The sequence below is a fragment of the Hydractinia symbiolongicarpus genome, chromosome 15 (genome assembly GCF_029227915.1).
Source record: "Hydractinia symbiolongicarpus strain clone_291-10 chromosome 15, HSymV2.1, whole genome shotgun sequence".
NCBI classification, from domain to species: domain Eukaryota; kingdom Metazoa; phylum Cnidaria; class Hydrozoa; order Anthoathecata; family Hydractiniidae; genus Hydractinia; species Hydractinia symbiolongicarpus.
In genome coordinates, this window is record NC_079889.1 from 7,683,407 (window position 1) to 7,755,495 (window position 72,089).

At 35.9% G+C, this 72,089-nt stretch overlaps 3 protein-coding genes across 3 annotated transcripts; 1 reads left to right on the forward strand and 2 right to left on the reverse strand.

Annotated features, from left to right (window-relative positions):
* Window positions 1–22,095: 22,095 nt before the first annotated feature.
* Window positions 22,096–24,118, reverse strand: LOC130628683 (ATP-dependent DNA helicase RecQ-like). The gene is made up of 4 exons (XM_057441667.1): window positions 24,013–24,118; window positions 23,627–23,903; window positions 22,178–23,188; window positions 22,096–22,126 (listed from the first exon to the last, which is right to left on the reverse strand). Exons 1-4 carry the CDS (start codon window positions 24,116–24,118, stop codon window positions 22,096–22,098), a joined length of 1,425 nt encoding a protein of 474 aa, XP_057297650.1.
* Window positions 24,119–31,198: 7,080 nt separating this feature from the next.
* On the forward strand, window positions 31,199–32,160 carry LOC130628684 (N-lysine methyltransferase KMT5A-B-like). Its single transcript, XM_057441668.1, has 5 exons — window positions 31,199–31,264; window positions 31,406–31,493; window positions 31,595–31,760; window positions 31,832–31,922; window positions 32,068–32,160. The coding sequence occupies exons 1-5, from the start codon at window positions 31,199–31,201 to the stop codon at window positions 32,158–32,160; spliced, it is 504 nt and encodes a 167-aa protein (XP_057297651.1).
* LOC130628892 (uncharacterized) lies at window positions 31,422–34,040 on the reverse strand. The gene has a single exon (XM_057441933.1). It carries the CDS (start codon window positions 33,945–33,947, stop codon window positions 32,340–32,342), a length of 1,608 nt encoding a protein of 535 aa, XP_057297916.1. The 5' UTR covers window positions 33,948–34,040; the 3' UTR covers window positions 31,422–32,339.
* Window positions 34,041–72,089: the final 38,049 nt, after the last annotated feature.

A 72,089-nucleotide genomic window follows, 5' to 3' on the forward strand; every position in this document is an offset into this window, starting at 1 on the left:
GAATGCGCTACTAGGGCACCATCTCTCAATATTAATGTTAGAAACAAACATTTCGAAAAAGCAAACTGTGAAGAACAAAATAGAGATGGCTCAAAAAGCAATATTCTTCTTCTTCTTCTTCTTCTTCTATCGAATCTGTGAACCATACTTGAGATTTCTTTAAACTACCACCATCTCCCTCAAAATATTACTTACCTCATATTGTCATATTGTGACAGATGCCATGCTAATATTCTTACAGACACATTTCTTACATAACTGATTGCAATTGAAAGAAGTTTATTTCAAGTCGACAGCTTGTCGCCCTTGCAATTCAAAATAAAAAACTTTATTACTGTGATTTCATATGAGAAAATCAAATGTATCGGATGTGCGTACGATAAATCACTCCAGCCAAACATTAGTTTCGATTTACGGACAATGCCTTCGCAAAACGACAACCAAAACCTTTGTCACGCATTTCAAAGTGGGTTTACTGGGCAGATGTGATCCTCAGAGTCGACAAATGCAAAACTTTTGGCATGAGAAAATCTTTGAGCAATTCAATATGAGCCTGTTTTATTGTAAACAATCAACGTATTCCCGCGGTAAAAGAAACTGAAACGTTTAGGTACGTGGGAAAAGATTTTTTGTTTAACATAAACACTGAATTTGTAAAAAATTCAAATAAAAATCAAATCAAAATGAAAAATGAAAAAATCTGAAGCCATTGAATAAAATATTTAAGTAGTAACAAATATGTCCAGTCAAAACTCAACCTCGTCCACAGGGATTTTTGCCTTTTTTTAAATCAAGGACAGCGGCGAAAAAGACCCTGGTACAAGCTGGTGAGTTTTGTAATGCGATTGGATTACATCCGACATAGATAATTTATTCGCGCGTCATATTATATGCAACGATTTACTATAATGATGGCGGATTTTGTTACAAAAACATTAAACATAAGAGGATTCCTGAATATGAGAAATGTTCAAAAAGATTGACCAAAAACACGGTGAGCCAAACAGTAAATATCTTTATGAAAGGTGGTATTTTGGTAGATTTTTATGTTTCTTTTTTAACCCTATTTGGTATGGGCGTTTTTGGCCCTTGTAAGTATTGGGGGCATAAAGTGCCGGAGGGCTGTAATTTTTCTTCAGTTTGGTTTTAAAGAAGCCTCAATATGTTATAACGTAATTAGTGACAAAATATTTAGGTTGACACGTCAACACAGGAAGTGATGACGTCATAATGAGACAATAGTCAAAGAAAATGTCTTTCTTGGAAATTCACGTGTGTTTTCTTTTTTAATACTATTTAAAGTACTAGTCATTAAAAAAAGTAATGTAAGAATGAAAGATATTATTTGGAACATTTGCAGATGTTATGAAGAAAAAGAATTTCTCTTAGGAGAAAATGGAAATCGATCAGAATTTAAATCTTCAATAAATTTTTTTGAAAAATCGATATTAGAGAACTTTAGTGTTAGTAGCTGTCATGGACGAAAACTTGGTATATCTATTAGCACTTATGTCAGTAACTACTCAATCGAGACAATTTGGATTCACATGTGACAAAATGTCCTATGACGTCAGCATATGACAATAGAAATAAAGAAATAAGAAATTACAAATATTCTAGTGTGTAAATTACCAATATACCAATATGTACCAATATATATATAGAAAAAATTGATATGACCACCTGTCAATAAAGGACAAAGTGACATAGACAGAACAATTTTTGGATTTTTTTTTCTAGAACTCTATTAAAAGTTGGGAAAAGTCACAAAAATTCAAGGATTTTCATTCGGTATTTAAAAGGTGATGAGACTTTAAAAATGCCGCCCCCCTACCAAATAGGCTTAAAACTTTTTAAGAAACATGACTTTGGCCATTGAGCTAGCTGGATGAGAAAAGACATATAGCTAGTTAGCTATCTCGCTAACATGTACATACACAGGCGTAATAAGACATTACTAAATAAAATAAATCTATTTTTTATTCTTTTTTCTAATAAAAAGAACAGCTAAATGAATCTTCCAATTTTGAACAAATGATGTGGCTACTTAACAGCAATTTTAAAGTTTTGTTGGTCTGCCATGTTTAGCTAGCTAGCAAACACATCACACTTACCTACCTTACCTATATATATATATATATATATATATATATATATATATATATATATATATATATATATATATATATATATATATATATATATATATATATATATATATATATATATATATATATATATATATATATATATATATATATATATATATATATATATATATATATATATATATATATATATATATATATATATATATATATATATATATATATATATTTTGCAATAGTGTGATATGACCTAACATATACAAAGCCTTGCAGATCGTTAAAAAACTTAAAATATGGGCAGTCGACCTTCAAGTAGACAACATCTGATACACAAACACACTGTACCTTTCTTTAAGAATCCTTAGCATCTATGTATTTTCAAACTACTATTCCGTATATGCCATAAAAGTCTCTTTTTCCTTTTACATTAACATGATTCAATGTTAAAAACTTATCTTTTATTTAATGTTTTGATTCAATTATCAATACATTTCCTTGATATCTTATTAAAAACATCGAGATAGCATTTACGATTGCTAAATACCTAGCATAAATACCGACTATATATAGATCTTTTGCTTCCCGTGCGAACACGATCGTTGATATAAAGCACGACCGATTCATGCCAGAGACAACAAAAGTGTGAATCTATCCTTTATGTACTAGAATCATCTTCGTTGAGAGAAGGATCAAAAGGAACTGAAAAGATTTCCCTGGGTAAATAATTCAAGACTAAGAAAAATAATAAGAATACTAAATATTATTGTCATCAAGGATAATACGGTGATTTGCTACTATTTTGTTCGCGAGGAAATCCTTAATGACTTTAAATTACAATATACGTCAGCATATGCGCGACTTTTGAAAAACTAATGCAATTTTTTTCTCTATTACGGTCAACAGTTAAAGTATCGTCCTACTGTTATTTTTTTATCATAAAATTCTATATGGAGGACATGCGTGCACTATGGCTGTTGACAGTCAAATTTTTGTCAAAAATATTTTAAAGCATTTAATCAAATGCTGAATAGATAGGTGTTAAAACGAGTTTTTCGGGCCATACATAAAACCAGCCGTAACGGAATTAATGCAGTCTAAACGTTATACCAATGCAGTCCTGAAATCTCGCTAAACATTCCACGGAAGATACTAGTTTAAGGATTTTTTGAAGAAAAAATCGTAGTGAGATTAGTTAACCTAAGTCTAACCCTAACCCTAATCGTAATGAGATTTCATTTATAAGTAAAATTTTGTTGCATGAAATGACATATCATGTAAAGCAGGTAACGTATATTAATAGCAATGATAATAAGGAGCTAACAAAAACACATGCGTCATTAAGAAAACATTTCGCATGAGTATTTCACATTAACCATTTTGTTCACAAAATGTAGCGGATGACCCTCTAGGGTCTTTTTTTTCGATAGAAACTCCTTTTTCTTCTGATTATTACGACATTTTCTTAAAGAAGGACGCCTAAAATATCTTATCGATATTTCTGTCTACCGGTCCTACCTTTTATATTTAATTTTTCTTTCAATTTGTTTATTTTAAACTATTAAAACATCCAGATAAAATTTCCTTGGTTGGTTACGGTTAATCTGATCTATCCGTCATCATGAATGCCAAAGTCGAAAGTTCATTCCCAGTTTCTCAGTAGCAAAGGATGAGACGTTTATTTAAACGCACTGAAAGAATCTCCTGGATTTAAAAATAGCGAACTGTTATTCATTTCCCATTTCCTGCAAGCTAAAAACGTATAATATTTTAAGTAAAATCTTGAATTGGAGATTAAGTTAAGCTGAACTGTATTTACGAACCAATAAAGACTATTTTTGTAGTTACACCTCATTTTGTCATTTTCCGTTGTTTTGTCTTCGCACCTGATAAATAGTCCTGAATATTTGAAACACAGTATCTCTTTAACCTGCCTGTAAGAAGACAAACTGAAAAAGGCCAAACAAGGACATATCACACCATATTACCAGGTAAATCATTTACATATACGCTGCTTTACATACTGTTTAAATAAGGGTGAAATATGTTCGCTTCCATCGCTTGCGTAATTGCTGATTCATAACTCGTTACTGCTAGTTCAGATTTTGCTTTACCTACTGTTTAGAATTTATCATGCGTTTCATAGTGCAATATTTTCGCTTCGATTACTACCATAGTGAATCGTAGCTTTTTAAATGCAATTTAAATTTGTTTTAATAACCAACGAAATTATGGGGCAAAGTTTGTAAAATATATATCGCACTTGATGTTGAGGTATCCACCGGTTTTCACAGGAGAAACTACGCTTACAGCTCAGAGTTTTCCAGTGGTTATAGACTTACATAGCAGAAATCGCTGCTTCAGTTGTAAAAATCATGATGCACTGGACGCTTTAAATTTTATTACACTTACTTCTTTTTAATAAACGGAAATACATATTTACAAAAGCTTTCATGATAATTTATTTCACATGTTTTAAGTGTAGGTAAATTCAAGTGATACATTTTTAAATCCAGTATTATATTTCAGTCCAATCTCTATCAGTGCTTCGACGCCTAAGCAACTTGCATTTTCATCTGCGCTCCATCCATTACATAGTGTATACCAGAATCTATATAAGTTTTACAAAACAATTTATCCATAAGTTTTGTTGCAAAGATTTTGCTCTCCAATTTTAAAACTCGCATTTCAGAGCAAAACCATCTTTAGCATAATGTGCGATTTTACCATTTTATTCCAATGTATGATTATGTGCTTGCAAAATAAGGTTTATAAATGTATAATACCATTATTAATTTATCGTTTCAAGGATGAAGTCAATTCCGAAATTCTTGTGTCTGTTCATACTGACCATCAAGTACAAAACAATTGAGAGTAAAAGTATAACGAACGAAAATGAAGGCAGCTTAATGCAAGTTGATCAACAAAAGTACGGTATTTCGGCATGCCTTATGGTAAAAGAAAAGAAAATATTAAAAGTTAAAGAATGTCCAGGCGGCAATGTGGAAATTGAAGTCAACATTTGTGTTGGTTTCTGTCCATCATACACATTGCCTACAAATCCTCTGCTGTACTGTTTTTCACGATGCATTGCAGATGGATACGATGATGTGAAACTGAGTTGCGGTGGGAAAGATATTTTGACTTACCAAGTCATCAAGTCGTGCAAGTGTTCTAAGAAAAGGTGTCGCGAATTGTAATAGCGCAAATTGTAATAGCGCAAATTGTAATAGCGAAACAATATTTTCTGAGTTAATCTTGACATGTAGCAATAAAATATACCGATGTATGTGTATGTTTGTGTGTTAGAGAGAGTTTTTAAAAATTTGGCAGCAACGAGAATAAGAAGTAACAATGAAAAAACGAAAACAAAAATCATTTGATTGGTACTTAACATTGTTGGTTTGGATTTCCGTAATCCAACGCTGTTAGCGCACTTTATAACCAACTACGTACTGAATTTGTGTGACGTTGAAACTGAACGTTCCAGCACAATTGTATATTATTTAAAAAAGCACGAAAATAGCATGGGGTCAAAGGTTTACTAATCGCGTACGTACACACATACGTACAATATTATGATTGAACCTATAACCCTTTATGCATTAATAATTTTATTTTGAGTGCGTCCACGTACGATGCGTTTTTCTGAAGTTGTATATCATGGTTAAAAATCATCCCATTTTTATTTGATTTTTTTATAAAGAAATGACTGTAATGAAGAAAAATGATCGAAAAATGATCAAAAAAAAGGTGACAAGCATCGTAAAAAATTTTAAAAATGATTTAAAAGTTGTTAAAAAAATGAGAATGATGATTGACTTCTACCTTGGAGAAACAGTATCGTAAAACGTGCACTGTAAATGGTACATTTGCGTGCTTCGTCATGGACAGACGCGCATCAAATTAACCATACGAGATAAAATATCGCACTTATTTACAAGTAGTGTAATGTTAGAATATAGTAATTCAAAAATTTCAATCAATATCGTGTGTTATTTAGTTTCTTAAAGAAAAGGAAATCTATTAGAAGGCAAATATGTAATTCACTGTATTTTATATTTCCTACTTAACTTACCACATTTCCTCAAATGTACGCCTGGGTTATTATTATTTTTATGCTGTTAAAAAATTTGCGCTTGTTCGAGAAAAAGCACTTGAAAGAGAGGGCTACTTAAAGTCTTTGAAATTCAACATTCCATTGAAAGAACCCAGATCACAAACTAACCAAATAAATATTTCTAGCTGACTTATTCGAAAAAAATAAATAAATAATCATTTTGTTTTTCTAAACACCAAAAACCGCCCTGGGTACTTATTTTAGGTGAGCGCCTTTAAAACGCGCTAAATAGAGGAAATACAGTACTTAAATGCTAACGTAACTTTTTGTTTAAATTGTGGAAAAGAATAATCGAATACAACCCGCAGTTGCTTCAAAAGATTTAGAGTTTCCGATTGTGTAACTCACATTTCATTTTTTTCATTTTTGATATTTTTAAAGCTTAAGACAGTTGCGTTGCATCTTATATTTAAGTTACATTTTGGGAAGTGTTATCAGAATCAAAATTTTATTTTTGGTTTCTTAAGTCACTTATACCGTGACCCCAGAATAGCACTTTAGCTTTCCGCACTACAAAGGACCCAGTCACATATTGCTGCCTGTGCTGAGTCGATGTGAAATAATATTGCTCCACAAGAAAAAGGTGTTGCAGAAAAAAATCTTAAAAAAATGGCCGACAATGACGTATTAACCATTTTCCGACTCTCAGATTAGGCCTTTAATAAGACCCGTAGGGGCAAAAAATCGATAAACGACATCTTTTTTCCGCAAAACAGGGGTTTGGGTCGTCATTTAGCGTTATTTTCAATATGCCTCGATAACTCCTTATAGTGCGGAAAGCAAAATACGTCAAATATATCGTGATAAGCCGACTGACGTGTATATCGCCGCCAGATCGGAGTTTTTTCGCGACGGGTATGTCGGATTTTTTAAATGTCGGAGAACAAGGCTCGTCGCTTGGAAAAACATAATGGTAGATTTAAGCGGGAGTGCAACTTATTGAAGAATACAGAAAGGGTGGGACAGGGTCCCCTAGGTTCGCAAGCAAAAATTTTTAGTGGGCCTTATTTTGAAAAGATGCCTTGAAACATGGCAAGATGAACAAATATAGCTGCCATTTTTAAACGTGGCATTTTTGTGATATGTAAATGGTTATTGTAGATGCACGATAATTGTTTTTCCTAGCCCTATCCAGGATTTGAATCTGGATCTCTCATTTGCATGAGGGTCATAGCCATTAGACCAACAGGGCATGTATATATATGAAAAACTTTACAGGTGCATAATATATATGCTTATGGATTTACAGCACACATAGCCTACTTAAACTTTTTTATGGATATCAATATTCTATTTTTTTATTATTATACTAACTAGACGGTGGACCTGGCGTTGAAATGACTGGTTTAGTCGCAAGTAACTGTGTTACCCGGCGTTAAATGTCTGGTGGAGCGATTAATAGTAACTGTAACTTGTGCCACACATTCATGTGCAGCACTTTAGTACAAGTACGTAAATCGTGGTGTAATATATTTTTCAAAAAATAACTTTTCTACAAAAATACAGTTTATTTTCATTGCGAATATTTTCAAAATGTTTCCGAGAAAACTTAAAAAATGAATTTTAATCCAGGGTGAGCGCTTCGCACAGGTAAAAAATGTTGCACATCTATATATATGTATGTTTAATACCCTTTAAAATTAGCGCAACTTCTGTTAAACAGAAACACAGGTAACAGCTTGTCGTTAACTTTGGGATGAGTGATTATATACAGGTATATATACCGTGTCGCACATACGTTTTGGCATAATATTCATTTCCAAAAAACTATCCCAACTTCGGTTCAAATAAACAGACAGTAAACAGCCTGTTGTACCCTTTGCAGCTAAAACAATCAATCAGCAATTTTATTTTGTGGAAAAGTTTTTGTAACATTTACAAATAAAAACACAGTTCACGATCTGTTTTTACCCTGTTAAAGCAAAAAGAATCCTGCAACATTTTATGGGAAAAGTTCCCATGAAAAATCAAAAATTAATTGTGACATCAAATAGGCATAATACATTTTCCAACAAAACTTTATTGCCACTTCGGTTTAAATAAAAACAGTGAATACAGCCTGTTGTTATACCCTGTCCAGCTAAAAATCACACAACAGTTTTATTTTGTAGAACAAGTTTTTATGACAGTACGATAAAAAGCTCTTCTATTATTATTTCATCTAAATTGGCAGTTTTAAGCTAGCTAGCTAGCTTTAGGTGTGAGTGAGAATAAGAATGGGTTCATTACATGTAAAAAATAATGATATACTAGCTAACCATACCCTTTCTTTGTTTCTTGAAAATGCCCTTCCTTCCATTCCGAACAGGGAGATCTAACTAGAATAAACACAACTGCCAACTCATCAAACAAAATGCCGAACGACTAAAATCAAAGTCACCGCCAGGCTTGGAAATGCGGCAAGCCGCGGGAACGCTTGCCGTGCAGTAAACTCAACAATGGGGGTCGCAGAATAACTCACCTGAGTCTAATAAGTGCTTAAATTCAACAACGCATCAATAGACAAAGAACAAAGTATCAATCATGTCTTGAAGAAAGAAAGTTTGAAAGTCCACTATTCATGAACAAGAAGAAAATTACAATGTAAGTACGAATATTTCAAGCCATTAGCAATAACTTTCTTCGTTTGTTTCCTACGAGCCATTTGTTTACCATAGATACTGGTTGTACTCACATACTAAATCGACACTTTTATTCATTTAGGTTTTATTTTCTTGGAAAGTGTAAACGTAAACGTAACAAAAAGTTAAAGAATGGCGGACAGTAGGTTTTTTTAAACTGTTTTGACGGTCTTTATTGACATTGTGTTATAACGGAAGTCTTAGTTATTCATATCAACACTGGCGCCAAGAACGACAAGAATTTTTATGCGCACTTCTGGTTGGTTTTACAAACATTATGACTATATTCACAAAGAAACTACATATAGATGTTGTTGTCTAGTAAAGAAACACCAACCGGTCTTCTGATATTTGCAGCGCCTGTGTAGGCCATTGAATCGGAATACCTGTCAACAACGTGATTGGTACTTCAAAGGAGCCTCAACATTGCGGGTCGTCAGCACAGCTTTGTAATTCTTTGGTAGCTCTAAGTAACACTCGGGCCAGCTCTACGTGGGTTTATTTAATTGATGTGAGTAATTGAATTCATTCTGTTTGAATATCTTCCTTGTGTTCTGAGATCTAGCAAGGATCTATCTAGGAAATTACTATGTTGTTTCGATAACGATTAATCAAAAAGGTCTCTAAATCTTTGCAGCTTTCATTAACTACTGATTCGTATGTTTTGTGCCACATGTTTGGTTTTGTTTTACATATTGTGGAGCGCCTTTTTGACGTGGGACTGCTTTATTGCTTTTTGTTGGTTTATTTTATCGTTTCTTGGTTTTGACTGAGGCTGTGTCTTCTAAAAACTGGAAAAAGAATGCCATCAACATAGGCAAACGATATCACTTCTAATCCATCTGCATGCTATTTTTGGACAAGTTGAAAATCATCAACTTGTTGTTTCGTTGTTGCAGACAGTGCTCGACAAATTGACGACACAAGGAACTTATTAAGCTGTACAAGATAAAGAAAGTTTAAGATATTTTATCTAGAGTCTTAAGGTAGGCAAATTTAATAAGCTTGTGCATTGCGAAAGAATGGTTTAGTTAAAAAGGTATATAAATAAACTGACAATGCTTTTTACCGGACGCATGTATAGTTCCAAAGTGTTTTGTACATTGCTGTGCAAAATGTAATTGAAGTTCAAAATTAGTGGATTCTATCATCAGTAATGCCGAAAAATTATCTAGCAAATCCTAGCCTAGTCACATAGTCTACGTGATTTCTCTATGGCTTATCGGTAAAGTTCGGTAAAAATTGAGAAAGATTTGTTTAGTAGCCAATAACTTGTTACCAAAAAAACTATTGTACGACCTTTTTTCCTTTTACAGTAGAACCATTTTTACCGACTATATCCCGACTCGACAACAATTTTTGTCTTTTTTTGTGGATTTAGTACAGGAATGCCTTAAAAATTATATTTAAAAGCAATTCTAATTCGGTTCATGCTAAGTGGATTTAACCCAACATAAGTCAAAACATTGTAAGTCAATGGCAATTAAAAGACAGGATATTCCCAATAAAAGGAGATTTTTTATCAATACACCCTAAATCTCGTTAATAATAAAAAGCATTGATCTTAACAATAATGCCACTAAAACAGCATCCTCTCATGCGACTAAGTTGAAACGTCATACAAACACCAATCCAATAGTGTTGAATGTGATTTTAATATCACAGTTACAATATTCGGGAAACGTGTACTGCAAAGATTTACGCAAAAGAGAAAAATATTTTTTTTAATGCGTGAATTTACCAAATTCGGCAAACCAGATCAGGAGAAAATCATAATCTTCGACTGTAACAGATGATTTTAAGCTTTGAAGATGCTTATAAACCTCGACTTGGACGCCCACAAATTTTTAGATATATATACAGTTAAAGATCTCATTTTTGGATGTCTATTGGTAAGTACATATGTTGATCTGAATGCTAGGTAGGATTTAGAAACCAATTAGTTTTTCCACTGGCTTTTTTGTTGGTTGGCTGAAAATAGTTTGTTCTTATCATCTTGTGTAAAACTCGTGAATATTGCATGTGCACAATATCCAAAATTTGTTGAATATTAGTATAAATAACCCTGCACAATATTTTTCTAAGTTCTGCAAAGATGATCCATCAAGTAGGACTTAAACCCACAACCTCTCGTTTGCCAGGTGATTGCTCTACGGGCTGTGCTATCGAACCGATTCTACCTCCCAATTATCTTCGTCTCGTGCACTACATGTTTTAGGGAGAAAAGGATCGGATCGACAGTACGGTTGTAAAACAATCGGCCGGCAAGCGAAAGGTTGTCGATTCAAGAGCCACTCGATCCATCATCCTTGCAGCCCTTGGTAAGATAATGTGCAGGGTTACTTCTACCAAAAAATCACACATATGCACCGTTTTTCCTATAACATAGGCTGATAATGGACTCTGTTAATTATATTTAAAAAAATTTCAGGCCATTTTACATCACTTCGCGCAGCCTGCGCCTTCTTCGCCGCGCCGTGGTGATTGAAACGGGGGTAGTTGCTGCTGCAAATTTGGATTTTAAGTATGTAAGCACAAGCGATTGACTTTAATCCGTTACAGTGATAAGTACGCCAATTCAGCTGTCAAAACCGAATCGAATAGAGATTTTTGTAAGTAGACTATGATACGGATGCTTGATATATTTTTATGAAAATTTGCGCGTTACCGTTTTATGTTTCCTGAATGTTAGTTTAGTACGCCTGCCAATTTACCGTAGCTTTATGAAATGGGAGAGACGATTCTATTTTTGTATTTTTTTTTTTTGGCATCAAAACAAACACATCAAGCCTAAAGTTTTTTGAGTTTAAAGTCTCAAATAGTCGGTGAAAACGATAGAGATACCCAAACTAGGTCTATATTAAGTTAGTAATTTTTGTACTTAAATGCCAAGTTCCTTGATCTAAACGCGCAGACGCCCTCCACTCCCCCTACCCTTGTAGTCCGCACATAAATTCACGGAAACATGTTTATATAATTTGCAGTCGCGGTTTAAATCTGACATGTTGGTAATAAAATTTTGGTCGCCGTAGAAATGGTAGGTGTTTTTGTACTACTTTTTCCTCTCCTGTTTTTTTTTCGTGCACCATTTTGTAGTTAACAGTTATGCAAATAATCATAACGTATTTTATTTAGAAAATGTTACTTTAACCTTCTTTGTGTCAAGAGACAATTGAAATCTTATCAGGATTAGTTAGCTAAAACCAATTTTTAAATGTGTCAAAAGGTATGTGTAGGCATCTGGATTTTCTGCTTATGGACTTTTTTTAACATTTTAAAACACGAACGTATTCGCATCATATCTAAGTCTTAAATTCATGCGCGAATAAAGGTTACAAATCTTTATCGCAACATCTTATTGTCCTTCTATTGTTTTTTTCCAGGCTTTCAGACAACCTGCCTAATCTGACACGTCCAAGTTAATCTTTTATGAAGACCATAGTAAATCATTTCAGAATGCTATTATAGATCTTACTTAGACCCTTCCCTACTATAAGGAGTTTAGCATTGCTCTGTAGATTTTACACCTGTCGTATTATACTCTGTCTAGTTCATAATATGTAGCAGCCTCCCTCATAACAGACAAGATGACCACCAACCTCGGATTTAGTACTGTGTATTTCTTGCATGTGGATGTTAATGAATTTATTTTACTTAGGTTTTTGTGCTCTTCAAACACTTCGGGGATGCTGCGAGTCTTAATTTTTCCTGGACAATTTGTCAATCATAAAGAACTATACAAGTTCTTCATGAAGCCGTCTCTGTGTTGGAGAGATAAAGAGGTATAATTTCTTTGAACACATTGCCAATGTCATTGGTGAATGAATTTTCATCATAATTATACAGGCAACTGCCCGAAAACAAATGATTGTATGTATCAGATATGTATCGGATATCTATCAGATATGCATCAAAAGTTGTTTTTAAGAATAAGCAAAAGGTTTTCAAATTTTAGTTCATCTACATCTCAATATGCGTAAAATTGCTCTTATTAACACTAAAGAATGAATAAATTATTCCTAAGTACATTAAAAAACACATAAAAAACAGGAAATGAAAGTATAACTATTATCGTAATCATATGAAAGTGTGATGCATGAAAAATAAAGACATCCGCGTGATCGCAAACCGAAACATACTCACCTTTTATATTATATACGTACGATTTAAACAAGTAAAAAAAATCTCTTTCAGAGCACTCGTCGAAACGTAGGCTGAAAGCTGATTGAGGTATAAGGAATGCTTATAAATAAAAGAAAGCTCCAGCTCCTCTAAATATTACACAATTCAATGCCATACAATAGCGTATCACTGAGAGGAACACTATCAGAAAAGTATGTAAGCAGAGATGCGAGTTGTAGCTACTAAAATTGATGTTATAAAATGTGAAAAATGTATAATAACGAGTCTTTTGTGCTCAAGAAGTAAAAATTAAGTAAAGACTGAAAAAAGGAGATATTAACAAAGTTTTATGTATACGTGACGTGCAAGATTTTATTACAGCTGTTTGTACTGTGAATGAATTGAGCATTAGAAATTCTTACTTTTGGCGGAACTTTTGGTTGGTGAGAGGGAAGGGCAGGTATTGAATTTGCTACTTAAGAAATGAAGTAAAAGAAAAGCTGACGTGTACATCAAATATTAATACTTCTGATGGATGGAGTGTATGTAGTATTGCTCTAAACGTGGAAATAATTTCATGAAAGTTTACAAAAAAGGAAAAAAAAGAGAGAATTATAAAAATGGCAACACACATCTTTAAACTACTACATCACTAAAATTTATGAAACGTTAATGCTGCTTTTCGCATGCTTTCATCTTCACTATACAATTACTTGTTTTCAGCTGTTACGTCACAAAGCGGTAAATTAACTTCAATGTACATTTTGTATCATATATATTGAATTTCATTTTAAATAAGAGTGCGCACTACATTGCTTCTCATTCCCGGCGGCTGCTATGTCATTGAACGAGGCTCTCTCATCAGGATGCAAAATATGAAATACTGAAAAACAACTTGAAAAACTAGTACATAGGGTCCATGCAAGTACCAATTAAAAAGAAAGAATAAAGATCAATGTAGTGACATCGCAAGCGATAAAGAGTTACTTAGGTTAAATGCAACAAAAAATTGAGGATGGTTTCATTTAAGAAAGGCTTTACGACATTATCAGATACATAACCTATATTTTCAGAATCACCCCAAAGAACATATTTTCCATCTTTTAGCGCTTGATAACATGATTTCTCCTTCTCCTTAAGCGAAAGATTACAACGAAGTGAAGAGACGATACTACAGTTTAGTTAGAACCAGCTATTGGCTGTTCCCTGTGATGATATTTTATTATCTAACATTTGGGAGCTGGAAGTGGTAAGGAAAATTCATTTCTGTATCTGGTCGTCTTGCTAATACATACTTGAGTGTCACAAAAATGTAGTAGCAAAACGTAGCATTTCAATTTCAGACATTTCAATTAAATATAAGTGATCCAGAAGTTGATTTATATTTCAAATTGATGTTCATTTCAATTAATTAATTGCATTATATCAGGAAATGTTAAACAACAGATTATCTAAAGGTGAGCCGTTGTGGCACATTTAAGTGGTAACGCCGTACAATAAGCTGTCAAGTTATAAACTCACTGAATTGCTAAGTGTCAGTCAAATCAGTAAAAATACCTGTGCGTCAAGACAAATTTAGTTATGTCAGCATCATTGAGAGCAATTTCTTTTTCCATAAAAAGATGTGGGTACTAGCAATTTTAAAGCAACATTCATGAGTGCTAACTACATCGTGCTAAAAACATATTACAAAAACATTATTGAACGTGATGAAAGTAATATTAGCTTGACAAACCTTTCAGTTTGTCATCTTAACCCTATTCGGTCCGGGGGGGGGGGGGGGCGGATTCCGCCCCCCCTGACGGTTTTTTTTTTAATAACTCCTGATTGCTTTCTTATATGGCTATGATACTTACTGAGTTTCAACATTGATATTGGCCATTACTCAAAACTACCCCTAAAATCTCTATGAAATCCTTATAATGGGGAAAATATAATAACTCCTGTTAGGATTATCTTTAGAACTTGAAACTTGCAACACAACTTTGTTTCATCAAGAATAATTTTGACACGTGACTAATCCCATTTCCCGATTTTGTCGGATTTTACCCGAAAATCAAAAAAAACTGATTTTCGGGCAATTTTTGGCAATTTTTTATCCGATCCATGTAAAAACCGAAAGATATGTTAAAAACATTTTATTTAGCTTTCAGAAACTTCAAACAGAATGTAAAATTCGCTCTAAAAGAAAGGTAATTATACTTTAAGCAGATAGTGGCATTTTTAACAATTTTCAAGCTTCTGATGACGTCACAGAAAATGTGCTGACGCAAGCAAAAATTTATTGCCGCCATTTTGTTCCTTTTATGACGTACTATAAGTGTGCGAAGTTTGATTCAATTTGAACAATCCTATAAAAAGTTATAGAGGGGGGGCGGAATCCGCCCCCCCCCCCCCCGGTCATAGTATGTTCGAAAAACCCCGGACCGAATAGGGTTAAAGTGTTTTCACTGTAACAGCTCTCAATAACATAGAATGCAATATTAGAAACCAATGAACGCCTGTGACTGTTGATAATGTTTATCATCGGCGAGAAATTCTTCTAAAAAAGTGGATGTAAACAAAATTCTGCTTTTTACAATTTATAGAATTAGAATCTACAAAACCACTTGGTATATAAGATGTGTTGCTTTAGATGACAAAATTATATAAACATAATTTACGATTGTGTTGAGAGCAACGGTAATCCATTTATAGATTGATGATAAAATGTTTTAGTTCAGGACCATCGATTGTAGAAAAACAAGAGCACGCTGAAGATTTGTTTAGAGCTACTATAATATGCTGAAGTTAGTTGTGTCTTTTAAAATTATGTACTGCAAACTAATGCAGTTCTTACCTACTTTAAAGTACCCCCTTTATAGTTTTGAAGATAGCGTATAATTTCTGACAGATGCACGTGCGTCATTTCGTGTGCTACAGACTGGTATTTTTAAAATGGTCTATGTGGAAACTTTTGTAAATGTAATTGGTAAGTACATTTGCTTGATGTTAAAACCTTCTGTTTTTGCGTCGCATTTAAAGTTTAAATATTTAGAAGTATAAAAATTTATGCAACTGGATGTGATAACTGTTTCTGCTAACCCTATTTCTACTAGCATTTTTCGAACTGTTCAACGCTAGGGGAATCTCCTTCTTTATGATTTTAAAAGAATAATTGCTAGGGCTTTAACATTTGGCAGGTAAGTACTCTAATTTGAAATGTGTCAAGCACACCAGGTGAGAGGTCATGAGTTGGCAAATGAGTTAGCAACACATCAGAGTGTTTCTAACTCATTTCTCTAGCAAAGTTTAGTTAAGTCCTTGCACCCAATATAATTTCTTTTTATTTAACGTATATTAACTGACTGTGATTGGTCATGATTAAGGAAAGCCTTAATTGCATGGGAAAAAAGTATGCAGTGTAGGTTTACATTTTCACTGATTTATTAAACATTTGAACCTGTAAAAAATTTATATGCCTGTTCAAAAATATCTAAGTAGAACAAAAAGGGTCGTGAGAAATAATTTCTCAATTTATCTAAAGAAATAAGAAATACAGAATTTCAAACCATTAATTATTCAAAATTATCTCAAATTGGGAATGCTCCTTTAATCTAACTTTGCGGATGAAAGGTAATTGATGAAATGATGTAACATAAATATTTATCGAAACAGAATGGGAAATTTATAATAGTAATTTTATTGTCACTTGCTAATGTCTTTCTAGCTCTAAATATTTTATTCTTGGAATTTCAAATTACATATTCAACAATAATCTCATCTTTGGCATTGACACCTTCATACTAACATCGTGGATGAAAAAGTTGATGGCCGGATGTATCATAAATACTTATAGAAATAGAATAGAACTTGCTTTATTGCTACTTACTAAAGCCATAACCCATCAAACTGCCGTAGGAACATAATCCTTAGGGAATTTACAGTAAAATTCACCAAAATCCAAAGAGAAATACCATATAAGGTTACCTTACAATAACTATACCATGACACTAATATTTCGTTATGGATATTAAATAATTAGGGAGAAATTATTCGTAGTCGATGTGAACATTATGCTCTATGTGAGTAAAATAATTATTCGAGAATGAGTTTACCTTTTTCACAAGTTTTCATTATATATATTTTTTTAATTTAATTCTGTAAAAAACATCTAATACCTGATAAGCAACATAGACCGCTAGAAGAAAAAGAAACTGTCACATTATTTATAAATATAAAAAGTCGTAATTTGTTCTTAAATTTTAATTCTCAACACTAATCTCACCTTCGGTATTGGCACGTTCATACTAACATCGAAGAAAAAAAAATAGAATGATGTGTCAATAACACTCATTGAAAAAGAATGGAATATTCTTTGACGCATAGTCCCAGAAATCATTTAGCACCAAAACTTTCAGAAATATGAGGATCCAATTTCCCTGAAAAAAGAAGCAAAAAGTCACGAAAAATTAAAAACCAAAACAACATATAATGTAATGTTACACTGTCGACTACGACATGACAGAGTCTTTTGATTTTGGACATCACTTAAAAAATATCATCATTGTGGCGCGTGGCCTTGTGGTTATGGAGTTCGCTTCGTAATTACAAGGGTGGTTCGGTCCACAGCGCGGGCATGTTTAGCAAGTGCCTTTACCACAGCTGCGGGTCAACCCATGCCATGTGAGGAAAATTGGGTAGGTATTACCGGTGTATACTTAATGTATACATTCCGAACACAGGACCAACATTAATAACAGTGTTTCCAACACTGAAGTGGCTATACCTGTTAAAATATTCGGAATAATAATAATAATAATAAGCATGCATGGGGAGAAATTACGCAATAACGAGTTCCATATACTTTGATTCTTCATTAGCAAAATTTCTGAATATAACAAAAAGAATCAGAAGAAAAATGCCTCTTGCAAAAGAAGCGTCACAATAATCTGTTAGAATCACACTTTTTGAAACAAATTATAATTACAATGCACATAATTTTTTTGAAAAAAAAATCATAACCAAAAGAATGCCCAGTTAAGTGTTACACAGGAAAGCCTGCAGGGGCCGTAGTCCGCTTGCTTCCACCCTAGTAGTAATAAAGTTAAAATATTTTTGGGTGAAGATTTCTCTCCTATTTATAATTTTCACGATAGCATATAATTATGACTGCTGCACGTGATCTTTAGTGTGCTAAAGATGGAATGGGCAAAGCAATGAGTTTTTCGAAAAAGCACTTAATGAAACCATAGAAGATTATTTTCAAAATATCCTTTGGGAAAATCTGTGAATATAATTACTTTATTGGTACCGTTTTGGTAAGTACAATTGCCTAAGTGTTAAAGCTTGTTAGTGTGTCAAATATTGGTAGACCAAGTAACTTGGTCCACCGGCCTTTGATTTGAACAAATCGAACTTGATTGGTATTTTTTTCGTAAATACAGTTGCCTGATTGAAAACCTTTTTTCTCACATTTAAGGACAAAGTATTAAGGCACTGTAAATTGCACAATTATCGACTACTTTAAGGCATTTTGTGATGATTGTGAATTCTTTTTTTATTATTACTTCAAAAATGGTATAAAATTTATGACTGTTTACTGCAGGCAATTTATTGGCTGACAACTGCGGAATTAATACCAAGTGTTTTAGACATACCTCGTTAAATCAAAGAAATTCATTTTAAAATGCGAAAGCTCCTGTGAGCTTGCTTAGGATTGTCTCTGTTAAGTGATGTTACCAAATGTGTTTGATTTTTTAGCTGTGTCATCAAAATGTAAAAAAGAAGCACTAAAACGTTTTTTCTAAACAATACAGAATTAATAAACACAAACAAACAACAATTTTCTCCTAAAAAATATTTTTATTAACTTGAGAACAGGAAGTTTTATTTCCCAGATGGCACTATCAACTTTGAGGAACTCTATATTCGTGGTAAGTGCAGAGATTAACCTTGGGGTTATATCCTAGCTTTCTATATCATTTATGCTTTGTGGATAGAATCGTTATAACCAAAACGACACGCTCGCCTCATCAGTCACACCTGTCCAAGGCTGGTATCTTAAATCCCTTGTTTGAAGAATCTATGCTTGTAAAGAGTAAGGTTATTAGAACAGTCGTTATGGCATTACGAGATCTGATGTGAACAAATTATATTTTAAAGTAAATAAATTCTTATTATTTTGTGAAATGATAAATTATTTTTATAACTGAATAAATTAGTCTCCTTATTGCGTATTATATCTTTATATCTACTTCTTTTATAGAGAACGAAATGTAACATGTTTGTACAGGCAAATATTTATTTGGTTAAGGATATTTCTTGTTTTTACACGTTCTTTCTGCTAGGAGGATAGAAATAAAGATGTTAACATTTATTTTTCGTTAGCACAAGTAGTTTCTTTATTAAGCGCATAATTTAAATCTAGCGTTTTTCTTTTACAAAGAAGTAATTAGGGCGCGTAGGGTGTGATTGGTTTGAAGAGAAAATTTTTACTTGTATAACTTATTGTTTTTCTTTTTCCTCTATCCTCCTAGATCTCTGGTACTTAATACACGTTTTAAAAAAGCAACAAAAAAAAAACTTGCTGAGACTGCTTATGTTTCTCAGCTATACAGGATCGAAAGTTAATGTGCTACTTTTAGTCTACATCTTCGCGCAAAATTTACTGCACTTGTCAAATATAGTGAATTCTTGTTATATGGCTATTTTTGCTATTTTTATTCCATTTTAATCCTACAAATCTCTATTAGAACTTAGTGTTGCTAGGGATATGTTGCTTATACGAAAAACGTGTTAAAAACCCGGCGCACTGCCGAGTACTAACGTTTTTTATTTATAATGGGATATACAATTCTTTTAGTTCTGAATGTCTTTTTTATGTAAAACAACATCAAGGGATATTTATTTCAAAGATTTTTTAACTGCAATCATGAACGTCACATAAAATATATAGACGATTTACCCAACCTCGTTCCCAGGGCATTTTGCCTTGTTGATAAAGCTGATAGCGGCGAAAAGGCCCTGGAACAGGCTGGTCACATGATCGCTTATAATTTATGATAATTATACCCAAAATATAATTTATGCATAGTTGTCTTTCGAGGCAGTAACAACAAACATGGCAGCTGGGCTGTTGGTCTCCAGCTTTAAAAAATTGACTCAACATTAGAAAAGATTAGGGATTGTGATATTATTTATATATATAGCTAGTTATTATTATTATATGTAACATAAGACACCAGGAATAGATAGAAATTTAAGTTTTTAGTTGCATGTAAAATACAGGCAAATGTAACTACCTTTACTGATTTGTTGTGTAGCAGACCAGACATAAAGATGCAAATGTCACTAGCTTTACTGATTTGTTGACGTTGTAGCAGATTAGACATAAAGGTAGCTAGCTACCTTTTCGCTAAGGTAATGCAATAAGTAATAAGCCTTTTTTTTCCTTCTGTATATGAAACAGCCTACTATGTTTAAACTACTTTATGTTGAGTGTACAAAGGAATATAGTAACTATATTGTTTTTTTGTTTTAGTTTAGCTAGTTACATATTGCTAAGTTAGTAGTGATAACAGTGCAAATGTTTCAAGTCAGTTTTGGAGTACTTTTGTCAATGTCATCTTCACATTGTAATGGCTGAAGTTGTTAATACACCAACAAAGATATATACTAAACATGCCACGTTACCTAAAAATGAAGTGCTTTGTCGGTTATGCTGTATTGTCACTGCTCAAAACCATGTGACAAAATGTTTTTCAAAAAGTGGAGAAAAAATTTACCTAACATTTAAAATTGAGCAAACATGTGGAATAAGAGTGTCACAAGATGATGGAATGTCTGATGCTATATGTCGTAAATGTATATCGTTTATTCAAAAAATGCATGAATACCGATGTCAGTGCCAAAAAAATCAAAGTTTACATAGACAAAATGTTTCAGTTAAACGTTGTGCAGTTTCTTCACCAAGTAAAACCACATCTGTGGCAAAAAAGAAGCTTTTTGAAAATAAACCTGCTCTCTGTGATGTCACAAACATACAAAGAAATAAAGAAAATTGTGAAAATTCCATGGTAGACTTTGACCGTTTGGAACACTGTGCTCCATTTAAACCTGTGATGTGGCATTGCAAAGCGTCACTATTGCAGTACAGTTATTCCCTGCTTTATGCACCTGAATCAGTCAAAGAAATTGGTACTCTTAAATATTTCAGGGAAAATTATAACCGAAAGGATGCGAAACAGTCTAAAGTATTAGATTCATATGAAGGTAGTGAACAATTATTTTTAAGTACGGGTCGTGCCTACATAATCGTCGCATTAATGAAATTTCTGGGTATGAGCTCTCTAGAAGACAGACCATCAAATTATCCGTTTCCAGTACACATTACACAAGACAAAGAAAAGCAAAGAAGGTATTTTGATGATGTGTTAGGTACATTTGTTCAAAATTTTTTGTTCTAAAAAAATCCAAATGTCACAGGAGGGGATGATTATGTCAAGAACTATGGGTTATGTTCGATTTTTCTTACTATTTTAATTTTGCAAATGAAGGATACAGCCAAAGAGGGTGATGGTAAACGTAACCTTATTAATCAAAAGCTTTTGTTAACTGCATTCAGATCACTAGGAGGTTTTAGTAAGTATTCTATTGAAATGTTCGTTATCATTGCACAAATTGAATGTATGTTGACACCACGTTTATCAGAACAGTTTAAATATGGCTTTTTTGTTAATTGGAGAGGTGGTCCTGGAAATAATATGGAAGAAGATCTTGCTCAGGAAATTTGCAACAAGTTAAGCAAGAGCATTGTTCAAAGAATGGGCCCTAATAAAACTGTTCAATCTATTAGCAAGGTATGTAAAGCTGTAAGTGGTATCAGAGAAATTTCAGAAAATTATGACAACACATCAGGGATCCATCCTCTGTCAGTACAACATCAAACCCGTGATTCAAGTCAAGACGAAAAGGAAATGATTGCTGATCTGCTGACAATTAAGCCTTTTGACCATGCACCATTGCGCCACCATTCTAGTTTTCCGAATATAAGACAATCTCCACTTCGATATATCAACGTCATGGAACATCAAAAATGGATTAAAAAACATCTAAGTGAACTACCAGAAAATTAGAAGTATATAAGTTATTTGTGATGGTTTTGGATGGGTTTTTTTCTACTTTATATATTTTACTAAACTTTTACATATATATGTTTTCAAAAATACTTTGACAAAATATTTTGAACTTCTTTAGCAATGTTCTCATGTAACATGGATAAATCAGGGGTACCTGTGTTTGATTGTGAGCTTGTGTAACAAATGTCAGCGGCAAGCTCTTTGGGAGTCCCAAACAAAAATATTGAATTTTCTTCACTAATGTTGGATAGGGCCATACATAGTTCCTTATTTAATTCATTTCTTAATTTTGCTGTTAAACGAGTTCTTACAGTGGTTGGTTTTTCTACCAATTCCACTTTTTCACAGATTAAACAACATTTTTCTTGAAGTTCGTGCTTGAAACCAAAATGTTTTTGAATATGCTCCCTTAGGCAAGTTGATGTCTGGCAGTACAATTTCATATTTTTATCCACATTTGTTTTATTTGCCGAAACATCGGAATTATTGTAAAACAAAATAGCTGTTGCAGGTTGCTCACTTCTGCCAGCTCGTCCTATTTCTTGAACATAAGCTTCAAGATTGCTGGGTGGGGTAATGTGGTAAACATCTTCTACATGTGAAATATTAACACCCATTCCGAGCGCAGTGGTAGCAAAGATAACTCTGATCCATGAGTTCTTCTTAGAAATTTCCTTTATGATAATTTGTTTCATAGCTTTTGTCTGCGGTGCATGGTATTGACAAAACAAACGACTAGATGGTGTTTTTTCAAATCCCACGTATTGAAATGTGCTTAAAATTCTTTCAAATAGATTAAAGGCAAGACCACAATATTTTAATTTCATATAAATGATTGTCATTGGAAATTGTTCTCTTACTGAATTTAATGAATTTGCTATAGGTAACAATATATTCTCATAGCTTTCGAATCCAGAAGCATTACTTTTGCGGATCTTTTTGTCAAGAAATATGTTTTTGCGGTTGGGATTTACTCTGATAACTTTTGCTGTTGACATATTCAATGACTTCACTAAACTTGTTATATGATGAGGTGAGGCTTTTGGAAAATAAGTGCGCACTGTGGAAAGTTCTTTAAAATCTTTTCTAAATTCTTCTCCCCTGAAATGTATATTTAGATATTTTATTGGTTAATTTTTTTTTATATAAAAGTACATAGTCCTTTTTAGAGCAGCATCTTATTAATTTATTTTGTTATATATTTTTTATTAATTATTTTCTTTGTCAACCTGACAAAGAAATAATCGAAACGTAAAATCAAAATGAAATGAATAGTTTTTTTTGACTCCATATGTATAGCTAGCTATTCGAGGTAATTTAATGACATGACCAGCTATTGTACAAAAACCCAATCAGGACTTGCACCCGAACTGCAGAGTTGCAGGTAGCTTATCTACTTTAGGTTTTCCACAATACAGTACACATAGCTAGTCATAACATTGTAAATTACTTTAACTTAGTCAAAAATGTTTCTAAGATGTAGCTAACTTGTTCTTAAATATATGTATGAGAAGAAAAAAACTGTATATATATACTTACCAAAATTCTACACAATGGGCCTCGTCAATAACAATTCCAACAACATTATCTTGATACACAGTTGACTTTAATAAATTTCTGCCTTGCTCGGAAAGTATTGCCTCTGGATGAGCGAAGAGTAGATTTATATCCCCTTCTTGCACCTTTTTTGATATATTGATTTCTTCATGAGTTTTCATTTCGGCAAACAAACTTTCATAAGAGCTTGTGGAACTATTATTGCAATGAAGTGACATTGCTGAAATACCAACACTGTTTAAAAACTGCACTTGGTCTTCTATAATTGAAGATAAAGGACACACCACAATAACAATATTCCTTGTACTTTTTTGTGGTATAACGTCAGGAAGAAGTTGAAAAATTAACGACAGCTACAACATCCCTGCCCTTTAAAAGAGCTTCAAAACATTGAACTTGTTTAGGCTTAAAGCAGTGAGAAGGAAAACCTTCGTGCAAATTAAATACAAAATCCAAACGTTTCAACACATCCATCTTTTGGCTATCTCCTATCTCGCTTGTATTAATGTGTCTCTGTTAAAGCTTGAGACGAGCGTCAAATTTGCATCTCATTATCTCTGGAATTTCAAAAATGCCCAGTATATCTGGGCATTTTTGTATCACATGACCAGCCTGTTCCAGGGTCATTGTAATTTTTTAGCTTTGGAGCAAGATATAAGTGTGCGCATTTCGGTAGGTGGAAAATATAAACAAAAAATTACAGTAATCAACGAAATTCATCACGATTAAAATAGGATACTTTATTTGGATGAGAAGAATATACTAAAAAAAATATATACTAAAAAAATATCTGCTAATTTTTTGAACTGGCTTCTGAAAATATCTATGAACTTCAAATTTTAGTTCATATAATACTGCTTTGACCTACCGTAATGCACACACATCCACAAAAATTTATAAACTGTCGTGAATTTTTGTAATTATTTGCATGTCATCTGTATGATAAACAAAGCTTGCATAATTCACATCGACTTCAATAAAGTCATCTAACTCCAACCAATGTGCTGACGAAAGCAAAAACTTATTTCTGCCATTTTGTTGCTTTTGTGACGTAGTATAAGTGTGCTAAGTTTGATTTAATTTGGACAAGCCTATAAAGAGTTACTGAGGGGGTGGGCGGATTCAGTCCCTGGTCATAGTATGTTCGAATAAATTCGATTCTGAACAGATTCTGAATAGATTCTGAACTTACTCAATTTGGTCCCAGGGTGTTTCTAGTTAACAACACAGTAAAAAATGACTGACGTCACCACGTGTTTTTTAAGTTATTTAGCCTCAAAGCTATGATTACATTGTAATAGCTTCATTAAATCAAATTTTGGCGATTTGTGTCAAATATATATACATGTTATTTACATCATGACATTCAATTTGACCATTAACATTTGAGATGTTTTTGATGACTTCAAAAATAATATTCACTTTGCCAAGCACAGGCAGACACAACTTTTGTATCATTATAGAGATTTGGTTGTCCTTAAAATCTTGCTTGTTTGCTGTTTTTTGAATAACCTACACAATTTCTTGCAGACTACAAAAAGTTCGAGGCAATATTTTTTAACATTCCAGTATTTCACTGATTTACGACCCAACGAGTTAAAATGTCTTGACTCACATTATTTTTCTCTAAAGTAGAAGTATAGCTAAATAAAAAAGTTGTAAACAAATCTTTCAGCAAATGAATGACGAAAACAACAGAGCACGCCGCAAAAACGCAATTCAAGCAGCCGCCATATTAATTGTTGGCTTTCCGTTTTCCGACTCGTAGTTTTGTTGCAGGGTTGGTCGATTGGCAGATTATTTTTATTACATTTTCGTCACACAAAAAAATATGATTTTACTGTCTACTTTGGTCTTCTCGTGAGCCTTGCTTAACTGTATTACGCTGGGTTTATTTTTTGTACCTCTGGCACATGCATATTACATTGGTTCCACTTCAGAAATGCTGTTTGTTGTCGTTCTTAGATACATATAAATGAATATGGTAGCCGCTTGAAGTGCGCTATCGCGGCTTAATTTGTTGTTTTGATTATTTGTAGTTAAGGTTGGACTTTTTGGCTCTTGTAAATAATCGGAAGTGTACATGGAGCCATCAGAATATGTAATATCTGACTTACAGTTCTTCCACGATCATTTTAAGGCCTGGGTTACACTCCAGGCTTTTATAAACGCGAGATATGCTCCCTTAAAGAGCTTATACTTTTAAGGGTTTTTTTGGAAAATCGCACGCTTATATTAGTAGTGAAAGTAAAACGGGTAATAAGATGGGTTATCATTTTCTAAAAATTCTGCGGGATATTGTCTGTTAGACAAGGAAATAAATGCAAAAGTATTAAACTTTTTTGTCACCCTTGGACCAAAAAGTTTACATTCTCTGCTGGACACGTGTATAAACACCACAGACTTTGTATAAACTGATAAACTAATTACTGCCCTTTCCAAAATGTTACAATATTTGTGCGTGTTTAGTGGCAAATAAGTATGCGAAAGATCAATAAAGACATGATGTGTTGGCTAGGGTAATAAATCAAAACAAACATAGGGAAAATCAGTAAAAGGATAATTATCAGACCAGAATGAACAGGCATTTCTTAGCCAATCAGATTACAGAATGACTTTGGACAGTCCTAATAATGGCGGTATTTTGGCGGAAAAAATGACAACAGTAATCAAACGTTGAAATCTTTCATCTTAAAACTTTGTGTATTTTGAAAGTAAGGTGAAAAAGCCTTTAGGTGAGATATCTATACATTACTTTAATCATTAATTTGTAAGTCTAGCTTCCTTGAAGCATAATTAGCTAGTATAAGTTTGGAAAGTTCTTCTGGCAGCTATATATACAGCTAGAATAGGGAGATATTTACATGTGCTGTCCTAGATAAAATTATATATTTAGCAGTCAGGCATCCTCTCGGGCGCGTTGTCACATGACTGGAAAAAAATTACAATTTTCTGTTTTTAATTTGAGGAATGGAAAGTATATATAGCTTTAGCTAGCTACTGTGAAAACTAAACTTTGAACATATTTTATTGTGTCTGGAGGGAATATGGTAACTGAATTAGTTAATAAAGTCTAGTTAGTAAGAAAGTACAGCTTACTTCAATCAACGACTTTCATCGTGTTGCAGTGGTGTTTATACCCCTTGCTCTGGTTTTTTTTTGAGATTTTGTGCACCGTCCGAAGTTACAAGATGTCCGATTACTGATGTAGATGCACTTTCTGGATGCACACTACTTTAATTATTTTTTAAATAAAGAGTACATTCGTTAAGTTACGATCCGGATGTCTCTTTGGAAAAACACCAAAGATGCGAGCAGGTTCATCTGATCACGTTTTATGGGGATATTATAAATCATTTTGTCAAAACTAATTGCAAAAACATTGTAGCAATTTCTAGTTAAATTTTTCATTTAAAAACTTTATTCAGCTCGGTTTTTCTTGCGCACTCTTTGTAAAAACAAAACAATCAAATATTTATATTTTATTCTACAAAACTGTCGTGCAGTTAGCCAATAACAGTGCTCAATAAACATACAAGTTTAGAGCTTATTAGTAAAGGAAGTAAAAATTAACTTGACATTGGTATCGGAGTACCGAACCAATGTCAAGTTAATTTTTACTTCCTTTACTATTTTATTCTACATACAACTTGACAGATATTTCGCCATGTTTGTTGTGTTTTTCAGAGAAAAACAGAATTTCCACCTTGCCATTGTTCTTATTTTTTTTTTATTTTTAAAAAAAATTCAGCCTCATTGTTCTTATAGAAAAAAGTGTAAATAGTTACGAGCCACGTCTATGAATTTCATGTATTTTATATTTTATTTTAGTTTCAAACAGCATGTCTTTGTTAGATCCACTCACCTGTAGATTTGCAAAAGTGTATGTGTATGAGTTGTTGATGAAGGATAGTGATAGACTGGGGAAGAACTTTAAAACAGAACAAGTTTTGAGATTTGCACTTGGGAAAACATCTGCTGAAAAAAAAAACATGTTTTAGAGTCGTTTTCATCGGAAGCCTGGAATAAGCTAACTTCTGGAGATAAACAAAACATTGCCTTTTGGATTGTAAAGCATGCTTAACAAATGAAAATTATAGGGTACCACTATCCTATTTTCCAGTAAAAGTAAGCTATCTGAAAAAAAGAGCGATAGAGGCTGTACCCTATAAATCAACAAAAAGCTTTGTTAGACATCACCAAATCTACCATCAAATCATCAGACCAAAAGTTTGAGAAGCAACACAGTGTAACATTTGAAAAGGCTGTTAGTTTATGTTGCAGCACAAAGAGAGCTGAGAAACAAATAGATATTTGTAGGAGTGTGAAGAAAGATATAGAAAATCAGTGGAAAGAAACATCTGTATCAAGGTATTTTTTCATTGTGACTAAAGTTATTAAGATATATATAGCAAAAAATATTGTATTTAAAGTTTTCAGTCAGCATAAGTAAAATAAAAATTATTCAAAGTTGCATTTATATTTTGTATAACATTACCACTCAATATTGATTATTATTTGTTAATAATTTTTTAATATTTTTCTCAGACTGTTTGGTTCAACATTGTCAAAAAGGCAATACAATGAACAAAAAATGACTAAATCGTTTGAAAGTCGTGAATGTGCCCTCCAACGCACATTGAATGAAAAAGAAGTTATAGATGCTGGATTAAAGAGACCTCATGACCATGTTTGCAACCTTATAACTTTAGTTGGGATTCAGCTGGCTGTCTCACTAAAGTTACCAATTTGCCAGATGGTGATTAGGTTAATTTCACTCAGTTAGCTAAGGTTTTTAACTTACTTAACTCAAAAGGTGAAACTCCTAAAAATGCTGGACATATTGTCAAGAAATTTTTAAATAAAAATGGTTGTGACTTGAACCGATTTGCTACATTCTCGTCAAAGCCAAGAATCAGAAAACTGAAAAGGAGGTATACATTATACGATGCTTTAAACCCATTATTTTCTAGTAAAGAAATGTAGGAGGAATTGAATTTTTTTTTACATGAAAAATTAAATATGCACTTGTGCAAATTTATCTGGATTTATGAGTAAGTTACTAAAAATAGAAATTTATACGGATTGCGTTTACACTAAATTTTGCAAATTTAAACGGATTCAGCATGAAAACGATAAAAAATAACAACTGAAAAGTTTCAGAATTTTTTTCCCCAGATTCGTTTGAATCCGTAATAATTGCTTAAATCCGTATAAATTTCTAATTTAAACCTATATATACAATAACGCATATACCGTAATGCTTCGAATAAACGCCCGGGGCGTTAAATTATTGACATTTTGACGGGGGCTTCTATTCGAGGGGGGCGTTTAAAAGAGGTGGCGTTTATTAAATTTTTTACACTTCGTCTCTTTTTCAGTTTTTAAGGATACCTATAATATATATCTTTACAACAGAAAATAAAAGATATTCACATGTTTTAGAGAATGAACTTCAAAAGTGAAAAGCTAAATTTCCAAACTTAAACCTAAGATTTAGTAAAAAAGTAAGTAAGTAAGTATACTTTTACTATCGCCTCGCATAAACTCCCTTATGAGAGAGGGGCGTCTACTCGAGGGGGGCTTTTATTTAAAAAATAACTGAAAAGGAGGGACGTCTATTCGAAGGGTGGCGTTTAATAGAAGGGGGCGTTTATTCGAAGCATTACGTTATCTGAATAACGGAGTGTAAACGAATAAAATATGGCTGTTTTCAAACTATTTGAATCCGTAAAAGTGCTTAAGTGTAAACGCAGCATTTATTGACTGGAGGTTTTAAAAAAGATGTTTTCATATTTTAAGACTTACTGGTACTGATGTTACAATGCCAACAGAAGAGCAGGATACTGAGGTGACAAGTAGATTAAAAGATCTTATTCACAAGGTACATTTTTGAAGTAGATTTTTATGTTGTTGAATTTGTTTCTAGGTTCTATATTTGTTACTGGATATGCAAGTTTATAAGAACTTTGTCACAATTTTAGTAGAAATTTTCGAAAGAAATTTTGGTTATTTATCAGAATGGCTGCTTGATGAAATTTAAAAACTAGATATTTTTTGAATTCGTTAAATTAGTACACATTTTTTTATACGAAACACGATTTTAAGAAATACGAAGCAAAGATTATAGTTAACGTAACACGCGAAATATAGGAGTTTCTTACAAAAAATTGTATATTGATTTTTTAAACAAGGTATTTATTTAATCGGAGAATGCTTAGTTCCACAAATTTTAACCTTGCATGATGTTAAAATTTAGACCAACAAGATTACAGTTCAAGGTAAGAAAAGCATCGCATTAATATATTAGATCACGCACCAGGAGATCTCATATATGCACGACAAAGTGGTGGAAGTATTGCCTATTTGATGTGTGCTCACTTTTGTGAGCCACTGATTATCCGAAAGCCATTTGATAATGAATTTAGTGTCGAAACATTTAAAGATGAAGAAGTGGCTTATTTTATAAGTAAAATTAAGAGCAGTATTTTGCGCAAACATCTGGAAATGTTTACCCCAACGAGTGTTAAATTTTTCGTACTGGCCCTAAGAAGAAAATATTGGTCTAATGTTAAGCTTAATTTTACAAAATGGAAGAGATTCAGAAAAGAAGGGTCTAGCATGATTCAAATGTGTAAAGATTAGTAAGTTTGCTGCTACTACTGTTTTTATATACGTTTTCACTCAAAAGCAGCACAGGATGTGCAAAAACCTAATCTTGAACCCCTAATAAAGTATATACATATTGGCTTTGTTTAAAAATTCCTTTTTCTTTCTTTCTAGCAATGATTTTTCTGTTACCTCGGTGAGTGTTTTGTATTTATGTTTTACTTTAGAAAAAATGGAAAACCATGTCATACTTTTTTAATTTTTCTGTTCCCGTACAAATTGTTATTGATATGAAGTTTCAAAGATATTTTAAAGGTCTATCTATATAGAGCTATCTAGAGAACGAAAAATTATAGTGATAAATACGAGTCAGAAAAATACATAGTTTATGACGGTATGTATCTCTTTACGTGTTTTTCTGACAACTCGATATTTAATAGCCTGAGCAAAGAAATAAAGATAATGACCTCCATCACACTAGTCAAACCAGCGATTACGAAGAAGAGGTAAAACAAATTAATGCTGTTTTGAAAACAGAGCTTGTATGCATTATTACCGACTATCATTATGTATATTTTAGTCAAGTAGCGCCAACCAAGACTTATCGCAAAAAGACAATGCCAAATCTGTGGTCTGCGTCAAGCAAACGAAGGTAATTTAGATGCAATGAATTTTGAAAAAAAAATATCACTTAAATAAAATCTTACCTAAAAAATCCAAATTATGTTGTGGTTGTAGAACTATGAATTAAGAAAGGCTACCGTCTATGTACCACCAACAGTATGCGACACTCCATCATTTATGCATGACTGAAGTGATTTTTTTGTTTGTTTTTATTTGGTTTGGTCTGCGAGCATACTAGATTGAATAGTCAGAATGACTTAAAATTTGAATTTAGCCAAACGAGGTGAAGCAACAGAATCCAAAAGCATCAGAGGTAATAATATGGTTCTAATCATCATTAAGTCATCGAGCTACCTTTTTTTTACTAAACACATTCCATTTTGGAATGTTATAGGTTCTCCAATCTTGTAACGACCATTTTACACGTCCAAAAGAAGTAAGTAACACGGAGCCGGCATTACACTGAATAATCATGCTGTTTACTCTTTAAATGTTATGATTGTATCAAATAAAAGTATTACTATTTAGGAACAGGCTTTGGGGGATGAGCAATGTTGCTTGACAAATGTAGATCCCTCAAGCAATTTCATTTGCAAAAAGATCGACAGTTATATAGGTAGATCGCTAGTTCATGCAGTCTGTAACAAACTCTTCCAAATATCTTCCAATGTGAGCACGCTGGTAATAAAACACTGATCAATTTTGTTGATATTCTAGGCCATGGTGTATTTGCATTAAAAAAATTCATACCTGGCGACTTTCTTCTCCAGTATCCTGGATGTTTAGTGACCGCGGAAAAGGGTGATAAACTGGAAAAATACTATGAAAAGAAAGGAAAAGGATGCTATCTTTACTTTTTTAATTACCATGGAAAAAAATTATGGTAAGAATTTCGTTGGATTATCAAAAGTACGCTGATGCACCTTTCTACACATTTTTTAAATATATTTTTAGTGTGGATGCTACAAAAAACAATCGGTTGGGCAAATTTGTCAATGACAGCCAGAAGTCCTACGCCAACAGCGTAATGAAAGTAAAGAGTTTGGTGGGAAACCTTTTCTTTGCTTATACGCATTGAAAACTATTGAGAAAGGTTCAGAGATCAGGTAACTATCTCTAACAAAGAAATGTAAACAATTAAATCCTATCATCAATTATTACATTTTTTACAATTTCTATTTCTACCCAAGTTCCCTGAAAAAATACACAGAGAGTTAAATACAACACTTATAAATAACATTCTGATGACAAAAGATATCCCTATATCAAGAAAAAGTTCTTAGTATATATATTATATGTATGTGATATTATATATGTGTGTATATACATTGTTCCATGTCTAATCTTTCATAATGGCTGATTTTGCATTTGATAAGCCACAACATGCAACTATAATGTCCTTCAAATGAGGCAAAAGTGTAATTGGTACTTCATGTGCTAAAATTCTAAAGGTTTTTACCCTTCAAATAACCTGTTCCACTAGTATTCTTAATTTCGCAATATTGCTGATTTTTCTAACTTCGGAAGGAGTCATTTGTGATGTCCCACGTTTTCCAGGTGGTACAGTAAAATATATACTACGGGCAGCACATTCATTGGCAATATTAAATCCTTTGTCAGCCATAACACGAGAGTAGTGTGGCACAATATCTAAAAATTCACTGTCAAGAGTAAGGGCTTTGTCAGAAATTCGTCCAGTATAAGGCTCGGATACGAAATTTATAAATGAACTTGGAGTAACCGAAATGAGAAACTTCATCGTATTATGATGTTTATAATCAGACCATGTAGCACTTTGTAGCTCCAGATCCTTTGGGGTCTCTATAAAAACCTCAGAACAATCAATAATTGCAACAAGATCAATAAATTTTTTGAAACGTTTGGGCATATTTTCTCGGATTCTTTCTTGGTCTGGCATATAAACCATACAGCTAAAAAATTCAGACATAGCTCTAATCCAATAGGCAAAAATTGAAAAAGTTGTTGCCACTGAAATTTTGAATCGATCTGCTAAGTCTTCAAACAATACTCCTAGCCTCAACTTCGTCAAAACCAACAAAAACTCATCCTTCGAATATAATTTACGTGTTCGACCAAATTTCTTTAACTGATTTTTTTCACTTTTTGTATGATGAAATCTTTGACATACATGAGGCTTTATTGCATCATGAAAATATTCAAATGCTTCTCGGTTGTTTATGTTTGTATAAAAGTTACACTTTTTATCAGATGTTATTATTTCTTTATAAATGGATACACTTTTACGAACAAATATATGGTTATGGTATTTTTCAGTTCTTTTTCGCAACTTTGTTTGGTTAAGCAAATGTGATAATTTTGCAGATTTTGTCTTTAACTTTATGTTGTTATTCTTAAGTTCTCTGTTTTCCCTCTCTACATTTAAACATCTTTTAAGAGACATCATTATAAGAGCTATAAAACTTGCTATTATTATTGTTACGTGAACAAAGGTGCTAATGCTGTTATCCACATTATTTTTATCATCAAGGTTGGTAATATTCACATCTTCAGTTATTTGTAGGCAATTATCAGCATCACCATACGCTTTTGCATTTTTTCGTGGCTTTTTCTGTGAAGGGGATTTAAATAAAAGTGAGGTTTTTTTTCGAGAATCATAACCCATATTTTCAGTAGGATGGGGATTGCACTCAGTGGGCTTACCATCAAGAAAGTGTTCACTACAAACTCTTGCATCTTTACTGGGCTCAAACAACTTATCTTTTGAACCAGGGGCAAGTCGGTTAAGTAGCTGTATCCACATTTTTCTCTTTTCTGGATTCTTTTTTGTTGTTGGAAATGGGTAAAGTCTAAATGGTGGTTCACAGGAACATTCACTTTTTTTTACATTGTGATCCTCACAAACAGCTTCCTTCCATTTTTTCAATTTATAAGCGCCATTGGCACTGTTAAACACAGCACAATGATAAGCCATAAGTATTTTAAAGACAATTATAGCACGAAAATTGAAAGCGTCTGGCACTGAAAAACTTGAGACTTCCCTTGCAAAACTTTTCGTACGGACTGTTTTACCCGAAATTTTCGTGCGCATGGTAGCACCGATTCAACCCGCTTAAAACCCAGACTTTTGAAAAAGGTGTATTAACTCGTTCTTTTTGTTTAAAATATTATCGTCTCTATAAATAGCTATTTCCAGTTTCTCTGAGAAACACAAATTACACTTCATCAATGCGCTTGTACGGTGCACATTTCTTTATCACATTCTAATTCAGCTGTGGCAAATAATTGCTGCGTTTTATTTGTATCTATTTAGTTGAACTTTTCTTTTCTCTTAGCAATTGTAGAGAGTATTTATGTATAGGTTTTTCTTTTTGTTAGTGAAAACATTGATGTGATTATGGCTCTGGTCACAACCGAAAGCTTGTTTCAAAAAACTTGTTTTTATTTCTTTTTTTATGGGATAGATCCTGTAATATTTTACATGCTCTAATCGTGATTAGAGGAGACGTCCTTACCAAACTTGCTATGGTTATCGGCCATATGTCTGATGTATGCATGTATGTATGTCAACCTTCCAGATGATAAAACGTAGTAGTTTTACATGAATAAGATTTTAAATGTTAAAAGTGCGATATGACATTCCACATTTTTATAAAAACATCAAACCTTAAGACGCATAGCCGATTAGTGTGCAAGTTTGGTATGGACATCAATCACTGAACATTGTTTCCTTTTGCTAAAAAGAATTGCCTTTTAAAGAGACAGTAGTAACAACCTGTTCCAGTTTGGAATAAAATTGTATTCTCATTTTCCATATGTTCTCTTCCTCAGATTAGTTGTTATCGACCATCGACATTTTTACAAATTATTGAGCGAGTATAAGTTTTGAACACCTAAATACTGAAAAATTCAAATTCTAATTCCTGAACTATTGAGATATTGAACTAGTCCATACCTTGTTCAGAAGTTATTATATTCGAATAATCAATTTTATACATCTTTTTCATCATGGAATTCCCGTTATTTTCTAAAGTAATTGCAAAGACTAGGGTTTGCCCGTCCTTTTTATACCATATTATTGCAGACTTTTTTATAAAACCAGAACATTTGGCTAAATTCGGCATGGAATTACCCAGTGAACACGAGACGTCTTAAACACGTCTTAAAAACGTCTTTCGAAGACCAGATGAGACGTCTCTAAGACGTCTTTGACACGTCTAAAAGCGTAACGCCTAAAGACGTCTTTGAGAAACGTAAAAAAGACGTCTTTTTGCGACGTGTTAAAGACGTTTTAGAGACGTTCCGGTAGGTACCGTAACGTCTTAAAGACTTCTTTATTTAGTCTCTTTCAAACGTTATACTGCCAAGGCAGGGCTGCTTTAGATAATTTTAACCTATGCGTATCAGGATTTTAGTAATTTTAATTCTGATTGAGGTGTGACAAACTAAAAGAAGAAAAGGGTTAAGAAAACGATGATGAAGTATTTAATAGAAACTTGATATTTATATCATTTATATAAATAAACAGTTTAATAAGAATAAAATAATATCACATACAAGCTTTTATATAAGCAACAACAACGAAAACAAATTCATTAAATACTTTCGGAAACTTTTCTTGTTGTAAAAGATGAATGTTCAATGAGCAACAGATAAGCAACAATCAAGTATTTGAAGCTGTTTTGCTTATAAAAAAGCGTGCATTATACAAAATATACAGTGTAATACTACAAAATTAAAATTGTTGACCATAAACAATAGCAGTTAGTATCTTTGAAGGTTGTCTTGAACAACAGCGTCAATTTATTTTCGCCAATCACTAACACTTCGGTCTGAGCTCTGCTTGAAAAATATATCTGTCATATCGTGCACGTTGGATGATGTGTTTATTCTTTGAAGTTATATCCAAACAACCCTTTAATAAAATGCATTTCAGTCATTACGCCGATATATAAAGTAGCTACTGTTTTTATTTCAATAACAAACTTTATAGGTCTAAAACTTTAGAACATGTGTGACGTGCAATTGAAGGGGAGGAATGGTGAAGCTAAAACTAAGCATTTAAAGTATTATTTTCCCAAGTATTGATGAAAGCTCCCCTTGATTTCAAAATGGCTTAAAATAAGTCGTAAGCATTCCATTCTTCCGCGTGAAGACTAAAAATCGCAAATGTTTCTGCCCGAGAAAGTACCAAAAATATCTAAGATACTTACTTTCAATCAGCAAAATATTTTCTTTATTGTCCATTCATACCTCGGATAGATACAGCCTTTTTTGCTTTACTATTTACTTGTTGTGTTATGGAGCACATTATTCTTTTTTGTTCAAAAGTAAACATCAAATGCAACATTTGTTGAAATAGAACGATGTTCTTCACAATTTTATTCTATGCGGTCCTTCAAACGCTGTTTTCATTGTAAAATGTATCCTTTTTTAGACAAATTTAATTCGAATTTTTGGCTACCTCTGTATAAAATATTCTTAAATATCATGAACGTTTATTTGTACGCCAATAATTGCGAATGGGAAAACAATTAACGTAGTTATTTGTTTGCAGTGAAATTATCTTAAAACGAAAAGAAATGATGACATTCATTTCGAACGAGATTATACTTGTCTTACAGAGACCAAATAAAAACGTCTTTGAGACGTTTATTTCCAACGAGATTTACTGGTCTTATAGAGACCAAATGAAGACGTCTTTGAGACGTTTCTTTCGAACGAGATTTTACTGGTCTTACAGAGACCAAATAAAGACGTCTTTGAGACGTTTCTTTAGAACGAGATATAACTGGTCTAACGGAGACCAGATAAAAACGTCTTTAAGACGTTTCTTTTAAACGAGATTTGACTCGTCTTATAAAGACGTCTTTAAGACGTCTTTTTCTGGTCGAGAGACGTCCGAACGAGCTAGAGACGAGAAAAGACGTCTTTAAGACGTCTTTGTGTTTACTGGGTATACAGTATATTACAAATTTTTGTAACCTGAAATCTAGAACTTTAAAATTTTTACGAAATCTTTATTGATTCTGTGAAAAATTCTACATCAAAAGATATTTTCCAAGTTGTTTTTTAGAGAAAAAGAAAATCAATAATTTTCAGCCTTGCCGTTGTGTTTATTTTGTTTTTATTGTTCATCAATTTTCAGGTTTATTATAATAATTAAATATAATAATTTAAGTTAGCTATGAATTACATATACAATCCTAATCAAGACTTGAATTCAGCAAGTGGTTGCAACTATATACTAGTTATTTTCAAGATTTTTAAAAAATCTTGACTAAAAGAGTAAATTTCAAAAATGTAATACATTCGTTGTTAATGAAACATTGAACTACTTGGTCATTGAGATTAATATAGTTCAGAAATTATTATGTTCGAATCACCAATTTTACATAACAGGATTTGTATGCTGGAATTTCCACTTTCAAAGATGTTACAAAAACTTGGAAGCTTCGTTTATCGCATTGAAACCGTCCAAAATTAAATGAACAGCTTGAATCTAAAAAAATTCTGCTTTTTAGAAATGGAGTGACATGACAGAAATGTATACGTTAAAATGTTTATCAGCTGATATACATGCGTGATAACAAAATGTGATTTCGATGTATGTAGTATAATTGCTTTCCTGAGCGTAGTTGTATTTTATTGTATATATGTAAATTACTTTTTAATAACTCACACTTATGTAAAAATGCGTTTACGTTAAAATTTATTACATCTATATGTGCGCTGAGGATTGTTTTAACCGGGAAGCTTATGTTACTTTAAAACCTTTTAAAATTTTACTTTTTACCACATTTATTCTATGGCGAGTTACTATAATAAAAGATATGTTAAATTTTGTAGTTTTTATTATTTCGTATTTTATGTACTTTAAAAAAGTTAGTTACCACAATAAGTAACATTTGAACTTCAAAATTTCATGATACTGATGTTGTTTTGTTTTCCACATTAATTTCAGAACTTTCCAGGTTATTGGAAGCCCTAGGTTACTAATGACGTAATCTTCAAGCCACAGAGCTTCTTCTTTGATTTATTGGTAATTTACTGTGTTGAAAATAGCTTAAAAATCATAAACGAAAATTTCTCTGTTTGCTTTTAACATATATTTTCAACTAATCTCTTACCTCGTAATCACATGGCGCAGGGAACAACTTTTCATCCGTAATTTCCTTTTTTATGTATATTTTTATTCTTGTCAATGCGATCTAGAATGAAACATCCGGTAGAACAACGGTACGGAAAAAGCGATTCCAGGAAAAAGAACTTAATTTTATTCACTCAAGACTGCATTACTATGTAAGCGTTTTTTGAGTCAACGTCTCATAATACACTTGAACCCAGGCTGGAGCTTAGTAAAACTCATATTGCTAATAGCTAGAACAAAACGTATTTATATAAACCTGAATAAAATCATTTTAGAACAGCATAACTATAGCTAGCTCGCTTTCCACAAGTTACGTTTGCCAATCCTAAAAGTCGGTGCGTGTAAGATTTATACATGGCTTAAATACTTACTTTAACCAATATAGTCAATTAAATTATAGTTTAGGTTATACAAAGAAAAGACAATGAGTAATGCAAGAAGAAAAATCAGAACTCCAAAATCGCCAACGCTACTGTAAAAATATCGCTGAGATAGTGACCCTTTGCAATAACAAGAATAGCTCATACCCGTTGAGTGAATAAAATATACATCGCATCCTTTGGATTATTTCATTCACCCAAACCGCGAAATTTTTGGCAATATCTTGACAAAAACCGCGGCGAAACGCCATTTTGTTTTTAATGCTTGACGGGATGTGAACCCTGACAAGGTGTGGTTGAAATAATATCCTGTTTTTGCACTTTCTTCTGCTATTTTGCGCTACGTAGACGTTCTTCCAAAATTGACCAATGTTTCTTCAACCTGTTCTGGAAGTTTAAGGTATAGTGGAAGAGACAGCGAAGTGTGCCAAGGGGCTAGTTTTGGGGGGACAAAAGAAAAGATAATATGTTGTTATTATGCGATGTTTCATCAAGTGCAAGCCCATTTATTGTTTAGAATTTTATTTTATAAGTGCAAAGACTTCATTGCAAGTTTGATTGCAAAGTCTAGCAGTTAATTTGGTCAGTTTTAGATGGTAATGCAAACTTGGACCTTTAAATGACGTCCGCTATAAAGATGTGTCTGCCTTAAAGTATCCGCTATATACAGGTTTTGTTTATGAGAGTTTAATTGTCGCATTATCTGCTCCCAAATAATTGTTGGCATTAAAATTGGTCCACTATAAGGAGGTGTTACTGTAACTTTAATTTTATTGCAGCAGAGACGTTTTAAGAAATGATAAGCTTTCAATGATAATAAATGATGTTTTTCAAAACTGAATATCAATTTGTTACTCACATGTTCTGGACAAGGATGTCTAAATTTTTGACGAGGTCGTATTTCCTTTTTCCCTTTTACTGAATGTCATTTTTGAAGATTTTTAGGACAAATGTTTAGAAAATTTAAGGCATTTACAATTTGCGGTGCAAAAAGATATATAACTTTATACCAAAAAAAACGATAAATAAATATCACTCGTCGACACTGCATATCTTATAAAGAAGCCTTTTTATTATTAAAATTTAAAATCAAAAGGATATTTAGCTATATTATTTATTTTACTTCTATGGTTGAGCAAACTCATTAGAAAAGATAAGTATTACATTGAGAAAAGTAAAATGCAAATGAAAACCTGACGCATTTTATTTAATGATTAAAATACTCGGTTTGAATCCTTAAAACGTTGATAAATCTGCATCTCTACTCTACTTGACTTCATAAGTGAAGATTGAGAGTGTATTTGCAGTAAGTTTAGAATTACTTAATTTTAACTTTGCTGTCAACATACTCACCTAACAAAAATGGATATAATAGCGATAATGCAAAATGGATATTATATCCATATGTACGGAGATATTAGAATGGATATAATATCCATTTCTAGAGAAAATGGATATAATATTGAATTTGAAACGACGAGAACTGGCAGCGTCCCAATAATAGCACATTGAGGTTTTAGTTATGGATACGAGGCTGTTTGAAGAGAGTTTCGGAACTGCAAAACAAACCTGGCCAACGAAGACGTTCTCTTTTTTGCGTTTGCTTCTAGATTAGAATAAGTTCAATTCAAGTGTGTTTTGTGATAATGTAGTGTTGATTTATGTATTTTTTGTTGGTTAGAAGTTTCTGCATAAGAAGCAACTAGATGTCCTGACTCTTAGTAGGTGTTGGTGTGGCAATTATTGTAAAGACAACTCCATCCCATATCTGCCCATTTTTTTTCTTTTGTACTTTTTTTAAACAGCAATATTAGCTACCTATAGCGTATATACTACCTACGCTCTCCGTCGCATTGAGAATGGCGAGTTAAGCGGCGGGTCAACACGAGAAGTGACGTGGGAAATTTAAGATAACCCTGCCCTAATCTTAATCCTGAACTCCGGCATAACTTTCAAGGTTCAGCCCCACTGCGGTATAATTCTTATTCTTTTTTTAAGTGACTCATAAAATAAAAACATCGCGCCACAAGTAAAAGAGCGCATTACATGAGCAAGCAAAAATTCGAAATCAAGCTGGGCTATGCTTATCCAAACAATACAAGCAGACTTAGAATAATGCTTACGTTATGCTTATTGCAGAAACAAATTATAAACTTAAACGCTCCCTCGTATAAGATGAAAATGGTCTTGTTTTTAGTGTTTACAAAACAACCACAAAACGTAAAACGAGGTGCAGGCAATATAGTAATTCAGTCTTAAGACTTTTAATATATTAATTGGGATAAGAGCACTTTAGGAACTTTAAGTTTAATACATTTGAAAACAAGAAATTTTAGGAAAGATTAACTTTTGACATAACATACCACAACAAATAGTAAACAACAAATAGCATTGTTACAAAGAATATATTTATATATACAATCTTCATATTAAAATATTTACAATTGAATTTGGTGTGTCACTAAAACATAATTTTCCTACAGCACCTAATTCTAATACAGCTCCTGTAAATTTCTTTGGCTTGAGTTTATTGCACTATTAAAAAGTCCAAAGCAATTTTCAAATTGAAAAAAATTGAAACAGTCTGTCAAATAAAATTTTAAAATAAAATAAGATTCAACCTTAAAATTACAAAAATTTTGGAAAGCTTACCTGGAACCAAACTGCGTAAATCAAGGCTATCAATAAGGGGAGAGCAAAGGCTCACTCAATTCTGAGAAATGAGAAACTAGTTTTGCCATTAATTCCTCCCCAAAAAAAAATTCTGGCTGAGCAATATGAATTTATCTCACATGGAAATCAATGTTCTCTTTCTTATTATTTTCAGTAAAAAAGAACCAAAATAAATAAAAAAGACTGTGATAAAATATGCGTTTATAATCTTATTCTATTTATTCAGATTGCTCGACCAGTTTAAATTATTGTAACCTTGGGGAACGATGTATTTTTCTGGTGTTATTTTCTTATTGATAAGCCTGGTAAATATATTTACGGCAGCACTAAAATATTTTGTATGTCCCGGACTATTGTGAAAACAATTACTTAATTTTGTAAACATACAGACATACACACCCTTTTTATTTTCCCACTTTGCAAAACAAACATATGTTTTGCGCAAAAAGAGTAAAAACCACAGAAATAATAACTGAAAAAAAATGAACTTGAAATGGAGCCTAGCTAAGTACAGTTAGCGCTCACAATAAAAACAGAGAATAAAATATGACAGACTCACTTTTGTAATTAGAAATAATACCAACCAAACATATTAAAACAAAAAACATAAGGGGCCATAACAGGTTTGTTACGAGGTTTGTTACGCCTAGGAGATTTCGTCTATTAACATCCCCACACACCCAGCCACTCCCTTAATGGATACTTTTATTCCTAACCCCAGAATCCACCCAAAAATTAACTATATACACATTGAACTTCTGATCGACAGAACAAACCCTTGTAACAAGCTTGCAGAGAGCGGAATTTGATACTGGAAAATGAACCTGTCATGGATGACATTTGCCATTGTTCAAATAACCAAGAAACTTTATCCCATACCTTCTGCCTTTGTGGTTTAACTGCACAGCAAAAACACAAAGAAAAAAAGCCATGACCATGACTCATGCTTAAACAGATTTTCACCATGAAATAAATATCTTTAGCAAATTTATCTCAACCCTGACCACTACACCTTTTGCTGAAAAAACCCGCTAAGCGTCACAAACCTATTTTGTTGCCTGCCCCTAGCTAGCTATATAGGCAGATTTCTTTGTTTACATTTTCAGTGGTCCTCTAACATATGTGTGCTCTATGAAGCTTTTGTAAGAGAAATCTGCTAGAAATTTCTTATTTTAGCAAGATCTAGCTAGCATATTATTGCATGCCACACGAGGAGATGTCAGTTGCTGAAACTAAACAAAGAAAACTGTCTGTGTTTAGCTAGAAATTAGACTATAAGTAACACAAAAATCGACATATAGTTATATAAGATTGTGCTATAAAGCATCGTCTGGTATTCTTCTCTGAAGAGTTATCAAACACCTATCAGTGATATCCGTTATTAGCTTATAGCTGGCTAGCTAGCTAACAACATACCACCATCACAACTTTTGCAACCCAGACAGCCATTCCTTTTTTCACTTTCTTCTTCTCTCTGACCTTTTAAATTTAAGCAGACTGGCTATAGCTAAACTAGATCTTGGTGGATAATTTCACAATACTTCTTTTTATGGTCCTTAAGTCGCCAGCTGCGAAGGAAGGGCAGTATAGGATTCGTTCAAATCAGGAAGTTGTGGCTTCCACAGCTCAGTACACCATCTTTCTTTTTTGCAATAAACGGATTGATTAGTTGACGAAAACATAACAAAGCTGATATCAGCTATTATATCCATTTTCGCTAGAAATGGATATTATATTCATTTCATGAAGCCGTGCATATGGATATAATATCCATTTTGCATTATCGCTATTATATCCATTTTTCTTAGGTGACTATGTTGTTGCTGTACTCCTAGGATTGGTTCATGTCATTATCCAACCTAAAACATCGAAATACAAAACTGTCTCAATTTGCACAAAGAAATACAATGGCACGCTCGATTTACGAAATCGAACGAAAAAATTGTGTTTAGCATGATTACAGTTAACTTTTTTTATGAATTCAGTTACGTGTTTGTCGTAAATTTGTCGAATGATGTCTAAAACATTAGTCGTTTTCGATAAAAGTTAGCATTTATTGTTTTACATCTGTTTGTTTTCATACTTTCGTCTACTCATTAGTCTCTATCCATATTGTCAGTGCGTGTGTTTTCTATCGTGTGCATGATGTCGTTTGTCTCATTCGTTTTAATTTACGTTTATATTATTTTAGTTTGGTTGTTGTTTATACATTTTGCATTGGTGATTTTTCTAAAAATTTTCTTCTTTCATTGATGTATTTTTTTATTCTTCTATCCAGTATCTGTTGAATATCTAGTGCTTCATCCATATCATCAGATTATTTGTTCCTATCTTTAGAGTTTTGTTGTTTTAATTGAGTTATTAGGTTTTATTTCGCGATATTATTTTTCTACTATATTATATATGTCATAATTTTTATTTGCGGAGAAGACTCGTGGAACCTGTTTGTCTGTGTGTAAACCAAAGTATACCAAATTTTTCATTTAAAAGGTTTTGTAATCAAAAACTCAATAGTAACCGCACCTAAAATCATAGTAATAACCCCCATTTAAGTAATTTCATTACTTCGTTCTAACAAGAGAACAAGAATGCACGGAAATAAGATGCGGAAAATTTTTAATAAAGATACTCTCTTACAAGGGAGTACAAGTTTGTCAATATTCATAACAGCTCTGTTTTAAATTTAGCTAAGGATAAACACTGGTTGAATTAATTTCATAAATATTTCTTGTTATAAACAGGTAAAAAAGTAAAATAAGTAAGTTTTCATGTTCTCGAACGTCACAATTTTGTGATGCCCATGCAAAGTTGATATGCTTGCATTTAACCTTTGAACGACCCTCCGTTGGAAGGGGGGAGGTGAGGGAGGGGGTAATCGATTTTATTTCTTAGTAATTCTTATATCACTTTTATTATTCGACATAGCATTTTTGCTATTAAACGTTCTCATTTATCAGTGCACATTGTTTTTAGAAGATAAAATTTTTGCTTTGTAGGATCTTGAAATTACTATTTTATCGATTCAACTAATATTTAAAGTTACTTATGTAGGCAAGTTAACAGAATTTTGGATGGATTATGGTAAGCTTATTTTAAGCTGGTAAGCTTGTTTTTTGTTTATTTGTTGTTGTTTTTTTTGTTTATTTGTTTGTTTGTTAATGCTAATGTTACTAACCTCAAAATAGGTGATCAGTGGATACTCTTATTATTATTATTTTGTTGGAACAAAATAAGTTGTTCCGTGTGATGTGTTAGAAGCGAGGTAAACCTTAGGAGAAGAAATTTCAGCAAAACGAAAATTTGGTTGAAATGGCGGAGTTTAGTACAATCCTTATGAAACACTGAGTAAATAAAAAGAGTTATACCACCTAAACTAGCAATCACTATAGAATTGTTTAGCACTGAAACAAAGATGGGTTGCAAAAATGTACACATATGGAAAAACAAAAGATGGAATAAAGGGTTCGATTTTTTGTGACAGATTGTGACGATCCTAGCTATCTTCACGCTCAATAATTTTCCGGAAAAGATGACAGGATATTGTTTAATAATACAATGTTTTGTCTTGTGTTGGTCCTCTCAAAAATGATTTTTTTAAATATTCATTACCAGTTTTCTTTATGCTCTAAAAGTTCGGTATGATTCATGTACTATTTAAAGAATTTAAAATGTATTTATAGTGAAATAAGAACAGTTAAACACGTAACAATAGGGTCTTGTTGATAAGTTTGTGGACAAAGGGGTATTTTTCTTTGAGATTTTCAGTTACGTAATTGCCATTCTCTTTTGATCATTTACACAATCTTTGAACCTATTTCATGAAATCAAGATAATAAAATCAATCTAAGAAATGATAAGTGCAGAAATTGTATACACGGGCAAAAAGTAAAAAGGAACTTCAGGAACCGTTTACCAATATTTGTACGTCTAGTGATAGATATGTTTCTTCGGCCTAAAACGTTAAAAATACAAGAATTGTTATAAAAAGATTGTCTTTCTGCCTTTAGAACAGTTATTTTTGGCTTATAAGTTATCAAGACATTTCACAGAGGAAAATGAGGAAGGAAAGAGATTTTGTCTTTTGCTCCACGATGGAGACACTTTCATAGTTGACGACATAATTGCATCTTCACTGCAGTATGACCATTCTGTGTTAGAATGTGTTTCATCTTGGTTATTCAGCAAGAACAATGATAAGCATCTCATTCATATTGTACAAAAGGTTAACACTTGTTTGAAAGAATTATCTCGTGATTATCAAATAAATTGCGAAGACTTGAAAAATCATCCCTTTAAAAATGGTAAATGTTTTAGTATCTTTCTCGCCATAGAAGTATTTCTAGTATAAGTTTTTAATTATTCTTCCCTTTCCCTTTTTAGTTCGACCGGAGACTTCTTCGGTTCCGTTTAAAGAAAAACATCGTAAAAATGTCTACTACAAAATTGAAGACAATGCTCTTGTACATACATAATACATTGCACATTTTCTTTTAACTTATAATGAAGTTTTTAAAATAAAAAGCGCTCACCAAAAAGAGAGAAATATGCTACACTCTGTACTGACACATTGGGATTGGAGAACAGAAAATGAACGACGCACTTGGAACCACTTGAAATCAATCCTGTTGTTTCTACAATGCGAATAACTAGTTCACGAAATAGAAGGTATGAATTTCTTTATTATCTTTTATGAATAATTCAACTTGTTTGGTTGTGTGTTGTTTTTTTTACATTCTTACCAATTGCAACAAGTTACGCTTGGTATAAGCTGCACAAAATTTGAATTCTTAATTTTGAGCTTACAAAAGAGGAGCAGCCTGGTGTGTGTTTCAATGTGCTCAAATGTTACTTGGTGATGGTGCACAGTGCCCTGTGTAAGCGTTCTTAAAATAAGTGTCACAGAGGTTTCTGATACTTAATTTGTTTAAAAATTTATTTGAGAAACATGCACTCAGAAATAAATGCAACAAATTTTATATTTTTTTTATGTTAATAACCTTTTGATTTTGATATATTTATTGAAAAATAAAAATAAAACTTAAAACACATACTGAATTGTTATCTAAAACCTTTCCTTCAAGCTAAAACCAACTATGCTGCGTTATTTTAATTTTCGCATAATATATTCAACTGCAAAAAATTAAAAAATATGTCGAGTATCACTATCCACTATCGTAAAACAAGCTTTAGTACAATAGAATCAAAACTGTTATGTCTCCCTCTTTCCTTTTTTCCACCAATCTGAAGTAATAATTTCTCTGCAGTACGTAAGTTTCGATATTTTTAAGAGTTAAATATAATAAATATTGTTTTGTTTTAAGTGCAGTGAGTAATTTTATTAAACTTGCAAAAGTTATTAATACATATTTTCGAGCTAGATGTGACAAAAAATCTTGGGATCATAATAAATCAAATTCGGTTTTCATATACGCAAAATTGTAATTATAATTTATTTAGGGGGCGTTCTTTGGATAATATCACAACTTTATTGCGCGTAAATATAACAGCCTCGGGCGTTAGTTTAAATTATCAGCCCTGTGTTTTTGTTGCGTTCCAAAAATGCGGGTCGATAATAGATTTACAGCCGGCTTTCAGGGTTGTAATGTTGTTATCGGCCCGCAAGCTACAATAAAATGCCTTCTGTTTTATTCAAGACAAAAAACAAAACAAAAGAATCTGGGGAGAAACAACATTAGCAGCAAAGTGGCACAGGATCAGGACAAGAAAAAATAATTTGATTTTGGTGTGTTGAAGATGTTGAAGATGTTGAAATATGTTATAATAGTAATAGTATTAATTTTTCGGTCAATATTTTTATTTACTTCGCCCTTGGAGTGAAATTTTCAGCCCTCCACTCTCATTTACACCCTCTGCTTCGCATTGAGCGTAATGATACTGTAGGGCTACAAATTTCAGTCCGCGGGCGGTAGATAAAAATATTGCCCTCATGGAATGCTATTGTTAAGTTCTCACAATATAGGTAAACAAACTATAGTTAAATTAAAACCTGTCTCCGATAATTTGATTTATCAGTGTACCTGAATAGTAGATATAGTAAAACGTATGTTCTAGCGCAGTCGACGGACGACAAGGGAAATTCCCCGAAATCCCAATTCCGGCAATTCCGATAAAATCTCGAGCATGTGAAATAGCGACTGGCGGGAATAATGCTGACATTAACAAAATCCTACGCATGCGCAATCGAGTACGGGAATTTCCCATACTCAAACTACGACCGCGCTAGAAATTTTGCTGATTGAATTCAGAAAAATCTGTAATAAATGAATGATTACACTGTGAAACAGTTACACGCTATTGCGAAAACCCGTGGACTTATCCGCTATTCCAAGCTACGCAAAGCCGACCTTGTTGCTTTATTGGAGGCACCTCCACGACCTGTTCCTGCTCCAGAACCAAGGCCACAAACATTCAAACCAGATGCCTTGGATATATTCGAGCGTCAAGAGATGGCAAAAACCCGTCCTGTTAAGAGTAAGATTGAGCCTCAGCTCCCCGCAATTGACGACATGAATGCTTTTGAACGACAAAAGATGGCGAGGAGTCGTCAAAAGTGGTAAAGATTAAGCTGCGAGAGTGGTCAGACTGGCTTTTGAAGCATGTGCCGGAGGGTATTAGAAAGCCGGTGCAAAGTATATATGCATCAGCAAAAAATCGCATCTTTCCTCTTTATGATGGAGTCCGGAAGACCCTGACGGGTGAAGTTGAAGAAGAGGCGCAAGAAAGCACCGAACCAACTGAACAAGAGGTGCAAGAAGACTTCACGCTCCAGGAACATAAGCATGCTCACCATAGAACCTTCCGAAGTTTCTGCATCCCTGGCATAGACGGCACGGACGTCGATGGATACTTGGGGACGGTGCGATCACACGTGAAAACCCTGATCGAGAACCACGTTAAAGACATGGGGTCTGCTAAGGTGCAGTGTTCCCTCTGAATTTCCTGGAAGAAGCCAGTGGAGGGTACCAGCGAGTTCATCGAGGTGGATAAGGTCTTCCACAGCAACATGACACCGTTCTTCCAGGGTGGCGACGTGGACGAGGTGCTGGATACGATGTTTGACTAAGTCAGGACGCATGTAGAGAATTCCGCGCTGCCCAAAAGCTGCTTTAGCATCGGCCGCATCCTACACCTCGACGTGGACTTCCACAAGCTCAAGCTGACAAGAGGCTCCTCGTATATCGAAGCACCCAAGTGAATAGCCACCAAAAAGGCCATCATTAACCCCACGAACAAGAATTAGGAGTGCTTCAAGTGAAGCATTATCGCTGCTCTGCATCATCAGGATATAGCTAGGGATCCACAGAAAATCAGCAAGCTGAGACCTTACATGGAACAGTACAACTGGCAGGACATCGAGTTCCCCACAAGCATCAAGGACATCTCCAAGTCTGAGAAGAACAACCCCGATATCCAGGTGAACGTCTTGTACGTGACTGGGAAGACGATCAATATGCTTCGTCGATCGACGCACAACGGACGCGAGAAACAGGTTAATCTGCTACTCCTCACGGACGACAAAAAGACTCACTATACAGCAGTCAAAAATCTCTCACGGCTCCTGGGTATAGGACATCGAAGAATACGGCAAAAATGCACTTCTGTCTGAACTGCTTGCAAGCTTTTCCAACGATCGAATCGCGAGACAAGCACTGTACCTACTGTAGGGAAAACAAAGCGGTCAAGATTACGATGCCAACCGAAAAGGAAAAGTGGCTCTACTACAAAGATGGTCAGCAGCAGTTCAAAGTACCCTTCGCCATCTATGCAGACTTCGAGAGCCTGTTGATCTCAATGAAAGAGAATGCGAGGGAGACCAAGACGAAAAAGCTAAACAAGCACGTACCATGCGGCTGGTGCACATATAGTACCTTTGCCTACGAGCTCGTGCCAAACCCACTGACAGTCTACAGGGGTGAGGACTGCGTGAAGAAGTTCGTCGACCACCCAGAGGATGAGGTAGAGCGACTCTACAGCACCTACCCTCAACAAGACATGTTACCACTAACAGAGGTGTAAAAAAGGGAGCGGGAATTCGTCACGACTTGTCACATCTGCATGAAACCCTTTGACAACGTCCCGAAGAACCGCAAAGTGAGGGATCATTGTCATTACACGGGGTTATACAGAGGCGCCGCGCACAACACCTGCAACCTCAAGTTTAGAATCCCTAGCCACGTGCCCGTGATCTTACACAACCTATCAGGGTACGACGCCCACTTGTTCATCCGAGAACTCAGAGAGAAGTACAACACCCAGGATATTGGCTGCATCGCAGAAAACACCGAAAAGTACATCACCTTCAACGTTAAAATCAAGGTGTCCCTTGGAGGCATGGGGCACGGTGATGGTGAGGCGTACAAGAGCAAAGAGATTAGGTTCATCGACAGTTGTCGCTTCATGGCATCCTCGTTAGACAAATTGGCAAGCAACCTTATTGGCGCAAACACCACAGAAATGAAATGTCAGCAGTGCGCAGATACATGTCTGGAATTTCAAATCATCGACGCCGAGTATGTGGCAAGCTTTTGGTGTAAAAATTGCGACTCTAATACCACGAAGCAGCTAGACATGGAGCAGGTGAAGGCAAACGTACCATCCATGGCCAAATTCATTGACAAAGATGATGTCTTCAGGCTGATGCTTCGAAAGGGTGTCTACACCTACGAGTACATGAATGGCTGGCAGCGATTCGAGGAGACGGAGCTACCTCCCAAGGAAGCCTTCTACAGCAAACTGAACATGAAGAGAATCAGCGAAAATGACAACAAGCATGCTCAAAAGAACTGGAATTTCATCACTCCGAAGGGCTCCTAGACTACCATAGGTGACCAGCACGATATGTACCTCACCACAGACGTCTTGCTACTAGCCGATATCTTCCAGAGGTTTCGAGGAGTGTGCCTGGATAACTACAAGCTCGACCCAGCCCAATTCTACAGTGCACCTGGTCTTGCTTGTAAAGCAGCACTCAAGTACACAGAGATCAAGCTGGAGTTCCTCACGGACCCCGACATGCTCCTGCTGTTTGAAAGAGGTATCCGAGGTGGTATTACTCAAGCTGTGCACAGATATGCCAAAGCCAACAACAAGTACATGGGGAACCAATACGATCCCAATGAGGAGTCGTCATACTTGCAGTATCTCGATGCCAACAACCTCTACGGCTAGGCCATGCGTCAAGACCTACCCCCGCACGGGTTCAAGTGGGTGTCGAACGTTGAGAACTTTACCCAGAAGCGCATCAGCAAGCTCGTCGCTGACAACAAGCACGGATACATCTTGGAAGTTGATATCAATTATCCATAGAGTCTGCTCGACAAGCACAACGAGTTACCCTTCCTACCGGAGCGCAAGATGGTTCACATGGTCAAGAAATTCATACCAAGTTTGGAACACAAGCGGAGGTACGTGGTGCACATCAGAGCCCTTCACGAGGCCCTGAAACACGGGCGCGAGCTCAAAAAGGTATACAGAGTCATCCAGTTTAACCAGAAGCATTGGCTGAGAGACAACATCGACCACAACACGAGGCTTAGAACGGCCGCCAAAATGAGTTCGAGAAGGACTTTTACAAGCTTATGAACCCCTCTGTATTCGGCAAGACCATGGAGAACCTGAGGAACCACCGCAACATCCAGTTGGTCACCAACGAGGAGAAGTACACGAAGCTCGTCATGAAGCCGAACTTCAAGGGCGGAAACTATTTCAGCAGCCATCTCATGGGCGTGGAAATGAGGTCAAGATGAAGAAGCCGGTGTATATTGGCCAAGCTATTTTAGACGTGTCGAAAATCGTGATGTGCGAGTTCCACTACGACTACATGCAGCCCAAGTATGTTAGCAAGTTGCCGGTCTGCTATATGGGCACGGACTCTTTCGTGTACCACATCAGAACGGAGGACTTTTACCGCGACATTGCTGATGATGTCGAGGCACGTTTCGATACGAATGCTTACAATAAGGATGACAACAGACCTCTCTCTATCGGTAAAAACAAAAAAGGTGGTAGGTCTCATGAAGGACGCGCTAAGCGGAAAAATCATGACAGAGTTCATCACCCTGAGAGAAACCTCTATGCCTACAAGAGTCTCACGAAGGAGGGCGGCGATTGCAAGGCGAAAGGTGTGAAGAAATTTGTCACGGCCCAATCCATCACCTTCGAGGACTACCAGCGCTGTCTTGAGGATGGCGTTGACATATACAAACGCCAGGTGCTGATCCAGAACAGGAGACATCAAATCTACACGCAGGAAGTGAACAAGCTGGCACTCAATAGGGCAGACGACAAACGGATCGTGCAAGCGGACCAGATATCAACGCTCGCCAGAGGTCATTATCGCTTAGCGGCTAAGGAGAGCAAATAAATGGACGTTGTGTTACTAATCGCCGTGCTACTACCAAATGTCTTGATCCTTGCTTACTTACTTCGTTATCGACGTGTAATAAACATGGTTCGAGATATTGCAGAGATGAAGTCGACACACCAGAGGCCCTTGAGCAAAAATCAGACGTTGATAAACGTCAAGCTTTGAAAGATGCACGCAAGGGTAAGCAGCACTTGCTGCCGAAGAAATGCACGGAGAGCTATATTGACAAAGCAACGGACGAGGTGATCGACAAGATACATACCGAGTACGTTCAACGTGAGCTCCAGGAAAAGGATGAGAAGACGGCCAAGGCACTCTCCTGTCACGCCATTAGCATGTATACTAAGGCTATCGCAACGTGGTGCCTCTCGATAGTGCCGATAAGCTCAGCCAAGACCTGGAAGAGGACCCCATTATCAGGGACAGTATGGCTGACTTGGGTATCCTCGTGTACTCGGCAGTTGGAAAGTTTCTCACGCCTTTTTTAATCGCTGCGCATACTGTAAACCACTGCCAACTCTCCATGTCCAAGGTAGTTAAAGAGAAGGTTGATGAAGAGCAAGAAAAGAATGGGAAACAGTCAATCAAAGATACGCATGAGCAATCGTGAAATAGTTGATACATCAAACAATAAGGTCATGTGCAAACGCAGAGTACGAGAGCGGTATACGGACTGGTGTGGTGTTTACAGAGACTCTTGCGCACGCGGTCTAGTGATTGTGACACCAGCGGCTGATCGATTTCCACCACAAGCATGTAATTTAGTGAGGGCTACGCATAAGAACACGATCAGGTACTCTGGTAGAGAAGGTTTGAGGGCCACCTAGAGTGATTTATTACAAGTCTTACGGCTTATAACAAATGAGTGAACAACAGTCGCAAGAAGAAAGAGTCATAACAAAGCCAGTAAAGCATCCGGGAGCGGCACTGATGAAGAAGAGGAAGATCTCTGAAGCAAAAAGAGGGTGCTGTAGAATCTACAGTCAAAGCCTCTCCTGATGTGAGTTCTGGATCAAGTTCCGTACAGACAGGCTCTGTATAGATTGGTGGAGGCCTGGTCATACTTGCCTGCGTAACAGCAGGTGTCTACTACATTACACGTAAGCAGTCCGCAGCGGCTCAGCAGCCTGCAGAGATCCCACGTGCACCAACGGCTCCGCAAGAGCAGCAAAAAACTATCCTACTGAAATCCCAGATTGACTTTTTCAGGATGAAATAACCTATAATAAAACATGAGTTCTAATGTGACCCCTCAGCAGAAGGAGATTATAGACATGGTATATGAAACGGTCGTGGACTTAGGCTTTACTTTCGCTTACGCCATGGCAGGGATCTCGAGCCCCAGCACCAAGATGGATACTAATGATGTGATGAAAATGGTGGTATACTTCACAGCAGGTAGAGGTTCAAGAGAGATGGCGGTAGCAAAAAACTGGATCCCTGCATCTTATGTTCCAAAACCTAAGTAAGCGCCCTACAAGGTTCGTGTGTACCCCAGGCACACATGAAGATGGAATAAATGTCTCTTGGCATTGTCAAGGAGCCGCATACTGCGATCTTCACGGAACCTACAAGGTGTGGTAAAGCTCAGCGTGTATTGGATCTGCTTGAGAATGAATATAAACACCATTTCTGCAACATTGTCATACTCTGCGCTACCCTCCGATGGGATAGGACGTACATCGAAAAAGCCTCGCTGTGGACCGATGACTATGTGTTCCTCATAAATCCTGGAGATTTACTCCTGGAGTTGGTAGAAAAATTGTCAGGCTTGCTGGCATGTGAGAAGACACTCTTTATTGTCAACGATATGATCGCGGACGAAAGCCTCGATAAACGTCTTCAGCCTCTCTTGGAGCTCGCAATTTCAGGGAGACACTGAAGACATTCGGTGTGGTTACTGACTCAATCGTATACAGCGTTACCGAAGAACCTCCGTCGACAGAAAAAACAAATTTTTGCATGGTATCCCACGAAAACCTTTCTTGTCTGATAAAGGACCATCGACCCAAATTATAACACTGATAGAAAAAGAAGAAATCATATCGGATGATGAAAAGGTTGCAAACATTTTCAACACTTTCTTCACGAATATTGTAAAAAATCTGGATCTTACAATATCTGACACAATCCTTGTAATTTGCTCAAACGTAGATGACCCTGTTTTGAAGGCTATTAAACGATATGAAAACCATCCAAGTATACTGAATATAAAAAAAAACATTGGTGATTACAATCCTGGTTTTTTCTTCAATCATGTAGAAAAAGCTGAAATCAGGAGAGAGATACGAAATTTGAATATTCATAAGGCATGCCAAGAAACCGATATACCAACAAAAATAATTAAGGAAAACGAAGATCAGTATTTAGAAATTTTACATTTCTCTGTTAACTCTGCAATTGATCTGTGTAAATACCCAGAATTTTTGAAAAGGGCAGATGTGACACCACTTTTAAAAGAAAAGACAGATCTGACAAATCAAACTACAGACCTATAAGCATTCTTAGTAACCTTTCAAAAATCTTTGAGAGATGTCTGTATCGTCAGATTGAAGATTATTTTAACCGATACTTAAGTAAGTTTCAGTGTGGATTTAGGAAAGGCTACAGTGCTCAGCACTGTCTCACTGTTATGCTTGAAAAATGGAAAAAGTCTGTTGATGAAGGTAAAGCATGTGGACCCCTTCTGACTGATTTATCTAAAGCATTTGACTGTCTCCTACATGATTTACTGATCGCAAAACTTCATGCATATGGATTTGACATATATTCCCTACGCCTAATTATGAGTTATGTGAGTGGAAGATTTTAAAGAGTAAAGATAAAAAATTCGTATAGCTCATGGCTTGAGATATTGTTTGGCGCTCCGCAAGGATCTATTCTAGGCCCGTTACTTTTTAACATATTTATCTGCGATCTTTTCTCAGTTGAATTTGATTTTAATGACATTGAATTTGCGAGCTATGCAGACGACACAACACCATATGTTATCGGTAATGACTCAAAGGAAATCGTTACTAAACTTCAAAACATGTCTGAAAAAGTGTTTACATGGTTTGACAGTAATGCAATGAAAGCAAATGATGACAATTGTCATTTGCTTTTAAGCGATAATGAAATATTAAATACACAGATAGGCAACTCAGTAATAAAAGGCAGCACTCATAGACGCTTACTTGGAGTCATTATCGATAACAAACTTAAATTTGATCTGCATGTGTCTAAACTCTGTGCAAAAGCGAGTCAGAAACTAAATGCGCTTACAAGGATGACATCTTTTATGAACTTTAATAAGAAGAAACTATTAATGAATTCCTTCGTAATTTCGCAATTCAATTACTGCCCTCTAGTTTGGATGTTTCACAACAGAGCTCTAAACAATCGTATTAATCGAATACATGAAAAAGCACTGCGGATAGTCTATAGCGACAGTTCTTCTTCCTTCGCAGACCTCCTTCATAAGGACAGCTCTGTTGCGGTACACCAACGAAACCTACAATCTCTTGCAACTTAGATGTACAAAATAAAAAACGACATTGCTCCAGAAATAATGCAAGATATTTTTCCTGTTTATAATCCAAAATACAATCTAAGAAATATTTGAGAATTTACTGGCCGTAATGCTAAATCATTTTACTATGGTACAGAAACTTTATCCTTCATCGGTTACAAAATCTGGCAACAAATTCCGGTAAGAATCAAAGAAATGTCATCCTGGCAATCCTTTAAATCCCAAATTAAAAATTGGGTACCAAACTGCTCCTGCAGACTATGTAAAAAATACATCCCACAAATTGGTTTTATATGACTCGCGGATGTACTCTCGCTAATTTCATATTTGCTTATACACTCACTTAATTTATACAACCACAAATGTTAAAAAATTGTATATATCTAAAAATATTTTATGCCTTATATTTATACTGTATATTTTAAAATCTTTCTTTTCAAGTTGACATTAACTAGCTTTTATTGGCTATATATGTATTTATACTTAGTTAACTATAAATAAATGAATAATAATAAATACGAACGGAGCGACATGAAGCTAATTGACGCTAACTAACATGATCAACGACTGGGAGTCGATCAAGACCCAGTTGAAAAAGTCTAAGCATGCTTGCCTTTGGATTAGTCTGGAGAACCCTAGGACTTGGAAAATTTTGGAGTAGCAACGAAGGGGTAGGGTGCAAGCCATCCAGAGACACGTGCCTGGCAAGTATAAAATGCGACTGGGTGACGCTATTACTAGCCTTGATGATGTACTCAGATCTGAGTATATCCACCCAAACATGATTTTACTGACGGAAGCCGGCCTTTATTGCTTCATCCTGAGGTGCGGCAGGCATAGTCTGGCTGGCGCTATCGCTCGTTGAGCTCCAAGGTTACAAGAAAATGGATCTCACCCTGTTTAATGCCATGCCTGCTAGAGCCATCGAGACCCTGTTAGACAGCTGGGGTCAGCCCCTGTTCAGAAGAGCCCACCTGGGGAGGTTTCTGGGGATCTCTGATATAAGGGCAACATACAGAGACGTGAAAACCACACCTCGCAGTAATATCACGGGGCATGCGTCTGACGCATGCCCCAAGGAAGTCCATGGAGACGACGATTTTGTGACATTAGATGACGCCATGGAGATTGTGCACCGTTCTAGAAAACCTAAGGCCGTTGAGGTTATGAAGTGGCTTGCGAAAAAAGGTATTGAAAAATTACAGGATGAGGTCAAGCAAAGGGACGTGCCCATCGAAGAGCAGCGTCAAGCCCTGGCACACCTTAATGATGATCTAGAAGAGAAAGATAAACAGCTAATGGTGTTGGAAGATGAAGTTGAGAAAAAAGATAGACAGCTCGAAGTACAAAGCTTGGAAAATGCAAGGCTTCGAGAAATGTTTGTACCACATGCTCAAAATCCAGGGAAGGACAATACGATTATGATATATCGTAAACATACGACGGCTGACGAGGAAGAGTACCACCATCTTCCATACTATTGTGCAAGTGCTCAAAGGTGCTCCATTCCCACCAAAAGGAGATGGTTCAAAGATCAATTTCCTGAGTCGGAAGAGATTGTGGTGATCGACAACGCCAATAATGTTCATGCTTTCAATAGATTCAAAGATAAAGGGCACGTAACACGGAAAGTATGTCACTTCAAGCTGATCGACCTTACTCGTGATGACTTATACGACTTAGGTGTTCCAACACTAGAAGACTAGGGCGTAAGCATGTTTTGTGGTTTATCGAAGCCACAAAAACTACGGCTATAAGTATCAACTGAGCAAGTCCCCCGCTGCGGGCGAACCGGTTAAATGGCCATCCTAATCGAGAAATTTACCATTGTTTTACATGCTCCGGAGGTACTTCAACATCCTCGGGTATTAGCATGAGTTCTTCAGAGACAAAGCTTCTCTCTGGCCCGCTATCAAGATAGTACAACAACCAACTACCAGTCACGACACGATCTTATCACACGCAATTCAAAATCACGAGCACGTCCCTTTCAACATGATCGCGGAATTCCAAAAACTCGCAAGCAATATGTCTCCCGTGGTTGATTTTTTCAAAGGAAAACAAATCCGATCCTTTTCCGTAGAGGGGAAAGGGCAATGCATTGCAGCCCGAGATGTTGTTAGAGCCGTGGGATATAGAGATAATGAAAATGGCAAGAGGGCGGTTAGGACCCATATAAGGACGTTATGGAAAAGGATGTTAAGTGGGGACGAAATCCTTCCCCTTCATTCAGACACGGTTTTATTGATAGAAGCGGGCCTTTATTGCCTCCTCTTAAGGTGTCATAAACGTGAAGCAGAATCATTTTTTAGGTGGGTTGTAGAGGAGGTTATCCACAGAGAAATGCAAAGGCACGTTGCAATCATTGAAGAGCAGCCCAAACCCTCGAACAAAGGGTCGTAACCATATCTAACCTTGAAGATGACCTACAGGAGAGAGAGGAAGAAAATGTTGAGCTGCGGCAAAGGTACGTTCCACACCGTTACCCATATGACAACGTTCTATCCGTGATTAACAAGAATGATCCTAATGAGTGTGGAAAGGAAGGTAAACATCCCTACTATATGATTCGAAACCAGCGTATTCGTATAGGCGCGAGCATTGCCTCTAGTTTAACAAAATATCCTGAGGGCACCGTAATCGGGAGATGTGACAATCCTAACGCTGTGCATGCCTGGAAGCGCTTTAAAGATGACACCCTGGGAACTACGAACTCTTACAAAAACCATTTCAGTTTGCCTGATGATGATACACGTGAGCAATTCGAAGAGGTTTTTGAAATCAATATGCCCATCATGACGGAGCCGCAGGCCATGGCTTAGACGCCACGAGATTTTTTTGTAGCTCGATTGGGCCGCAAAAACAACAATATTACCACTCCTTAACATGCTCCGGAGGTGCTTCAACATCCTCTGGTATTAGCATCAACTCCTCTGATACGAAGCTTCTCTCTGGCCCGCTATCGAGATAGTACAACAACCTTATACCAGTCACGATACGATCGAGTCTATACGTTTTCGTGCTCCACCTAGCGTCTGTCGCGCATCTTTTTTCATCACCATGCTCCTCTCCAGGTTGCAGCAGATACAAGTATAGACCGTCATCGGGTAACGGTTTCTCATCGTGCTTTTCCTCGACCTGCGGCAGCTCCTCAAACTTGGTCGCTTTAGAAGGTTTCATATCGATCATAGCGGTCTTTGTAATGTTCAAACTTTTGATCATATTGTACAAGTGCTTGACCCATGTGGTACTTTGCTCGTCAGAGGCTTGAAATCTGAACCATTATCGCATTGGAATGTGCTCGGATATCGTAAAGGTCCGGCCTTGTGTATGTCCTTGAGCATATCAGCGACTTCGCTAGCTTGTGTGGTGGGCAAAGGCCTCGCTACCTTGTATCGTGAAGCTACATCGATGCCTGTGAGGATATATTTGTAGGTGCTACCATACAGCTTGCCGTAAGGCATGTACAGCAAGTCAAATTGGTGCATTTCATTCGGCTTTGTAATGGTGAAATGTGGGTAGTTGATGCGCTTGGACCCTCGAATATGTCTGAGCCATAATAGCTGGCGACTCAGCCAGTGATTAACTCTCTTTTTAGAGAGACTGCTCTGATCAGCGTGTAATTTAATAGCTTTTTGACCAGTCCAAAGATGTTCTGGCCGGTAGTAAATTTTGCTTAGCTTTCCTGCTTCTTCAGCCGTAACGATATGTTTTGCTTTCGACACGTTTACTACATATGGAAAACGTTCTACGTGCCTCTAGGCCGATTTGTACGCTGCGAACCCCAGTAGAGCCAGGGACCCTACGATGAAATTCAATTCACCGTCTTGTTGTTGTTTGCTGGGTGTGTAAACGTCGGAGAGTTTCAGAGACTTTTCGATCGTCGCGATATAGTACTCTCGCATACCTTCATCAAGTTCTTTCAAGTTTTCGCCGCCTTAACGCTTAAGCTCTCGCTGCTTGTTATACCAATCGATTTTGCCCCGTCTGTCACGTACCCACTGTGCTTGAGCTGCTTGTAATTGTTCAATAGCTTTGCCATGCCTTTTCCGCTCCTCTTCCCCGTGCCCTGACAGTTTTGAAAACAGGAAATTAGACCCGCTAAACGCGCGCGCGTTGATAGCAGCACCTGCTGCTAGTACGCCGATAGTTGCCATGTTTATTTTAGTACTCCACACTGTGAAATCTACCATCCAGAATATTCAACTGAGCGTCTTGCAACAAGTACACATAACAGCGGATATCCCCGCTTCCATCACCTTTCTTTGTTATATGCAAGGTGATGCCGTCACTAAGGCGTTGTAAAGGCCTTCCAGAACCGTGCAAGCTGTGACCTGGACCTGCTCTGAAGTTGATGAACAACGCGTATCTTTCAGTGAAAAACTGGCCGATCGTCACTTCGCTATCGTGGAATCCGCAGAGGTTCACGATCTGTTCCAAGTGGTCTTTCCGCAACATCGCATGCGAGTAGAGCTCAATGGGCTCGCCTTCAACAGTGATGGAAATCTTTTCGATCTTTGGATTATAGAACACCTCATTGGCACCAGCATAAGCCTTGACCTTGCCCGGGTCTACGAATAGTAGGAGTATGCCCTTCAAGCTCTTGGCGGGGGTGTCGATTTGCAAGTTGAGGAGGTATCAGCTTTTTTCATGACTACCATTTTGCTCCTCAAGATCCTTTCATACGGCAAAGCAAACCGACTGTACCTGGACATCATAGCACTCGCGAGACTCTCGTTTGTTACTTTGTCAAATTCCAAGCAAATGTTGGTAATTTTGTACGCGGCATCACCTGGCTTAGCTTCGGTAGATCCAGCAGCCACCGAACCAGCATCTTTTATGACCTGGTCATAGGGAGCAAAATGTATTACAAACTGGAGCCTATCGTGTAAGCCTGCTTGATAAAAGGGTAGAGACTTCGTTAGCTCAAACATATTGCCGAGAGGGATAGCAAAAGTATTGCTGCATGCTGCCACAATCGCGTTTTCTGCATCATTTCCTACATGGTCGCTGGCTTTGACTTGCAGGGCTCTGATGGTGCCGTCATTGGGATTGATGCCCTCAAGAATTAGGTTGTTCTCTCGTTCAAGCTTGGGCAGCCACAGATCCCTATATACCGCGAGCACATTGAAATCACTGATGTTTTGCACTTCGTGGCTGTTCAGGTTTATGCGAAGATTCTGCACCAGAGCCTTGCCGATGTTACTGACGATGGTGCGTTTGCTGTTAGTACCTGTGAGCTCCAGATCAAACAAGAGCTTGAGAGAACTGGGGAAAAATTACATCATTCTATCCCATGTTTGGTACGTCTACATAGAGGTCTTCGTTCTGATTGATTTTTGAGGGGGCATGGGAGACTTTGACACGCTGCTTCTAACCTTTCATTGCTAGCATGCTTTAATTCTTTGTGTGGATCTAACTTAGTTCCGTACAGGTTTATCATAGCGGAGGTTTTCGTTCAATAAATGGCTGAAAATCCAGGATACGATAACGAAGGCTTTGCACCAGAGGAAGACATCCCGGAGCAGGACGAGAAATTTAGTAGCGAGAGCGGGATCCCTCCACAAGGGGATATTCCCGGACCAAGCACTACGCCCGCAACACCTTCACGAGACACCACGACGGGGCAACAACAGCTCACGGCAAGGCAGGAGCTACTAAAATCAAATGTTGATAGCCTTTACGAAACCCTTAGTGGGGAGCTGGGAGAGCCGAGTGCGAGATACTATAACGAGTTTGAGGTCGACGGGAACCAACTTCTTTACAATGGTGTAGAGCTCACGAAAAGGAATGGTGAACTGAGGAGCCTTACTGTGCTACGGGATAGGCTAGGCGCGGAGCGATTGCGAGCCATGGTGTTCGACGACTATACTACACCACACAAGGGTAGTAAGACTATGGCTCAGTGGCTCCTTAACGAATTGGATAATGTCAATGAAAAGGCTGACGACATCGAGATGTTGCCGCTACTCGAGAACATGCTCGATGACACGGAGAACCTGATTGAAGAGACTCGCGGGGGTGGAATTTTCACGAGGCGTGAAAGAGAAGGACTCAACCGCGGGGTTCGAACGATCCGGGGTCAGCTAAGGATGTTGCAAGGCAAGATGCTCGTGTACGATAGTAAGATAGACAAAGCACAAAAAAAGGTGAGGAGGCTCGAGAGAAAGAAAGCTGCACCCGGTGTAACCGAGGAGCAGATAGCTATCTGGGATAAAAATATAAAGCACGCTAAGGAAGAGCTAAAGGGACTCCAAGATGAGAAGGAAGCCATAGTATAACAGCACGGCATAATTTCATCCAGTATCCAGAGCCAACTGCGACACATCAAAGACACCCTGATCAACATCGGTGGGGATGATACATCCCTAATAGAAAAACTTAAGATCTTGTTCAAAGAGCAAGGTCTGACAATAGCGAGCATAGTCTTGGCTGTGGGTCTACTAATTTCTACCATCGTGCTCACCGTTACGGGAGGAATTACAGGTGACGTAGCAGGAAGTACAGGAAGAGGAGGCGAGGGGTTTGTGGAAAAGCAGCTTGAAAGACACGGAGTACCTATTTCTTCAGCCAGATTTAGGCGAAGATTAGCCCTACTCCTGCCGTAACCAGCGCGGCCTTGGTATCCTCGTGCTGCCCGTGGGCATCCTTGGTGTCAGGATGAGGCGTGGTTTTCCTTGAATTGATAGTCAGCATAGGAGGTGTGGTGAAGGCTGCCTCATGCTTGACAGTATCACCCAAGGCTTTGGTATTGAGGTCTAGCTCCACCCCTACGCCTACATTGGAGGGCGCGATCAGAACGTTGTTGTTATACCCTACAATCTTTCTAATGCGAAGGGCCATGTTGGAGAAGAGCATGTACACGCTGTACAAGTTTACCGGAGTCCGTGCATACTGGAGCACCGTTTGAAACTCGGTTATGTCTTGACTTATGTTTTCATCACGTTGAGCCATGGCCTCGAATTTCGGCAGGAGGATCTGTCTAGCCGTGAAGTTATCGGCGTTAGATCCTAGGATTGAGGCCTTGGCACTCGCTTGAGATCCTAGTAGCAAGATCACGTAAACGCGAATACTCTTGCTAAGCTTCGTCAGGCCTTCCGATGTTAAACCCTGACTCGTGAGGATGATAAACTTGGCCCAATCCCCATCAACCTGCAGCCACCATCTACCATTTGTGAACGACGACACGAGAGCTTTGAATTTGTACAAAGCGTTGGGGTCAGCACCATACTCACGACATATTTGCGCATACCCCGAAGTAGGGTAGATGTTCTCGTACTGGAAAAAGCCTCTTTCGTAAGGCATGGGTACACTCATTCTCGCGAGAATACGTCTAATACGTACGATGACAAGCGAAAGTTTACCTGGATGTTCCAATAGTCTAGGGCTTGTCCCTCCCAATTTACACTCACGGGATCCTTCAACAGGTTAGTGGGGACTTTGATGGGGGTATTTGGTGAACTGTGGGAAGGCCAAAGAAATGTGCTGAGTCATAGACACGTAGAGGTCTTGATGCTCCAAGTCGGTTATACCAAGAGTCCACTCACCTTTTTTGGACTTGTACTTTGCTCTAGGGTTATACGAGTAAATGTTCATGTTTCTTTAAAGAAACATGAAGCAACTGTATATAACAGCCATTTCGAACCACACGATATTCGACCCTCATCTAGGGGAGAATACGAGGATCGCTCTGAGGTCTCTGAATATCCACCCTATTATGGGACGGGCCTTAGATAATATTGTAATATTTACCGCGGGTGACTTTGACAGCATCTACAAGACTGACGTTCACCAGCGGCTGAGACTCGTATGCTCCCAGCTAGATCCGGATTATGCTCTGCTTAACTGAGAAATCCAGCATCCTCGCCGTGCTTCCTATCAAAGAGCTAAACGCTTGGAGAGATATGATGACATGGAGTTTCGACACTCCTGTTTACCTCTCTCTTAAAGGTTCAGACGGGTTAGAGTTTATGCTCATCAACGAGTATCAAGACGAAAATAACGCTTTCGTGGGAATAACTATGCACTTGCTTATAGAATAAATATGACTGACATTGCGAAGCTTTACCCGAGCTTACTTTCTGCACCTCCGAAAGACAGGCATGAGGATACTTCACAAGTCTATAGACTGAAAAAAATCGAAGAAGTGGAACAATACTTGCGAGCCGAGATTAAATAGCGGGACAAGCTCGCCAAATAGTTCAAGATACATGGTACGTGTGTGAGGTTCTGCGACCACAGCTTGTTAAGCATCAGCATCATCACATCTGGTGTTGGAATAGGGGCATTGGCTTCGGGTCTGGGAGCTCTGTGGGTCTGGCACAAGTGGGTATACGGAATGCCGGGAAGAGGTTGGGTGCAAAATCCAAGAAACACAAGGGGATCAGACTACTAGCAGAGACCAAGCTCTACTCTATCGTTGACTTGATCTCGAGAGCCGTGGAGAATGGAGTCATTAGCGACTATGAATTCAGCCTAATCATGCAGGAAAAGCAAATGTACCTTGTGTTGAAGGAGCAAGCGCGACAACGAATACGCAAAATCGTGGACTCGATCAATGAACGGGAGCGACAGCAACTTGTCGCGAAAGGGCGTGAGGAGGCTAAGGACGAGCTTCTGAAAAAACTTCTGCGCATTATGTCAGCGGTACTTAGAGGAGCCACCAGCTTATTCATAGACCGTCTGTCTGTGTCGAGGCGTCCTTGTACTTGACCTTGCGGATCGCTTCGAGAAGAGGACCCCTATTCATAGTTAAGTAGTTAGAAATCTTCAGTGCTTTTGCTTCTTTTTTCAGTTCGGGAACGTTCATGTTTGTTTCTATGTTGAAGAACAGCATAGAACCTTGATAAGCCACTTACAAGACAGTGAAACCCTCGTCGTCATCAGTGTCACTGAAGTAGCAAGTGCCGTATCCTTCAACCTCTTTATATTTACACTCTTCCAAGTAGGTCTGTGCGTAGTAGTTGCGCCTTTGCCTATAAATGCTTGCTAGTTTCACGATGGCCTTACACTCGCAGCTTTTGGAATTTTGTTCTGACTTTACCCTCCCACATCTTGAGCTTGGTGCTGAGGTGCAGCCCTTTTTTCACGCTGGCATTGGTGAAGCAAATCCCCTTCAGGGATTCCACCCTATCCATGATCTCTTCGTATTTTTCTAACTCGGGATAGCTGACCAGATCAAACGACATCGTTAGCGGGGAACCCTCGCTGTATTGAGAAACACCTTTGGAGCGGATCTTTTCAGGGGTCAGTGTCAGTAACGGTCCTAGGTTATCGTCTTGATCCTTATATCCAATCACGAAGCGCTCATCCTTGCCTTTGTTTGTTTGGATAGAGTCGCTCAGTACGAGATTTTCGACTTGGACTTCTTCGATTTTTAGTGGTTTCGAATTGGTGTAAAAGTCTTCAGACTTTACAGTTTTGTCTCCGAATTTCAACATCCTCTTTAATGTGGAAACAAAACTTCAACCAGAGTTTTTTTATTCCTATTCATTTTTACACTCACAAGTACTATGATCCTCCACGTACCGCTCGAACCTCGACTCAAGGTCATGTGCCTTCTCCACCAAAGCAAAAGCCAAGAGGGGTAGAGTGATACCTATACCAGCCATGAAAATCATAACTGTTGCATCTCCGACTATATCAAATAGTTTTGAATGAGTATAAGACATTTATTATTACTCATTCAAAAAGATTTTTCATCATTTTTAGTTGAGCTCCCACGAGGATCCCCAGGGAAACACGTCCTGGAATCTTAAATGCTCCGAGACATGCTCGAGCAGCAAGGGTTTCCGTCCAACAGCCTTAAGGCACATTTCCAGCGTCTTAAAAGCTTCTGGGACATGCGTGAGCAGCAGTCATGGGTACTCTTGAACTGCCCTGGTACACATTTCCTGGGTCTTGAGGTGGTCGCGAGTTGCGTTCTCATGATGTCGGCTCATGTTTATATTATATCCCCGGCTCAACTAGCAGTCACACCTTTGAGTGTGGGAAATACCCCTACTTGATTGCGCATGCGCTAGATTTTGTTGATGTCAGCATTATTCCCGCTAGTCGCTATTGCGCATGTTCGAAATTTTATCAGTATTTCCGGAATTGTCGGATTTATCGGATTCGGGTAATTCGGGATTTGAGGGATTTCCCTTGTCGTTGTCGGTCGGCTGCGCTAGAACATACATTTTACCATCTCTATAGTCCATTTCGGGATTCGTAAACCATTTGTTTCATTGGTCAGCACTAATAAAAAAAACAATAGTAAGGCAACAATATATACTAACAAGTTCCGTTAGCTTGTAAAAAAATTTACTAAAATTTTAAATGAATAAGTTCTACACAGTTTTACCCAACTCAATGAAAATTTCTGTCTGTCTGTCTGTCCTTTTTTTTGGTTAAACGAAAATAATAATATCTATTATTTGTCATAAGTAATGTGGTTCCTTTTTTTAGGTTGTCCTATCAACGTACCTAGGTGTGTATTTTGTCTACTTATACATTTGATATTATTTCAAATTTTATTCCTACAATGACGTGAAAAAATTCATTTGATACTTTACAGAGTTTTGAAAAAATTTTTTTAAAATAAGCAAACATCTTTACCTCAAGCAGATGAGGCTAAGTCACAAGATTTATATAGCTATTTTTAAAGGCGCGTAGAGTGCCTTTCATATATCTTGAACCTGTTTCAAGTTCAGTCCAAACGGTTTGTCAAACATACTTAGAAGCAGGAAAACGTTGATGTTATGATAAAAAAGCGATGCAAGGAAGATTTTGTGGGTTTATTCTCGCCAAACTTACCGCCTGAAAACTTGTGTAAATGGCCTTCATTTTCAACATAGCACATGTTTTTAGAATTTTCTACCTGTTAATTGGAACGCAGTGATGAGCACATAACAATTTTATCACCAGTTTACATCGTACTTTGTAGTACAAATAATGAATGTTTCGTGAAAATAATAATTTGATTTTTATATTCGTAAAAAGTACCGAAATTTTTTTGCTATAAAAGTAATTTCAAATCAGTTCTATGCTTAAAGGGTCCGTTACACGTAGCAAAGTTTGCAATAGCAAATAACATACAAGTGCTTGTGCAAGTACTTGTACAAGCAGTTGCGCAAGTTTTGTCGATTTCTAATAAAAAACAAATGTTGCGCGCTCATTTTAAAAATGATTTTCGAACAAGAAGACGTTGTTTTAATTCTGGCGCTATCGCTGGCAGTAAAAGTGAAGACAAGTCAGTGCAAAAAAAGCAACGAAAAAGCTTTTGGGTGCGGCCATGGATTCGGATCTTCGTCCACATTAATGTTGGATTCTGTAGCGCGAGGAGTAATATAATCAGATAAGAAGCTATCCATCTCCCCATAAAAGGCCATTGGAGAGTAAAAATCTCATCCGAACCTGCTCCACTTTTTCGGACTTTAATACACCTCTTTACAGTGTCGATATTTCGCCCTATTCCGTTCCGTAAAATACCAATCATCGCTCAATATATCACGTGATGAAATAGCTTTGGTAGGTAAACTTTTGGTTTCAAAGTCAGTAGCTTTGGAAAAAACAAAAGTGTTGTAAATATTTTTTAGACCACAAACGGAAATGATCAGAGCTAAAAAACACGTGCTCAGCAAATGTTACCATGCGGAGTGTTTTGCTTTTACTTTTGCGCTCCCCTTTCGAGTAGAAAACATCTGATTGGTAGATTCGATAAGCCTAGTACTTTCTTCCCAGGGAATTTATTTTGTGGAACATGCACTGAGAACTAGTATCGCCGCAATACGAGCCAATACAGAGAATCGGTAAATTAATGTTGAAAACTAATTAATTTTCAAGGAGCTAATAAGCATCGCCAACATTGCGCATTAAGGTGTATAATAAAAACAAACTTTGACATAAATGGTAGAACAGGAGCGTAATGAACAGCGATTAATTGACATGGTTTTACGAGTAAAATCGCATAAAATCTACTAACTTATTCAGTACTTTAGACTTTGGCTAGCTTTGTTTACCTACCATAGGTAGGCATATTTAATTTGGAAACTATAGCAACGTGAGTTTGCGCATGACCAAACGACACTGTGAAGAGGTGTATTGACCGTAATACTATATCAAACCGACCATTTTCTTTTGTATGTCTTTGACTGGCATTATCAATTCGTTTGAAATCAACTTCAGCGCTATTTTCCTTCTTCTCGCATTATGATACTCTGCGTAGTTTGAGTTAAAAAGGCACTCGTGTAGTTGCCACTCTGCAATTAGTTGTCCCACCATGTTACCTGTCCGACTATCAAGTTTCTTTTTTTTATTTATTGCCTCCATCTTCAACGAAATATTTTTCATACACGCCACAAAACTATTCACAACACACTTTAATTTTTTATTTAATCGCAACCTATTGTTTATTTTTAAATCATTTTAAAAAAATCAGAACTTGCCCAAGTTCTTGTACATGACCATGCACAAGCATAATAGCAGCTGTTACACATAATATTGTATTGTACAAGTACTTGCACAAGCAGTTGTATGAAATTTTGCTACGTGTAACGGACTCTTAAGTGATAAAACATCCGACTTTTTTCCCTACCCTGACAACTACCATAGCTTTTCTAAGATAACTAACCTTTTTTTATCTTAATACTTCGCTATCTTACGCACAAGGACTGTAATGAAAACATTATTATCCGACTTATCTCGTCTATCACAAACATAACCATTAAAAGTTACGCAGAAAATGAAGTTAAAACATTGGAAAAACAGAGCGATTTTAAAGAAGAACTATCTGGGGACAAATTGCTGATTCAAGTTTTTAAAGATGATCCTGATGGTGAAAATATCCATATCAATAGAAGGTACAGTTTATAATTATTTTTTTATCGGTAATGTATGCATTTTGTTTTTATCAATTCTATGGTAGTGTGTATTCTACTCTAAGAAACTATTTTTCACCATAATTTAACTCTCCTCTCACATTGCAATTTTTTATCATAATTAACCATGAAATCATATTTGCAGATTAAATACTAACAAGATGCAAAAGTTGCACAAACTATCTTGCTTATTAAAATGTCTTCTTTGTAGACCCATCCTCTCACGAGTTTCTTTGCGGTTCTGTAAGAATGGCATTAGTTTGTAATAAGCGAGACAATGATGACTAAAGGCACAGATTGAAATTAAACTTAAATTGGTTTCACAAAATAAAATTTTAGAAGCATCGTGTAGGTGGTTCTGATCCCCATATCCAAGTAACCTTCCACATCCCTTTTTTCAAATTGGGTTACGCACTTGCATTTAAAAAATATTTTAGAAGCAGAAATAATACTGCCAACATGCAACTGTAAAACAGACTCTTCTTCCCTTGCAGTTCTTCCCTTGTTTCTATATGCACTCCTTTAGCACTGACTTATACAGATTTCTCATGTAAAATGTTTTTATTTGACCAATTTATTACTCAGACATGTTGCTCGATTTCTTTAAAAAAGAACAGCGCAAGCGATAACCCATATTGACCGCTTTGGACTGAATAATTTGGTTCAGTGATTTTTTTAAAAAAAGTCACTGGATGGGTTAATCAGCGTAATTTCTGGGTTTTTTACAGATACTCCTCATCGGCAAAAGTTCTAAAAGGCAGAATATTGAAATTGTGAGGCATGATATGAAGATATCCTTGAATTCATTAGAAGGATAAAAAATGTTGAACAGACTACTGCTACAGTAGAATATATTTCCAATGGTGGAAATCACAGAACGACGCAATGAATAGTATGAGTTATGTTGGGAATATGTACTAACGTATTTTTCTTTAAAAGACGCGAAACACATCAGGGAAGCCATACAATTTCCACCATACAAAAAGAGAAACAAGATTTCTGAGTTTGCTTACCTACTTAAAAATGCTTTAATGCAAAAAGAAAATGTTTGTGTCATTACAAGTTATAATACTGAGGAGCATTTAACTTTCCTTTAATATCCTACTATTACCAAGCTTGGAAATTATGAGAACAGAATACTAATTGATTTTCCCAATCTAACAATATTCTTTAATATCAGAAATACAGAATCCACAAAATTAGATGACTTGGAAGACGAAAAAAGGGCTGGTGAAAATAATATCAAATCCTTGTTCGTCCTAAACAAATGCTTGCTGAAAGGTCACAAAATAATTTTCCTCAACAGTGTCGAGAAGAAAAAATAATAGTTGGTGGTTTCTGATCTGGAAAATCTTTATTAGCACTTTATCAGATTAAAGATCCTGTTGAATGGGCTAATTAAGAAACTGAAATATTTTGCATTTTCTGCGACGTTTGTAGCATGGTAGTCCGCAATGCAAGAAAATGTATTGAAACTTTTCCAAGGAATCATTCAGTAACGGCTCATATTTTCCACATTGACGGTATATGTGAACATTTGAAACTTACAAGTGTACCTTCTTTATCAGTACTCATTAAGAAGTTACTTTTAAAGTATCCCACGAAAGTACTTCATCTAAGCATCAACGAGTTTGACGGGGAACAGCTTAATTTAAAAGCTGCAGCAGAGCTCAAAAAACATTACAGAGAAAAGAGTTAGAAGTCTCCTACATTACCGTATTACCTCATTCGTTAAGCAAATAACGAACATATGTTTCGAAGGGAAAGAAGCAGCAACATGAAAACTACCGATATGAGGAAACAGGTATGAAAATATTTCAGCTCAGTAAATGCATGAGAACAACACAAAATATTTTTAAGTTAACCAAAGCAATTAAAAAAAAAAATGCTAAGAAATCACCGTTATATACCAGCCAAAACAAGTAAAGTCTAAGAGAGTAAATGTTTCAAAAATGGAAGATAGCGTATTACCAAAACAGGCGGTACCACATAAACACCAATGGTACAACACGCAACTGCAGAAACCTTTCACAAATCTAGTGAACAAAGTGACTATTTTGAATTGTCAAAAGACCAATTGTAAGAAGTTACTTTAGTTCAAACGAAAGATCACTCTGATAATCATGAAATGGTTCCTCGAAATCAAAGTTTAAGCATAAAAAGCAGAATACTATTGGAAAGACCAATTCATATTGATGTCATTGCAGCAAATATATTAAATATATCCCAGTTTTCAGTACTTAAGTCTAGAAAAACAGTGACAAAATATGACTATCCCAAGGCTAGTTACGTCGGTAACAACATAACAGGCAGTATTCCGAAATATGTCACAATAACAGAACAAAATCCAATTTCAGCGCATTCACTATCACATCTTATTTCAAAACTGTCAATTATACTGGAAAGTTAGTTTTCACAAAACAATACCAGAAAACTTGTTTTGTGTATCGTTAAAAGTAATTATTTTGTCATGAAAAACGAAACGAGCTGAAACTCTTGAATATAGACTTCATTGAGTATCTTGATTATTCTGGTTGGCAACCAAAGAGTATAGAAGAAGAAATAGCATTGTCATCACAAAATAAATGCATATTGTACGCTGGAAGTCGTGGTAATGAAGCCGCATAAGTCCCGGTTGTTATTGATCCATCTGCTGCAAAGCTTAAGCATTTAACGCTGGAATGTTTGACGCGATGCCAGGATGATTTGTTAATAATTGGAACAAGTGAGTCTATGAAATCAGAAAAGAAATGGTTATTTGAAGACATTTTGAAGTGGTTCAATATTGAACATTCCATGGGTGAGATTCTGGAAGAAGTGAAGAATGATGGTTTGCTTGAATTTAATCGATGGAGTTGTGTTTCTCTCGATGAAGAAGAAATCTGCGTTCTTAAGAAAAAAAATGCATGAAGTGTGCTTTTGAAGATTTATCTCATGGTATAAACATGGATGCAACTGCACTGAAATAGTAAGGTCACTTTCTTTTTTATGGCATTTATATGCTTTTGTAGTTTGGTTGGGTTTAAAGGATAAGACGATTTTCAAAATGCATTAATCTTCTTTCCAAGTTGTGTTGGGAGATCATCAGATCGTAAAATAAACTATATTTCTCATACACTTTTAAAAGCTATGGTTAAATATTTTATAGTTGTGACGAACCACGCGACAGGCTAGCTCTACTTACAGGAAAAGTGAATGGCTTGCTTTTTATCTGTTATTTACTCATTTACTCATAAGTTAATCATATTTATATTCAACATAACCTTCTGCATGAGCAGGTGACTTTCTAAAGTGATTAGCTAACCGAGAAATTATTTTAAAACTTTGGAGCTGGAAATTTATTTCTTAAACTTCGTCTCCCACATGCAAAGTTGTATTACGTTAATAATGCGATGCCTTCCTGTTTTCCGTATGATAAGCTCTGTAATCGATTTTATTCTCACTCTGCATCGTGTTTGTTTACAGCGCGCTTTCATTTTTAAATTTCTGACACTCTTTTCAAATCACGTGACTATTGTTTTATATTAAGGGGTCCTCGTTGCACACATCAGCATGCTGAGACAGCATCCGTATCTATCATCGCATATTATCTTTAATGCGCATTTGTTATGATGCGTGAAAACTATAAACCAATTTCTTGTACAACTAAAAATAACCTGATGATATAAAATAAAAATGCTATTTGCTACTCACTTAAATGGAGGATTTATAATTATTTCTTTTTAGCTTATTGCACACCGCTGCACACCGCTGACAGATTTTCTTGAAATACGTACCCGTTTAGTATTAAGCGGAACAAAACTTTTAAACGTATTTTAACTGCATCTGTCCTTTGTCTAACTTATTCATAGACTCCGAAGCACAGATTTAGTTATGTATTTGAAATGTTCATACAAGAACGAAGAAGCATGTTCGCTAGCTTGAAAAGCTGAAGGTTTTACTTATATTGTGCGTGCGAAAGAGATGTACTTTACCAGTGACTGGTATGAAGTATGCTGAACTCGTCAATCACACTGCGCAGTCGAGAGCTTGAAGCTTTCTTCCAACTACATGTTTTCTGTGACTGCTGTTAGCAATTTGAACAAATCCAATACTACTAAATTTTTGTATTTTTAGTTGGAAATTAAAGGTATTATTTCTGTTTACCTCTCCAATATTGGTATTAATATTGAAGAGGTTTATTATTTCTTGAACATGACAGTTTAAATGACGACTTTTAAGGAGATTCTCTTCTCATTTTCGTGAAAATTCGACCTGCATGTTAATCTATATACA

Bases quoted from the DNA above. Each gene is read 5' to 3' on its own strand.
- LOC130628683 (XM_057441667.1), bottom strand. From the start codon at position 24,118: ATGGATGTGTTGAAACGTTTGGATTTTGTATTTAATTTGCACGAAGGT. The intron at 23,189-23,626 runs GTAAGTATATAT...TATACATTTCAG, and splicing joins GCCCATTGTGTAGAATTTTG to GGGAGAAGAATTTAGAAAAG. The intron at 22,127-22,177 runs GTATTTTTGAAA...TATATAAAGTAG, and splicing joins GTTCAAAATATTTTGTCAAA to AAAAAAACCCATCCAAAACC.
- LOC130628684 (XM_057441668.1), top strand. From the start codon at position 31,199: ATGGTTCTAATCATCATTAAGTCATCGAGCTACCTTTTTTTTACTAAA. The intron at 31,265-31,405 runs GTTATAGGTTCT...ATTACTATTTAG, and splicing joins AACACATTCCATTTTGGAAT to GAACAGGCTTTGGGGGATGA. The intron at 31,494-31,594 runs GTAGATCGCTAG...TTGATATTCTAG, and splicing joins AAAGATCGACAGTTATATAG to GCCATGGTGTATTTGCATTA.
- LOC130628892 (XM_057441933.1), bottom strand. From the start codon at position 33,947: ATGCGCACGAAAATTTCGGGTAAAACAGTCCGTACGAAAAGTTTTGCA.